Below are 71,877 nucleotides of genomic sequence, written 5' to 3'. Positions count from 1 at the left end.
GGAGTATGTAATGGAATCCAGGGGTCCACCATCTATAACAGCCTCCAGGCACCCCCCAAGTCACAGAGGCTTCTGTGACATTTCTCCCCCTCAAAAGCCGTTTTGTGCTTGCGTTAGTCAAGCAGATGTCCCCAGAGGTCCTAGACATATCCTGCCACTGGTAAGAAATATTATCATCTCCCTGGTGTTGTAACTGCTCCTGGGGAGGGAGGTCAGGTTCCTCTGGTCCAGGAATAGGGTTCTGCTGCTGGGGAGATGGACTCGCTCTCCCACCTCCCTGCTGGTGGGGAGACTCATATGGGCTGATGTATCTCCCTGAATCCCTGCAACTTTGGCAGGTGCTGGGCAGAGGCCAGGGATACTCTGCCCTGTTGCCAGTGCTTCAGCTGGGGTTATGTAATCTTCTTGGTCAGTCTGCCACCAGGAATCAGGGACAAGTTCGTCCTTCCCAGACTGGTGAGGTGCCGCTGGGGAGATTGGCTCCCCTCCCTGATGCTCCTGCTGCTGCTGGAAAGAGGAGCCGGTTGCCACATCTCCCAAAGAAACACAGATTCCTCTGCGCCATGTGGGCTGCTGCATCTCCCTGGATCCCTGTAGCCATTGCAGGTTTGGGCAGAGGCAAGCAGTACTCTGTCCTAAAGGTATCAATTCAGGTGGGCCTAAGGGATCTGGGCTGATTCCCCAGTATTCCAAGAACCCAGGTGTAGGTTAACATTCTCAGACACAACACACAATCTAATAAACCCAGAGTCTCTAGAGCCAGCTATGAAGCAAAGTCTAGCCAGCTCTATGTAGCACAATTAACATTCCTCTTTGTGCAGTGTGTCAGGGACCCATGTCTGGGCAAATCCTGAATAACCTAAGGTGAGAAAAACAACATGGGAACCTCATCTCAGACTAAGAATGGGCAGCGCTGAAATAGTCTACACGCTATAGGAAGCTGCCTACTTAAGAGCTGTCATTGTCATTCTTTTAATCACTTGCATCATTACAGTGAAAACATCTTCATTAGCATATCAGGCCGTTCCCAACCAACAGGTCAGTCAAGACCTCAAACATACAACAAGCACAAACATGCATCGTAGGCTCTCATAAGCATGATTATAGCAGTATGGCTGATATCCCTCTGGGTACAGTGAGCCAGGGACCCACAACTATCAATAATAGCCTTAATAACCTAATGCAAGAAAAACAACATGGAAGCCCCATCTCTGAGCAAGAACAAACAGTTCTGGAAAAACCTGTCCTATACAAAATTAACTAACAAAATGAAGTAGGGGACCTGGTGTCCACTGTGGCCTTATGGCACTTTTTCTTCACACCAAAGTCACTTACTTTATGACTTCAAAAATATAAAAAAAAAAATAGACGACTACATTTGCATATCAGACTAATCCCATTCATCCAGACTATTAAATTCTGAAATGCATTGTATGTGCTTCCTGTCCAGACATTTTATTTTTTTTAGCCTGAAGGTCAGTTGCTCTCCCATGAAGAAAAAAATGAAATAAAAAAAGTGCCAACATGCACCCAAAATTACAACAACTTTCTTTTCTTTTTTTTTTCTTTTTTTTTTTTTTTAAGCCCGAGGTTCGTGCTTCGTTGTGAAGAAAAAATGGAAAAAAGTGCCAGTACCATAAGGCCACAGTGGACACCAGGTCCCCTTCTTCGTTTTCTTCCCGAAGCATATGCGACCCTTTCCTTCCCTCCCTGGCCATAAGGCCTGCAGTAGGGCCAGATCTTCTTGGCCTCTCCACGCAAGGGTCCCCTAAAGCCCGACCTTTAGGGGACCCGGCTCCACCATGGCTTTTCAGTGTCGTGACCGCTACTATGTTTGTATAAATAATCTCAAATACAAAAAATATCAAAAAGTAAAAACACGTGCGCTGTGAAAAAAAAGTAGTGCAATCATGTGATAAAACCATATACAAAAAGTCTCCCAGGGGAAGCCCCAGCCATTCCAGCTGGTGTGCTAAAAAATTATCCGTATGCACCCCACACAGAGCCAGAAAGCTGGGGCTAGTGCATATAAAACTAAAAAGCGCATGTAGGGGTCCGAGGTACTAAAGGTGCTTATCAGCATGTGACACGCGAAAGGGTGCAGTGTGCTTAACTTCATACTTACACCCGGTGCACAGCACCCAGTCCTGGACACCTAAATAAAAAAAAAAGGTCTGGGCTTCATACATTCCCAGCTCTAAGGCCAGAGGACCAAGCTTTCCCTCTCTCACAGGTACTCACTTGATCTTAGCCAAAAGGCCACTGCAGCACCACATTTTTTTTATTTTTTTTTTTATTAATCACTTAGTTTGAAGCACATTCCTTCAATACCATGCAGGAAAAAAAACTCCTCTCAAACATCCTCGTGACATATCTAAAAAAAAACTCCAAAGAAGAGAAAACAATCAAAAAACCCCCAAAAACCTAATCCTTCAAAGAAAACACACTTTACATCTTTTTGTACCATTCCCTCCATTTTTTTGACTTCCAAATACCTTCTGCATCCACCTCTCCCCTGAAGGCCTGATCATTTCGTATGTTAAATTCTCCACGCCCTTTACTCCAAAAATTAATCTTCCCAATTTCCTCCATACTTGTTGTGCATACACACACTTCCAAAAAACATGATTTACACTTTCATCATCACCACACCCCTCTCTCGGACAACACGCACTCCTACATAAATTTCTTTTATGCTGAAAAACTCTCGTTGGTAAGCAATCGTGTACCGACATCCACACTATATCCTTTTGTCTGTTCAGGACATCTATAGTACTCAAATTCTTCCATACAGATCTACTTTGGTCTTCTGTAAGACCCCCTAATCTTTCCAAAATTTCCAAATCTCGCAATTCTTTCAAAACCATCCCCTTCTCTCTCCATTGCAACAATGACTTTTGTTATTACCCATACATTCTCATACATTTCCCAATCCTTTCATAAAACCACGGACACTCAAAACACACAGGCTTCTTTCTATCCAACACACACAAACCAAATTTCCTTAATTCATTTCCAGCCATAAATCGCATCATACAACCTCCCACTGTATCTTTCAAACTCATTCTCACACAAAATTCAACATACTTAATCAATAGTTCTTTCTCAATATCTGGCATATTCATGCCACCATTAATCCTTTTTTTAACAACAATAGTCCTCCGTAACTTTTCCATCCGTGTATTCCAAAAGAACAAAAATAAACATCTAATCATTTTCCTAATATTGCGATCACTCACCGGAAACACAATCTTCAAAAACAAAAGAATAGGAATGATCACAGATTTAACTATCAGGACACGCCCAGTAAAGGACAATGTCCTAGACGACCACAAACCAATTTTTTGTTTTACCTTATTTACAGCAAAATCCCAACTCTCCCTGCCATCTAATCTTTCATCAAAAACAACCCCTAAAACTTTAATGGCCTCTTCATGAACAGGCCACCCACTCAATTCCAACTCATTCCATAAACCAAAAACTTTACAAGCACATTTTTGCCAATTCACACGAAAACCGCTTACATTACAAAAAGGTTCAACCAAAAACCTAACACGTCGTAAACTTGCCTGAGTCCTACAAACAACCGCAACGTCATCCATGTACCCAAATACTTTCACACTACGACCATCACTCCCTGGAACTTCCACACCTCTCACAACCTTATCCTTACGAATCAAATGCAACAAAGGTTCCAAAACACAAATAAAAAGAATTGCCGAGAGTGGACACCCTTGTCTCACTCCCGATTTGATTTTTATCTCATCTGTCAAATGACCATTTACAACAACTTTACTACTTATATTTTTATATAAACACTCCAACCACCCACGCATACAAACTGGTATTCCTACCTTCTCCAAAACCTTAAACAAAAAGCTATGTGCTACCCTATCGTATGCCTTTTCAAAGTCAATAGTAACTACCGCTACATCCAATTTTCTATCTGCACAGTACCACAAGACTTTTCGCAATAAAACCAAACTGTCTCCAATTTGTCTTCCAGGTACCACACAAACTTGCTCATCCCCTATAATACTCCCAACAACTTCACACAATCGGTTCGCCAAAACTTTGGCTATAATTTTATAATCAACGTTCAACAACGTGATGGGTCTCCAATTTTTTAAATCCGCCATATCTCCTTTTTTATGTAATAAAACTATAATCCCCTCCTTCATAGAACAAGATGTCTCTTTAGTTCTCAATACCTCACTACAAACTTCCAAGAAGTCATCTCCTAACACCTCCCAAAAAGTACAATAAAACTCGCTAGATAACCCGTCACTACCAGGTGATTTTTTTTCCCTCATACTCTTTACAGCAACCTCTATCTCCATCTTCCCTATTTCAGACATCAAACAATCTTGATCCTCCTTACTCACACTCACATCAAACCCCTCCAATACACTATCTTCCATATCCAAATCACGTTTCGTTTCTGTATACAATGCTTCATAAAAAGCCTTTGTCGCATCCAGCATATCTTTTCCTACTACCACATGACCATTAGCATTGATCACACGTTCCATTAACTTCCTACCACCATACGCTTTCTTAAAAAAGAAACTGGTACATTTTTCATCTTTTTCAAAAACTTCCAACCGCGCTTGAAACATAATTTGTCTACCCCTTTCTTCCAAACACTTATTCACTTGTTCTTTCGCATCCGTCAATTCCATTCTCACATCCACTCCATCGTCTCTCAAACCTTTCAAATAATCAACTCTCCCTTGACGCGCTCTCCAATTCACCTTCCTTTCTCTCACTCGCAACCAACTTTCCTTTAGAAAGAAGGCTTTACTTTTAATTTTCATCCATTCCCACCATTCAATCACAGACACAAATTTTTCTTTCTTACTCTTCCATTGTTCATACATCACTCTAAACCGATCACAAACACTCCCCTCCTCTAACATTTCAACATTAATTTTCCATACACCTCTACCAATTTGTATTTCTAAACTCACTTTTACCTTACATATCACACATACATGATCCGTAAAACCCATCCGCACTCCAATCAAATCTTCACCCACTATCTTAGCAGAAACAAAAACAAAATCTATACGAGATTTAACTTGGCCGTTTTCACAAAAAAAAGTGAAAAAATCTTCTTTATCCTTCTTAAACGTAATAGAGTCAATTAATTTCAAGTCCTCAACCACCCCTAATAATTCTCTACTGGACGCGTCTAATAAAGACTTAACTCTCCTCTTACCAACTCTATCCTGTGGCCTGATAATGCAATTAAAGTCTCCTACCAAGAAGACCTGTTCTCTCCCCGGTGAGAACAATTTAATCGCCTTAAATAATTCAATTCTTTCATGTCTATTAACTGGTGCATAGACATTAATCAACTTAAAACATACCCCTCCATATGAAAACAAAACCATCATCACCCTCCCCAACTCAACCTCAACTACTTTAATTACTTGAAATAAAGACTAGACTTGTGCATTCGTCTTCGGGCGAACATGGAAACGAACACGAAGAGTGCGTTTTTGTGTTCGTTCCGAAGACACGCCAAAGAGAAGACAGCGGCGGTAAAACGTAGGCGAAGACACACACCACGAAGATCTTCGTGATTGTCTTCGTCTTCGTCTACCATTCTCCCCTCCTCTTCTAACTTACCTTGGCTTCGCGGAAGTGGAAATCCGCAGGTTCGCCGTCACGGGTTACAGGGCAACCAATTGGTTGATGCCAGAGGAAGACCCTGCAGGTGACCAATAGGCTCACTCGCACGGTCTTTGTAACCCCTGCAAGCGAACCTATGGATTTCCGCTCCCGTTAACCCCTTCGATGCTGCGTTATCTAACACAGCATCGAAGGGGTTAACGGGAGCGGAAATCCATAGGTTAAAGGGCCGTGCAAGCGACCAATAGGCTCACTTGCACGGCCCCTTAACCCTTTAAAAAATAAAGTTAACCCCTAACTAATTGAACAGGGAGGGAGACCAGTGGGATCTGCCGGGTAAGTTGCAGCATTGAGGTTTTAAAACCCCAATGCTGCAACTTACCCTGCCGATGCCACTAATCTCCCTCCCTGTTCAATTAGTTAAATGTCCGTACGAGCGACTTTATTGTTCGCTCGTACGGACATTTAATTAATTGAACAGGGAGGGAGACCAGTGGGATGTGCCGGGTAAGTTGCAGCATTGGGGTTTTAAAAGTCTGCACGAGCGACCAACAGAGTCGCTCGTACAGACTTTTAAAATCCCAGTGCTGCAACTTACCCGGCAGATCCCACTGGTCTCCCTGTTCTATCAGTTAATAAATGATAGAACAGGGAGACCAGCGGGATCTGCCGGACAATTACAGCACCAGGAGTTTAACAGTCTGAACGAGCGACCCTATTGGTCGCCAGCAGGGGGCTCGTCTGCCATCCACCAATGGCAGACGAGCCCCCTGCTGACGACCAATAGAGTTGCTCATACGGACATTTAAACTCCTGGCGCCAGAGCGGCTTTAACCCCGTTTTAACACCTTAACCGGGGAAAACGAAGAAAACCCGAACACGAAGAATGTCCGCGAATATTCGCCCGAAGAGAAGACAGGACCAGGCGAATATTCGCGAAATACGAAGTGTTTTTTTTTGCCGAAGACGAGCACGAAGACGAACACGAAGAGCCCCCTGGTGCCCAAGTCTAATAAAGACCCACGAAATAAGACCCCTATGCTCCCATTTTGTTGGTTACAAAACGAGAAACATGAAGGACCATGTTGCCAAGATTGGCCAAAAAAAAGGTTCAGAGAGGTTACATTCCTGAATGCAATATATATCCCCCCTTTGCATAGCCAAAGCCTCAAAAATAGCAGCTCTTCTCGCTGTACTCTTAATACTATGTACATTTAGAGTAACAATGGAAAAAGCCATCAGGGTTTGTAGAAACCACATCATTCAAAAAATGTCAATAGTTATGTCCCAGTCCGGAATTTCTTTGACCCCTTTTCTTCTACTGACGAGGCTACAAAACCTGAAATGTTTTTCAAATTTTCAACATCCTGAGTATCAACGAATGACCTTCGAATTTCAGCACCCTCCGAAATGTCAGATCCTGGAGAATCTCTTAGCACAACGTCTTTACCTCGTAAAGATTTTTTACGCACTCTCTTCTCCCGAGCTTTAACAGCTACCATTAATGAATCCCTTCGGACGATGAGGAATCCACACTAGGTTCCACTTCCATTGTGTCTATCTCTACCAACTCCAAAGAAACAGACTCATCTCCTATCGGACTTCTCTTAATCCTTTCCAAGGATTCTTCTACTTGTCTTACCATAGAATGCAAGACATTCACCTGACTCCCACTTGGAGTTTCAGGCACAACAACTTCTCCACTTTCTACAGTAATCTGGGTCTCCTCAACTTCAAATACTCCTACTGTCGTCACGTCCGCATGTGTACGTAACTCCATTAACTGTTCTTGAAGAACTTCAGTTACTAACTCCACTGGAACATCATCTTCGGTGGTTCTAGGACATCTTCTTGCCAGATGGCCTTCACCACCACATAAATCGCATTTACGAGCAGCAGTGCAATCTGCAGCTTTATGCCCTCTTTTCCCACAATTGTAACATCCGGGAGCTGCAGTACATCTAGACATAGTATGCCCAAAACACAAGCACTTTCTGCAATAAGCAGGCTGTCCCGGATAATACAAAAAACCACGATTTCCTCCAATTGAAAAATTTTGAGGAGGGTGCAACATGCCACCATAACCGTTCACATCCGGTACTATAGTTGCCCAAACCTTCCTTTTCCCATTACACACATTAAATTCATTTAGAAGTTTCACAGGCTTATCAATTTCCTTTACATAACATCCAAGAAAAAACAAAATATCCTCATCACTTACAAAAGGGTTATACATATGTATGATGATTGGTACTCGCCTAGACACCGTTGACGATAAAAAACGAACCCCTTTCAGTAAAGGATCCATCGCTCGTTCCTTACTTCGTTGTAACAGCGTCATGACTCCAAAATCCGAGTTGAAAGTAATATCCGCAAAACCACGTCCAAAAAAAGGCTGAATGCAAAAACAATCCTCTCTCTTCATCTGTAGAACTCCTTCCAAAATCGAAAGCAGTATCTCTTTAAGGCTCATCCTCTGTCGTTCTCCTTCAGCAAAGACTATCCTCACTGTCTTCGGTATTTAAGGTGCTCCAACCGCTGAATCTCCTCTCGTTTCCATTGCTAGGCATTCCACGAACCCCCAATAGCAGCAGCCGGCTTTGGACCCCAATTAAGGGGCCAAAGCCGGGAGGCCGAGGGACGTATGTAGCCTGCGCCGGAACCTCCTGGTCCAGATCTCCTGTACAAAATACACTTGATCCGGGCCAAAAGGCCACTGCAGCACCACATAGGTAGTACATAATACATAGATAGTATTGTATATCTTTTTATTTTATTTTTTTGTGAGCCATGTCTGGCCATTTCCTTAATATCTTAAGGTGGAAAAAACAACATGAGAACCTCCACTCAGACCAAGAAAAGAAAGTATTGAAAAAGCCTCCCCTATAGGAAAGTTACTACTCAGAAGAGACATAACCATTCTATACTCACTTTCAGCATTACAGAGAAGACATCTACATTAGCATATCAAAGCAATCCCATCGGGAATGCATACTCAGTCTCCGAAACACAAATAATTCAGCAACCACAGGCGTTCATTTCAGCTTCTCATAGGGTTCACCAACATAAGGATGATGTTCCTCTACAGGCAATGAGCCAGGAATCACCTCTGGGGATGACTTAAGGTGAGAAGAACCACATGGGAGCCTCATCTCAGACAGTGCTGAAATTGCCTGCCCTACAGGAAAGTAACTACTCAGGAGAGGCATCACCATTATTTCGCTCGCTTGTCTCATTATAGAAGTAAACTTCCTCAGTAGTATATTAGAGTGATCACAATTATCAGTGCAACCCAGACCAAAGCGTATGGCAAGCAATTCATGCACAAGGAACACAACACATACTTTTATTCTTTTGTAATCTCTTTTTACATCTCTTATTGTACACCAAAACGCTTCCTTTAACCTCCGATTAGGTAAGAAAGCTGTGTGCAACAGGCCCCATCCCAAGGGCTCTTCATATAGCAGACGCTTTTAACCACATGTAGAGCAATTAGGTCAAGCAGGCCAAAAGCTCAGATGAAGAGCTGAACCTAGCAATCAGGTCATAATTAGCTCCAAAAGCAAGACACGACCACGACGTACAACCTCTACAAACTATAGTAATGCATTTTTGCTCATTTATAGCAACATAAAGTGAGCCAGGGACCCATGCTTCATGTCCTTAATTTCTTAAGGTGAGAAAACCAACAAGCAATCTTCTCAGACCAAGGACAGCATTGAAATAGTCTCCACCTTTAAGCAATTCCTGCTCAGGTGAGACATGACCATTTTTGCTAGCTTGCACAATTACAGAGAAGACCTCTGCGTTAGCATATCAGACCCATCCCACCCATCAGATCAGTTCGGAACCAAAATGCATGGCAGGCCTCAACAGCACAAAGAATACTACAAGCACAGACATGCATTTATTTTTACTGAATATTGATTTTCAATAAACAACATATAAATACAATCATTTATAGACTCCAAAGGAAAATAAGCAGCATAGTGACACAGCACAGGGCCAACATACATACAGTACAACTTCAGTTAAAAAAAGCCTCATCTGAGACTGAGAATGGACCTATTCAGGAATTGTACAATTACAGAGGAGACCTCTTCATTAGCATATCAGGACAGGCCAGACCAGACCTGTCACCACGCTTTAGCGCTGACCAATGTCAGCTGATTTTCCTATTTCAATCTGAGCTGGTCATTTTGGTTTTACCTAATTCACACTATTATTAGTTTTATTTTTTTTTAACACTGACTGTTTCTATATGGGACTGCACTGGTTAAATCTCTGTAAGTGCCTATTACATACACTGAGTGCACATACTCTATTGGTATTTGATCAATATATATATTCCTTTTGGGCATTTAATGCATATGGATCTTAATATATTTCTTTATATTTGTTACTGGTTTCTTTTAACATCTGCAAGTATCTCCTTTATTTATTATGGGATGTACTCTTTTGAATATTTACTTATGTTAATGCATGATCATTAATTATGCTACATGTGTTGCTATATTGGATTGGGCTTTTGATTGGCTATCCGTATATTGATATGTGCTACTTAAGCGCTCACTTTTGAATGTGTGGTTAACTTGAAAATGACCTCATTGTGAGGTTGAAATGTGGGGGTTTTTTTGTTGTTTTTTTTTTGGTCTCACTAAATCTGCCTGATGCTGGAACTCTTGAGTACCTGTAGACTTTATTTACCTTCTGGATTTACTGGGGAATTGGGGGGTTAGTCGGCTGAATATTTTTTTCTATTAATCCCCCCTGCAGTGGGGGATTCTAATTGCAGGTGAGGTACTTCACTGTTAGGTAGGTAGTTGGGGAAAAAAGTAAAAAAAAGTAAAATAAAACGTATTTTGCATAAGTTATCTTTTCAAAAATACATCCTTTTCATCTGCTGTCATGGACAGAACAGGACCCCCAGTGCCATATCCTGCATTTGGATTTTTATATGCCAAGTGCATTATTTCACATTTAGCAATATTAAACTGCAGCTGCCACACTCTTGACCATTCTTCAAAGTACTTTACTACCAGTGGTAGAGGCCGATACAGTAAACGAAGCATGCATACAAGGGACACAAAGCTATTCTTAATCCAAGACAAGATCAAGAACTGATCAAGACCTAAATGATGCATCAGGAAAAAACAGGCCAAATAGGTCTTATCTGCTGTCAGATTCTATGTTTCTATGAATAGACCCAAGAGTGGCAGAGTTAAGTAAGTAATTGATCCTATCCTAGTGCTTTATCGGTGAAGTTATCATAAGAATCTGGTAGGTGACTCAGCAGTTGATTAATGTGAATGGAGTCCTAGGTCATCAATGTGAGTAGGCAGCCATGTCATCCATAGTTGGCTTGAGCTCTGGTCATACTAGCAAATAACTTCACCTTAGTATAGATGAGTTTATTAGGTGAATATGTTTGGAAGGGTCACAAGACAAGTTAGTGTCACAGGATTTATTCCATGAAATAAAAGAATGTCATAATAAAGTGTATAATACAGGATTCAGGCGGGATTCACTGCCCAGTGAAGCTTTGAGTTGACATCCCAAATTAACAGAAATAGTAAAACCATGATCTGGGATATATTTATTTTATTAGATTTTATTGTCCTCTAAAATATTTTCAACTATCGGTGTCACAGAGCTTGAAAATCCGACCGACTACCTCCACTGACTTGTGCTCCCTTAGTCCGGGACAACACACTCTTTCCCTGGTTTCCCAGTCACTAGCCAAGACTCAGTGTAGGGTAAAACCAAAACAAAGACTGATTTATTTTAGACACACAGAGCTGGATATATCCAGCAAAACACACATTAACATAAAACAAGATATTGGGATACAAACCGCCCCCTTAATCTGCCTCCCAGAGACAACAGGGGCAGTAACGGGATTAACAATAAAATAGGGTCCCAACCTCCTCTATCTATTACTGACCAAAATCAGTTCCAAGGTTTGGCAGGGGTAAATGTCTGTAGTGGAGGAACTGGATGGGGGCTGACTTATACAACATAGTAGTGCACCATGGGGGGGTGGGGGGGGGTCTGGCATTAAACTAAAACAATGGTGGTCACTCCCTGGTTGCAGATCCTGGCTGTCTGCCAGAGATAGTCCCCTCAGCAAGTGATGAGATGATATACTTCTGGGGGTAGACACAGACATCTTTACAAAGCTAGGGGCCATACTCAGTAGGGAGGAGGCTGGCTGTCAGGCCTCTCCAGTGGCCCTAGTGATGGAGGGTTCTGTCACAATCGGTATGCAAATGATCAAGTGCAGAAGGAAACACAAAACAATTTAGGGATTTGTGTTCAGTTTACGTATTGCCTTATTGAGGGATGGATACATGAAGGTTCTATCACCTGAATTCCAATCAGGCAATCTTTCAGTTCCTCTGAATCCAGTCATGAACTAATTTATACCGATAAGATGGGCATAAACATTATATCTATATTATGTGTAAATAGGTTTATTTGGTTCCTGTTGTGTGTGTTTTGCTTTGTGTGATGCTGAGGTTATCTCTCTCTGTGATGCCTCACCTTTCTTGCAACTGATAAAGGATAGAAGGGTTAAAATAGTTGCCTGTTATAAATAAGAAATATGCATCTCAAAAGTCCAGGATATTGGGTATTGTGTGTAAAAATGTCTTTTGATGTCCAGAAAACAAATTCAAGTTTCTAAAATTGACCATTGACAGTTATAAGATAATAAAACATATAATTCAGAATATGGTTCTTATAACTATTTGGTTAAACCTTTAATTCTGCTTCCAAGTAAATATGTTTTTGTATTCAATTCCTGTCTAAAAACAATTACATAGCATTTTGGAATAAATATACATCCTACAAGTCCTGCACTTGAAGCCACTATGGCAAAAATCTCTACGGCCACCATGTTCTTCCCTTTGGTGCTGAGATAGGCCGGGATCATCACAATCCAAACGCTGCAGAACACCAGCATGCTGAAGGTGATGTACTTGGCCTCATTAAAACTGTCCGGTAATGTCCTGGCTAAAAAAGCTATAATAAAACTAAGAGCTGCCAGAAGCCCCATATAACCCAGGACAGAGTAGAAGGCGATAACCGAGCCTTCATTACACTGAACAATGATCTTTCCCTGATAAGAATGCATGTCCAGCTCCTGGAAAGGGGGGGAAATGGCCAACCAGGAAATATTAATGATAACTTGAATGGATGAGCAGAGCAGTACTATAGAATTGGAGACTTTCACACTGACCCAATTTGCCCAGGAGCTGCCGGGTTTGGCGGCTCTGAAAACAATATAGATCATGATTGTTTTGCTTAAAATACAAGACACGGCTAATGAGAAGAGGACTCCAAAAGCAGTTTGGCGCAGCATGCAGGTTACATCCTCAGGACGACCGAGGAACAGAAACACACAGAGAAAGCTCAGCATGATGGAGACCATGAGGAGAAAGCTGAGGTTCTTGTTATTGGCTTTCACAATTGGGGTATCTCTGAAGACAATGAAGATCAGTAATATCACAACAGTTGCGAGACAAAACAGAATTGATGTAAAGGATAAAATGACAGCAATTGCATCTCTATGTGATAGAAACTCCACCGATTTTGGAATACACCGATCCCTTTTCTCATTAGACCATTTATCTGTTGTACAAACAATGCAGTTCTCACTATCTGAAAAATAACACAAAGTAACATTATGTCTCAACGTGTAATTTAAACACAATATATAAAATATATTTCTTGAAAATGTGATTGTACTGCATGGTAAATCATAAATGCTATATATTAATGGTAAGCTGTCATGGTTTCACATCAGATTTAGTGTTGTGAGCTCTCTGCCTTTTCACTGTGGACTGTAGGCAGTTCTTTGAAGCTTCATCTTGCTCTAGCCTATATAAACCCCTCCAAAAGTGTAAGTGCATTTATGTATTTGCGTGCTACAAACAGTGCATGATAATACACCATTGGGGTCCCTACCTGTCTCTCTGTTTTCTTACATATATCTATTGCATACACATCCGGAAGACAGGATGATCTATTGAAGCCTGCATACAAGTGAACACTGTAAGTGCATTATATAGACTTACAGCGAAATCACCTGTGTTGGATATTACACAATTATATTTTTTCTTTTTTATTCTCTCATTCTTTACAACCGGTATACACGAGCGCCCCCTAGTGTCTTTTTGTTCTTGTTTCTAAACACCTGGAGAGTGTTTTTGTACGGGTTGCAGCCGAGTATCCGGGAAATTCAAACAACATAAAGGGAAGTATTCTTTATTGTTTTTTTCTCTATATACCCATTCCACACTGGTTTTCATCACTTCTTTTTTTTTCACATATATCTAGCCTATATAAGCCTGCAGTCTGCAGGATGCATTTGCCCTTGTGTTTTGCTTCCTGCAACCAAGCGCATTCTGTTGTTCCTGCGTTCCAGTGTATGACCTGGCTTTTCTGACTTCCCTCCTGGCTCCTTCTTCCTGTCATTCATTCACTTACTTTGTTGATCTCTGTACTCCTGATACAGGCTCACTTTTTTGCAATATACATTTTGCCTCTATCTGGTTCCCGGTCCCTAACATAAGCATATTAGTTCTTTAATTATCACATAAATTATTTTTTAAATAACCTCAAATTATTGTCACAATTAAAAAAATAAGTCAGTGGAATATCACTGGTTCTCTTAGCCAATATAAAGACTTTGTGCAGAAGCATGGAGTTTGGATCTCTTGTAAAAAGGTCTTTCTCATAGTATCTGTAAGGTGCTGGGTATCACAGCTGGATGTCGACTGCCAGGTAGTTTTTTTGGCCCCCTGGGAGGGAGAGGTGATGTCCAGCTCCAGTCAACCCATGCCTGTCTTGTCCATTATTTGCTCACTTATAGTTACACCTGCCCCTCCTTGTGGCTTGCAATATCCCACGGCCCAACCTCAACCTCTACATGACCAGGAGCAGGCGTTCATTCCTACACACCTACTATGAGTATATTATTTGTATATTTTTATGCAATCTGTTATACCAGATCTATTGGAAATCTCTCCCTCTGAGCACCGGACACAGTCGTAGCAGCAGGTTTGTGTTCCAGGTCTCAGGGCTTTTCGATATCCAGGCAAACAGTTCTCTGAACACTGAGACCTTGGAATCTACAAACAGGAAAAAAATTACAAATAGTGCATGTTTGAACTGTTCTTTTATATGCATAATTTATTGGAGAAGCACTATCACAGAATAATAGATATACAGAAAAAATATTCTAAATGAAGTTATTCCTTTGTTTTGAAAAATATATTAGTTATATAGTAGGACATGATAGGATGATTCAATAATTAGAAATCATTCAACAAGATCAAAATAATTCATTGGCTTCTTAGAATCTAGAAAAATAAATAGCCTACAAGTCCCTAGTACTCCCTGTTCGAATACATTTATCAAATAACCGTGCAAACAGCAGCATATGAAAGTGTTCTGCATGGACAGTATAAGTGCACATGCAGTGGAAATTGTCTATGTGGTGGCTCCACATAAAGTGCAAACAATAACCTGAGGTTGCTGCGAAGATGCAGATAAAGAACGAGAATGCATGAGTTAGAAAGTGAGAGCAAGTGAGTGAATGCGGACCCAGAAATTTTGAATGAAAATTCTGATCTTTTTGTTTAATTTTCGTGGGGGTCTGGCCTCATTTTCGGGCTTTTTACAAATCACAAAATTTACCAAAATGCAGTAAATCTGAAATTCATATGAATCCGAATGGACAAGTACTGTATATATATATGGTATTCACTGGGTTAACCCTGAAATATTTACAGTGTTCCACGTGGAACGCAATGTAAGCAGCTGGTTGTCTCACTCCTCCATATCGCAACAGACTGAGGCGTACAGCTGCAGAAGTTTGAAGCTTGCCATCACCTTGATTGGCTACCACAGCGATCACATGATCTTTTTAGGAAAACTGTTGATCTAGGGTGACTGCCTTGCTACTGAGGCATTTCTCAGACCTTGGATTGATGTATAAATGGTGTGCATTGACGTTTGCCGTTGTGTTTTCTATAGGACATAGCTGTATAGAAAGTTGTAGTATGTTGGATCTAGATAAAAAAAGAGGTAACGGGGAATACGATGACAGCCTAGGAGATTTTTTTGGGCGACCTGGATGGAGGCGATGGAATGATGATACAAGGTCCGGTGCATGGATGCAGTGGTGCAGTGGTGGGCGGCTTCCATGAATCCTCATTGGAGTCATAACCCCTCCAGCATATCAGATACTGCAATCTCTTCCACTTCATATTCAGGAGTGTCATCAATCAATACAGGAGGTGGAGGAGTAGGATGCCGACCAGGGAATGGATTGTCATTCCAGGGCTTAACTAGTGACACATGGAACACCGGGTGTACCGACATGGAGCTCGGTAATTGCAGTTCCACAGCTGAGGCGGAGACGAGGTGTGAGATCTTAAAGGGTCTGATGTATTTAGTGCCCAGTTTCATCGTGGGACAAGTTAGTTTAAGGTGTTTTGTGGAGAGCCAGACCTTATCTCCAGGCTGATAGATAGGGGCTTTCTATGTCGGTCTGCAAACGGCTTGTAGCAATGTTGGGCATTGAGTAGCGTAGTACGGAGCAACAGGAAGGTTTTGGAGAGTTGGGTGATGTGGTCAGTGACAGAAGGTACAGTACTCTGAATTGGTACACCGGGCAACATAGTGGGATGGTACCCATAGTTGGTGAAAAAAGGCAACATCTTGATGGAATGGTGTAGGTGGTTATTGTAGGCAAACTCCACAAGGAGCAAGTAGGTATTGTTCCAGTGTTTGGTTAGTGCGTTCTGTTTGGCCGTTGCTTTGGGGATGGTATGCGGATGACAGAAAACGATGTACATGGAGCTGCTCACAGAACGCCTTCCAGAACCGCAAAGTGAACTGGGACCCCCGGTCAGACACAAGTGTTTCAGGTAATCCGTGTAGACGAAAAATGTCCTGGATGAATAAGGTGGCAGTCTCCATGGCGGATGGAAGATGATTGTGCATCCCGCACAGTGTGCCATCTTGGTAAACCTGTCCACTACTACCAATAAGGTAGTAAGGTGACTAGATGTCGGTAGATCAGTGCCAAAATCCAGGGAGATATCCGTCCATGGTCTAGCGGGGGCTGGAAGGGGTTGTAGAAGACCTGCTGGTCGTTGAGGTACCTCCTTAGCGCGGGCACAAATGGTGCAGGAAGAGGTGTACCTTATCATATCGTCTTTCAGAGTAGGCCACCAGAAGGATCGTCGTATTAAGTCAAGAGTCTGATGGAGACCCCCGTGGCCTGCGACAGGTATATCATGGTGGGCTTGCAAGATCTAGATACGGACCTCAGGAGGAACGTATACACAGTCTTGGTGATAATATAGTTCATAGCGTTCCTGTAGTCCTGAGATTTCTGAGGAGTCAGTGTATGTAGAGTGTCTCCGCACGGACTTCCAAAGGGAGTAGGTTAGAGCAAGGAAGTGTGTGTGGGCCAAAACTGTATCTTGGTCTGGAGGGGGTACGGGTGCCCCATCGAACACACGTGACAGGGAATCTGCCTTGGTGTTGCGGGAGCCTGGGCAATACGTGATGTGCAGCTGAAATCAGGTAAAGAACAGTGCCCACCTGGCCAGGCGAGGTTGAAGGCATTTAGCCAAGAGTAAATATTCTAAGTTCTTGTGGTTGGTATAGACCGTGACAGGATGCAAGGCACCTTTTAGAAGATGCCTCCATTCTTCTAAGGCCAGTTTAATGGCCAGCAACTCTCTCTCTCTCTCCTACACAATAATATATTTCTGCAGGAGAAAGGGTCCGAGAGAAATAAGCTAGGGGGTGAAGTTGCCCATCAGTCTCCTGCCTTTGTGATAGAACGGCACCAACTGCGGTGTCGGAGGCGTCTACTTCGAGAGTGAATGGATTGTGGGGGGTTAGGTAGCTGGAGGATAGGAGCAGAGACGAATTTGTCTTTTAAAAAGTGGAAAGTGCTTTGAGCAGCCTCTGTCCAGGTGAACTTGTTGTGTGTAGATGTGAGATCTGAGAGGGGTTGTACGTGCTTCGAGAAATCTCTGATAAACTTTCGATAATAGTTAGCGAAGCCAATTAATCTTTGTACTTCCTTCCGGTCTGTGGGTGGCGGCCAGTTGAGAATAGCCTCTACTTTTTTGGGGTCCATTTGGATGCTAGTTGGAGACAGTATATACCCAAGAACTCGATGCTTTGGACCTCGAACATACATTTTTCTAGTTTAGCATATAGTCCGTTAGCTCGCAATCTAGCGAATACCTGCTTGACATGTGTCCGATGGAGCTCTAGTGATGGTAAAAAAAATCAATATATCGTCCAAGTATAACACGTCAAAGTGATCCAGGATGACGCAGAAGATGCCGTTGATAAAATGTTGAAATGTGGCAGGGGCGTTGCACAGCCCAAATGGCATCACTAGGTATTCATAGTGACCGTAGCGACATCAGAACGCTGTCTTCCATTCGTCTCCTTTACGGATCCTCACTAAGTTGTAAGCTACTCGTAAATTGATTTTGGTAAAATATTTGGCAGAACGAGCATGTTCGAGTAGTTCAAGAATCAACGGATTCAATTGTTGTTGAGCTCTCTATAATCAATGCAGGGTCATAGGCCTGCGTCTTTTTTATCTACGAAGAAGATGCCTGCACCAGCTGGGGATGTAGAATGGCGTGTGATATTCTTTCAAAGTATCACCTCAGGTTTAGATAGGGGGTATATCCTGCCGAACTGAATAGATGCCCCAGCATACAGTTCAATGAGGCAATCGTATGGCCTGAAGGTGGTAGGTTCTTGGTGGCCCTCTTCTCAAAGACGTCAGCATACTGTCTGTACTGGTCGGGTAAGATGGTAGTGGTATGTGTAAGACAGACCGTTGTATGCTGTAAGCAGTTCTGGTTACAATGACGTGAGGCGAACCGTAGAATCCCCGTCTCCCAGTTGATGGAGGGTTTGTGCAGGAGTAGCCATGGAAGACAGAGAATAAGCAGAGAGATGGGAGATGGAACAACATCAAAGCAGAGAGAATCCACATGTCTGTCACCAATCTTGAGGTGCAGGTCTCATGGATGATAGGCCCGGTCTTCAAGGGGCTACCGTCCACGAGCAGGATGGAAAAAGGATGTCTCTTGCGGTGTGTTGGGATGGAGAGGGACTGTACATACTTGAAATCAATGAAGTTGCTGCTCGCTCTAGAGTCGATCATCGCTGAGAGGTTAGTGCAGGTGTGCTATAGGTCTCTTACCCTTGGCAGAGCGGGCCTGGGCGCTACAGTCCTTGAAAGCGTGGCCTGCCTTGCCGCAATAGAGACACAGTCCTAGGGTATGACATCGCTCTTTTTCTGCTGCGGAAAGAGGGTTCCTCTTGTGGTGGAGACAGCAGAGGTGCCGAGTAGCATCTGATCGGTGTCCATGAAGGATTGGTGGACAACCGTTCTCTTCGTCTCTCCCGGAATCGACGGTCAATCTGGGTGGCTAGTGAGATAAGCTCTTCCAAGCCTGTGGGAATGGTGGTACGAGCGAGCTCATCCTTCAACGTAACTGATCACGTAAGGCTGCCTCATTCCAGGAAGAGTCGAGAGCCAGACGCCTGAACTCGGTAATGTAATCTTCAACCTGCCATTTTCCTTGTTTAAGCATTCTCAAAGAGGTAGTAGCAGAAGGGGTCATCATAGAGAGCGTTCAATGCTTGGCGAAATGATGACCATAAGTCCAAAAGTGGGCTGCGGGTGCGAATGAGATTGTGAGTCCATGCCTGAGGCTCATCCGACAGGAGGAAAATGATGGTGTGGACCTGTAGTGGGGTAAGTCCTGGGTTTCAGAGTGAAAAGAATCTAGCAAGACGTGATAAATGCATGATACTTGGTGCGGTCGCCTGTGAAGCATTCAGGAAGTGGGACCCCTCAGGAACGGATGCAGGAGCTGGAGCGGCTTGTACAGGTGCAGGGTTCTGTTGACGTTGTAGTTGGTGTACCTGTTGTCTCAAGGGGTTCTGGTTGGTCTGAAGTTCCTGGAGGGTTTGGTTAATTGCTGCCATCTGCTGAGTCAGTGCAGTGATAGCATCGGTTAAACCTGTGGACTCCATCAGGCTCAGTTATTATGTCAGAGTCTGCCTGAAGCGACAGGTGGGGAGCAGAGACCAGTATGCAGGATAATAACCAGGCGAGGTACTTAGAAGGTCAGTCCCAAAAAGCGTAGTCGAGAGGATAAGCCAGAGGTTCATAAACAGGACGACAGCAATACGCAAAGGATAGCCAAGGTCGGTACACAAATGCAGAAGCCATTTAGTTTCCAAGGGCAAGTAGGAAGACAATGGAGAAGTCAAGACAAGCCGTGTCTGGTACACAGTGATGATACGGTAGATAATGGAGGAGTCAAGGCAAGCCATGTCTGGTACACAGTGATGATACGGTAGATAATGGAGGAGTCAAGGCAAGCCATGTCTGGTACACAGTGATGATACGGTAGATAATGGAGGAGTCAAGGCAAGCCGGGTCTGATACATAGTGAGGATAATACAGGAGCACACAGGAGATACGGTAAGTAGGCACAATAACTGAGCGTTCGGTTTTAAACTTGCCGCTTGGGTACGCCCCACTTCGCAGGGCGGGACGTCTTCCGAGCGTGTTCTCGTTGTTCCCTCGTTAGTATTTACAGCGCTAGTGAGTTTACATTATTTCTGTTAAATTACTTTTAATGTAATTTGTTACTAGAGTTGATATAAAGATATCTTAATATTACCTGGTTGTCTTTGTTCCTCCATATAACTGAATGCGAGTCAACAATCAGCTGCTGACCCTCTGGAGCCCACTCAGTGAAGTTACCCACAATGCGTTTAAGTGCAGACTTCTTTGATACAAACACCCAATTTATAATTAAGTAATGGTATGCAAATTCTCCATGTTCATCGTATAATGTGCAGTCCAACTGTGATGTAATTTTTATTCTTTTTATATAGCGTTGCACCTATTAAAAATTATTTTGAACAAAATTAGGACATTCACAGTCACAATGTAGGAGAGTTTTCTTCTATGCCATTAATAAAAAAATAAAAGATACCTTTATTGTTCTTTGGTGAAACTACTTTGGATTTTGCATGTGAGCTGCAATTAGTGTTAGAATGGTAATATAACTTAAGAGGTAGCAAGTAACAATTAGAAAACAGAGTTATAAAATTATAAACTAAACGATATACAACAAGTTGCAATCATTTAGAAGGGACTCATGGGCATTAAATGCTATTTCACTTCTCTTCAGTGCTGCATGTATAATGCCCTAAGCCTTTTCATACCCTTTTTTTCCCATTTGGGAGATTGCCCCTCTTCCTGCACCCTGTGTGTGATGGTATTAAACACCACTAAAGGGGCCCCATTAACGTACCCATAAAAAAATGGATAAAAATGTAAAAATAGGTACCAAACAAGGTACTTTTGCTAGAGGTATAATTTTTAAAAAAAACCTTCTCTGCCCCAAGCCAAAAGTTCAAAAATGACAAAACATATAATGTAATATTTAAGGTAGCATTTTACTGTCATTTTCCCTTTTTTTAATGTTTTGCTTTCAGTTTTTTGATATCTTATCCATAATAAATGCTGAACTATACACGTAAAAGTAATTTCGCAGGAAAGGCTTTTTTCCATATACACCAATCAGCCATAACATTATGACCTCTGACCTCAGTGGGTGGGACCGATGTGAACCGGCAACAGGGTCATGGGCGACCAAGGCTCTTTGATACATGTGGAGGGCGAAGGCTGCCCGTGGGGTCAAATCCAACAGCCAGGCTACTGTAGCTCAAATGCTGAAAATCATATTGAATCATACCCATTATCTTCTAGGAAACCCGGCTAACAGGTATCAGTTTAACATTTGAAAGAATGTTCCACATTTACATCAGTTCGCCTTCTATTAATGTATAGGTAGCATTCTTTCTAGAGGTCTACATTTTATGGCTGCAACTCTATTTCAGACATGTATTCAAATTGTAACTGTGCTCGGTTACCACCCTTTGATGATTTCATGGATCCCTTAATCTGACCCTATGCGTCATATATTTATAAGTAGCTATAAAGGATGTTCAGAATTTATATAAAGCCTTAGACACCTGAAGCCGTCTGTATTTAATACATACCTGGTGTTTATAGATGTTTTCAATTATATTTCCTTTTGCTTTCTTGTTATAAACTAAGTGCATGTCATGTAAAGCTTTAGCTAAAGCACTCACTGAAATAAACACCCGAGGAGAAACACCAACCGTCAGATGATTTTTAACAAGTAATGTATGTTTCCCGCTGCAGTTACACAGAGATATTTCATAGATCTCTTCATAAAGCCTATTCTTTTCAGAATTTTCTGATAAACATCTATAATGCCTTATCCATATATCTTCGAGAAGCTTGTCTGCTGGACGGTTTGAAGGATGGATATTATCAAAGAAACTCCCGGTATCCGGTAGCGCTAGAGGATGCGGTTCTATGGCCAGACTGCTATTCAGGGGTTCTACAAAGAAATCTGTGAGATATTCATTGGAAGCCCAGGAAGGAGGAAGGATTAATGTTATATCTTTATGTTTGAGACACGGAGTTAAAATGTCAATAATTCTGACGCTGAAAGAACCGCAGAGTATAATAATTCGAGCCGACGACATTAAAACAGTTTCTGACATCATTTTCATATTTTCAGAGGGTTCTTGTGATAAACTAATTTTTACAGTAAAGGAAATACAAATTCCATAACTTGTCAGATACGCTCTCAGAGCCTGACTCTCTGTCTCTCCGGTGTCATCATCAACCGTGAGAATTCCCACCCAGGTCCATCCGAAATGTTTTAGAATCTTCAATATAATTTTATTATAGACAAGATAATTTTGAACAGAGCGGAAGAAATGTGGATAAACACGTCTATCACTCAGCGCATAGTCTGTCGCTCCATAACTGATCTACAAAACAGAAGAGAAAAGTGTAAACATTCTGCAGTAAAGGTTTCTAATAACAGCTTGGAGTCAGACATGGTTGTGATCTCACCATGAAACTGAATGCTAATGTCAGACAACACATGGAAGACCATTCAGTTTACTCACCTGTGCGTATCCATACACCCCTAGTAACTGTGCTATGGGAATGGTAGTAGTAGAATGGTGATCGCCAATAAATCCAGCCACGTTGTTAGAATTCGCACAAGAGTAATTAGGAACGGTCATGCCGCGGCCAGACAAAATCTGAAGAATGCTTTTCACAGCTTTTCTTTCATCTAAACAGGAGTCATATATATGATAACCCAGGGTAATATTTGGTAAAATGTTTGGGTCGTTGTTCAATGTTTCAATGGCGAAAAGAAAGACCAGTATATTGATGTAATCCATGGGGCTTGGCCTGTAAAGGTAGAAGAATTAGATTAAAGCAGAAGAACATAGTCAGAGGTCTGCCAGATAAAAACACTTATTTAGACTTTGTAGGAATACCATGTTACCATCAACTGGCAAAGGTTCTAGATTTAAACAAATGGCAAAACAGGTCATGGATCAGTAGAGAGTACTAGAAGTGTGCTCTAATTACCCTCACGTATTTATTTAACGTAGGGCATGTCTTGCGGAAGACAAATCAAGCCCATGCTGCTGCACCTTTATGAGAAAGATTTCTGTTTCAAGCCCTGCCTGAGATGGTTGCAAATGTCTGAATACAGTGGACAGTGGTGGCCATGGCTAAGCACCCAGTACAACATGATTGAAAATCATTTCTTGTTTGTTTTTTTTGTTTTATTTTTTTAACAGAATTCACTTTATACAATTCTTGAAAGGAAGAGAAAAATCCTTGGGAGGTACATAGTATAGCCCCTCTATTTCTGTCTGTTCCCTCCTCAAACTCTCAGTCTCTTTTTCTTTTGTTCATCCTAATGTGTTTTAATTTTCTTGCCAGTCCTAATGTTCCCATGCTTTGAAATAAATGCAAATCCTTTGTGCAAGTAAAGATATAGTTTAATAAAGTAAATAGTAGTCAGTATTTCAGTTAACCCTTTTAGCCTTTATCATGCATTTATCATGTTCTCAAAAGTGGGTGTCAGCTCCTTAGTGTAAACCTGGTTTGTCTTATTGTTCTATATTCATTATATATATTATTAAAATATAGGAAAATATATTGTCTCCTCTATTAAACTTTTTCCTTTACCCCATAAAGTTCGTACTTATTTTCTCCAATATCCTCATAATATTTCTTAAATCTTTCTGGGTAAAAGGAATGATCTTTGGGCAAAACAACTAAAAAAATAGATCACCCAATCAAGTTAATAACATAAAAGTCATAATATTGCAAGAAAAAAAACACACCTTACATTGTATAATGTTAATAAAATAAAAATAATATATATGTATATATTGACCTCAAAAAACCAAACCTTACAGCATGTGTGCGATTTACACCTCCGAGATAACACAGGGGGGAAATAAAAAAAATGTAATGTATGAAAACAGCTGGAGATTAACTGGTTAACACAGTCACTGAGTACGTGTGATGATTCCCTTAGTTCCTGTGAGCTCTCTATAAAATCAGATATTTATTTCAGGTACCAAAATAATTTGTTCTGCAGATATTTTTTCCTTTCTTTATGGTTTGGTAAGGGAACTTACTCGACACAGACGATTTTGGGGGGAAAATTATCCTGTCCAAAAAAAAAATAATTCTTCATTTTATTATTCACCGTGAGAACTCCTCCAATTATAATGTCCCCATCTTTAAAATACTCAAAGTCTTCAAATGGTTTGATGACTTGCAGATGACAGGCCGGTGCTGGGCTCTGGATCTCAGATCTGCAGGGCGTCACACACAGGAGCAACAAAGTAACGAGACGTTTCAATAGCAGAGCCTCAGAGATCAGCATCATGCAGCCCAGTAACCTGCCGAGTGCCAGAGAGTGTCTGCAGGGTTCGGTGGAGTCGAGCACCGTGTGGGTCAGTGGCATCTGCTGCATCTGATATCATTGTAATGAACCTGAACATCTCGGCTCTTTTTATACAGTGCGGTCTCATACATTGCATTGGAGTCTCAATATAGATGCAGAACTTTGTGTTTTGGGATCGCAATTCTATGTTGGTTTTAAATTATATGAAAAGTGCAGATAGCCGGTAATTATCTGCATGGACAGAAATATACAAACGCAGACTTTAATCAAATGTCTTTAGAGTATTAGTTAGTTTTAGAAGGAAGTTTCACTCATCGGCAGTTTTATGCCCTTTAATAATATTTATCGTTTTCTCAGATCTAAATATTGTTTAGCATTTTTTTTTATTTATCATTAATTTTTCTGCATATGTCATGTTTTTAATAAATATAATTCATGGAGGTCTTCTGATTGGATATGATTATACTCTAATTTAATTTTCATTTAAAATAATATTTTAATTTAGTACAGAAATGCATAATTTGTGTTAATGTACCTTTTGTATTCTGGTTTTATTTATATTATCCAGCTTTGACATCCACCATTAGCATGGATATTTTTTTAATAAAATGTCCGTCACTTCCTTTAATCCCCAGGAAGTAATAACCCACTTCCTGGACTCTCCCTGCATTATATCAGAAGGCTGTGCAGGAGCCTCTGGCGCTAGAGTTTGTTTATTTTGTGAAGCTATTGCCACAAATATCTTTGGGCAAAACATCAAACAGCCATCACTTACAGCACTTCAGACAGCTCGTTCAATTAAGACTTACGTTTGCAATGTAAGCAATAATTATTATACAAATCGATTACTAGTTAAGATGGGGTTCTGGGTCTTCTCCAGATGAGTGAAGCTGGAGCACTTGTACAACTTGTCTGGACAAACGACTCACTGGGGATGGCAGTCATAACTGTGCTATGGGAATGATCGTACTTGATTGGTGATCACTAATAAATCCATCCACGTTATTATAAGTCACAGAAGAGCAATTAGAGACGGTCATACTGCGGCCAGGCAAAATCTGAAGAATGCTTTTCACTGATTTCCGTTCATCTAGACAGGAAACATACGCACAAAAGTCCCATATCCTCAAGATTTAGTGAATGCATTAGCAATTTTAACCCCTTTTTGGGCAGGAGTGTCACACTTGCCAGCCTCCCATGGTTAGTACTTGGCAATCACTGATGGACCGAGAGTCTGTTTGTATTTGATTGAGGTTGTATTTGATTGAGGCCTTGCCTCCAGCTCATTAGACTGGAATTTATGTTCCCTCTAAGAATGCCTTGCATTCTTAATAATATAGATTCACATTAGGTATAAAGTAAACATGAGTGACGGGAACATCGGTTTTAACCCCTCATATAGACTATTTTAGAAAAAGGTCAAAAAACTTGTGAGAAGAAATAGAAAGGGGGATCTCTACCTCTATGACTACTCACACCCTCCTCCGTCATTCTTAAGAAGAACCTACAGTACTCAAGGACATCATCAAGGTTATCTGTCGTCAATTGGTACTATATGTATATATGCTTTTTATATGCTTTTTATAATAAATAAGAAGAATCTGTGGTGTTGATTGCTCTTTGGTCACAGAAGAGTTTAGATATTTAAGACGAACGAATATCTAACATTGCCCAACCAGGACCCTTTTATAATATTAGTGATTGAGTCAGAGGGAAGCAAGATTACTGTCAGGGTCTGCGTACCGGACCACGACAAAGTCACTCACCCGAATACCCGCGGATAGCGAGTACAGGATCCAACAACGCACTTCCTGCTCCTTCCTCCACATCCAGCGTGACTGCTTTTAGGCGCGTGTGCGCCCTCAACAAACTTTATACGTCCCTGAATGGAGACGGCGGGGAACACACTCTGATTGCGTCACGAGGAAGCCTTGGTGGCAAAACGCGTTGAGGATCTTCATATGTACTTTCATTGCTTTTATCTACGATTTTTTACAGACATTAGTTTTGTTTTTTTTATTTATATTGGGCTAGTCCCGGAATAAATATATTTTAACTACATTATGTATTCACTGGTACTTTATTGGAACCCACAAAAAGAAGAACAAAGACAAGTAACCACTGAGGGCCCTTTTGCACATGTTCTGGTGTGCAAAACTCCATGTGAGTGCAATTGTTATACATTTTATTTTTATACTTGATTGACATACTGCACCATTGGGTCTTTGCCTTTTTCTTCTAGTTCCAGTTTGGTAATACAAGATACATTGAGAATACGTTTGAAAACCACATTACTTTTGTGAGTGCAACCATTGATCTCATTATTGAATTACTATTGTAAACAGTCTATACTATTATGGTCTGTCTCTTTTCCTTTTTTCTTATATGAGCGCCCCCAAGTGGATTTTCTGCGTTACTTCATGCCAGATACTTTTCAACTTAAAGCCCAGGACCTATACCTATGACTACTGTGATTTCTCTCCTGTCAGACGAACTCCAAATGTGGGCGCATCACCTCCTCCACAGTCGCAGCCCTCTCCTGGACTCCTGGCATTCTTTTAGTCAGGCGCTCGATACCCTCAATGATGACCTTTACAAAACATCTTCTGCTACCTTAAGGACTATATAAACAGAGTTCAGGCGCCTGCCCCTCAAATCTACTTGGAACGAGGCGGCCCTCCACGACCGATTCCGTTGGGGCTTATCTGAGATGGTCAAGGCTGAGCTTGCTTGCACTTCTATTCCTGCCGAACTGGAAGACTTAGTCAAGCTCGCCACCCAGATCGACCACCATCTCAGAGAAAGAAGACTTAAATGTCAATCTTCCAACACTACCTGGACTCCTGCTCAGTCTTCCACTACAAGCTCTCCACTCCCTCCGGAGAAGCCTATGCAAATAGGTATGTCTGAGGACCCTTGTCTCCGGCCGAGAAAGAATGACTTAGATCACTGGGTCTCTGTCTGTACTGCGGTAGAGCAGGCCACACATTTAAAGACCGCAGAAATCGTGCTCGTTTCTCAAAGGGGAAAGAAACCCATCACCCATCTGCATGCCACTACTGCCAAACTGTCTAGCTTTGCGTCACATCTCTTTTGCTCTGTGTCCCTGCAGTGGAGTATGAGGTCTGTCAATCTCCTGGCTATGGTGGAATCTGGAGCTAGTGGCAATTTCCATTCAGCTGGTCGACAGTAACCCTCTGAAAACCGGTCCTATTATCCGGGAGACCACCGCCTTGCTACTCAAGATTGGAGATAGACATTCATAAACCATCTGGTTTGACATTGTGACTTCTCCCATATCTCGGATCATTCTTGGTCTGCCATGACTGAGAACCCATAACCCCTCTATCAACTGGAAGACAGGAGTTTTCTGTTTCATGTCCACTCACTGTAACCAGATCTGTTTGAAGAAGACAGCTGTATGTCTCACCCACCTCACCACCTCCTCCCAAGAGATACCACTACCTTATAGGCTGTCAGATATTTTAGGCTGGAAAACAAGTATTTTATATTTCAGTATTTTACATGAACACAAAATGGAGTTCCAGATGTATATGTAATTTTCTTAAAGTTATCTCTTAGACCAGAGCGTCTCTTAGAGGTAAAGGATGGAAATACAATGGTGCAAGTATGCTAAGATGTTCTAATTAAAATGAGTTAAATCCACAATTATGATTGGAGAATTTTAATCAATAGGTGGAGAATATGATAAACCCTGTCTTTAAAAGTTAATGTTTTAGACAAAGGAAAAGGGAAGACAAATGGAATTTTGGCACCATCTTCACTCTCATAATTATTTTGAGTATCTAAGATTTTTTTGGCAAATTACAACTCAGAGTTGCCAGTTAACCCTTGGTCTGCTGTCTGTGTACCTGTCATCTGACTTTCTGTTCACCATTAACCCTTGGGCCTCTGCACCTGAGTACCTGTGGTCTTCTGCACACTCTACCACTGTCCCCTGCTAAGCTCACTACTAGTAGTCAACCGTTAACCTTCTAGTTAGTGGGCAGTGCATGGTCTGGCCCTCCTGCATAAGATTCCTTCTCTTCATGACCAGGTGGGCCTAACATTACAACTGAGCCACCCATGGAATCAGCGGGAATGGCCGAGGCAATTTAGCTCACACTCTTCAACTGGCTTTGACCCAGTCAGTACAGGAGCTACGCCTGAATCAGGAACTCCAGAGACTGAAAGGTCAGCCCTCAGCCCAGGGTCCTTCCAGGCAGAACCAGCGTTGTAGACAGAAGGGGGGACGTCGCTGCACCGGAGCTGCTTTGGCACTGTGGCTATCCGAAGCTTAGCTACACAGCGTGGCTATTGTCCTGAAAAGGACAATAAAGGATCATAGCATCAGGCAACATTAATGTTGAGGTTAAAACAGGAATCTCTTTATTTGTAAACACAGGGGTATTTTAAACAGTACAAGGGATTGAATTACATCCAATAGACACAAAAGGGAATTACATCCAATAGACACGGGTCTTCATCCTGCCCTCCTTTGAATATGACTCAGTATTTGTACTCAGCCCAGTAGGGGGCCTCTATTGTAGTCTGTTGGGGGGAGAGGATGGTAAATATCCTGCTGGATATCAGATCCAGGTTCAAATACTGGTCATAGAGGTCTCTTATGATTGCGATAATGTGGCAGTCCTTACCAGGTCCCACAGTCTGTAGGCAGGAGGCTGGCACTCAGTTCCCTCCAGGAGCCCATGGCACGGAGGCTTCTGTGACACCTAACACAGACTCTATGAAGATGTGCATAAGACTGCTACCTCCTAGGCCATGTTACGGGCTCTCCATCAAAGACGTCGACCTGTGGAAGATTATATAACTGAGTTTCGGAGACTTTCCATCGAGGCCAATTGGAATGAGCCAACACTCTAGGACCAATTCCATTTAGGGCTATCCAAAGGGCTAAAAGATGAACTCCCCAGAACCAGGGGACCCAGCACATTAGAGGGACTTATCCAGCTGTCGCTGAAGATCGACCGGCACTTGAGAGGGGTTCTTCAGTTTTTCTACCCTCCTGTTCCAGCCTCCACTCCTTTGGGGGCCACTCCCTTGGAGGAGCCTATGCAGATTGGTCTTACCCCTGGGCCCCTTAGCACGCAAGGGCTTGTGGAAAGCCCGGGCACTACCTACGCTCCTGTCCTACCCGTTACCACCTCTAAATCCAGCCCTATCACTTAATGTGACAAGGCTAGTCTCCTGACCATCCTTCTCTCTGCAGTGGAGAGATAAGCCTATCGTCCTGTCGGCTATAATTGATTCAGGTGGCAGCGGCTGTTTCATGGACCTCAACCTGGCTAAAGTTCTGTCCGTACCCACTTGTCCCAAGACCAAGCCCTTATTCGTGCAGGCTGTTGATGGAAGTCTCCTCTCCTCCGGTCCCGACATTTCTGAAACCATTCCTGTCCAGATGAACATCAGTTCCTGCCATCAATAATCAGGAATCAGTAATTTTTGATCTCGCCAGCTCTCCCTTGTTTCCACTAATCCTCTGTGTTACTTGGTTACGGACTCATAACCCTACCATAGACTAGGCTACGGGAGAGCAGTCACTTTATCATCTAACTATTGCCAAACAAATGCGCCCCTGGCACTCACTGCACCAGGCCCCTGTAAGGACGCTCTCATGGCTAAACCAACGGTGCCATCAGAGTACAGTGACTTTCAAGATGTTTTCTGTAAGAAAGTTGTTGAACAACTACCCCCTCACCAGGTCTATGACTGGCCCACTGACTTATTACCAGGATTATCCTTGGCAACAGTTGCCGCTTCAATATTCTTTTGAGAAATTTTTCTGCTTCATGGTCGTCCAAGGTCCATCCAAAAGCTTCCCAACAGGGGAACACCAACAGGGGAGTCCAATTCACCTCACACTTTTGGGAAGCTTTTTGTCAGGAGCTGAGTATCAAACGTTATCTCTCTATGGCATTCCACCCTCAAACCAATGGTCAGTAGTGATGTCCGGATCATGAACGAATCGTTCATTTGATCCGGTTCTTTTTAGTGATCCGGATGAATCGGTTCAGTAGACCGAACGATTCATTTGTAGCGGTTCAGTCTGTGAATCATTCAGCTGTAACCTGATCCTAGAGCTGTGAGTCATCTGCAGAGCACTCAGACACAGACTCAGGGGTCAGGTTACAGCTCATTAATTCACAGAGGAACGATGACTCATAGAGTCAGAGAGTCGTTCAAAGAGTCGAATGATCCGAAGAGTCGAATGATCCGAAGACTCGAATGATCCGAAGACTCGAATGATTCGAATCTTACAGGGATCCGGATCTTACAAGGATCCGAATCTTACAGAGATTCGAATCTTACAGAGAATATTACTGATACCATACTTTTATAAATAAATACATTAATAATGTTCACACTGCCCCCAGGATTTAGATTCCCCTAAATTTGCCCCCCTTTACCTATAAGTGCACCTACAGTTAACTTTATTAAATTAATTAAATTAACCCTCAGTCATCAGCATAAAATTAACCCTTATACCCCATCAACCATAACTGCCCCTGAAATTAACCGTAAATTAACCGTAAAGATCCCATTAACCATAACAGCCCCTGAAATTAACCCTAAAGACCCCATTAACCATAACGGCCCCTGAAATTAACCCTAAATACTCCATTAACCATAACTGCCCCTAAATTAATTGCATGTACTCCAGATAAATTACCTAATAAATTGGTATGGTTGATGGGGTCTTTAGTGTTAATTTAGGGGCAGTTATGCTTAATGGGGTCTTTAGTGTTAATTTAGGGGCAGTTATGCTTAATGGGGTGTTTAGGGTTAATTTAGGGGCAGTTATGCTTAATGGGGTCTTTAGTGTTAATTTAGGGGCAGTTATGCTTAATGAGGTGTTTAGGGTTAATTTGGGGGCAGTTATGCTTAATGAGGTCTTTAGGGTTAATTTGGGGGCAGTTATGCTTAATGGGGTGTTAAGGGTTAATTTTAGGGGCAGTCATGGTTGATGGGGTGTTAAGGGTTAATTTTAGGGGCAGACATGGTTGATGGGGTGTTTACGGTTAATTTAATGGTGAGGGTTAATTTAATTAATTTAATAAAGTTAGCTTAAGGTGCAGTTGCAGGTAAAGGGGAATGTAAATCCTGGGGGCAGTGATTATTAATGTATTATTTATAACAGTATGGTGATATTATCTGACTGATTCGAATCCCAATGAAGGCAGAGAGTCGTTCAAAGATCCGGATCTTACAATGATCCGGATCTTACAGTGATCCGGATCACTGTAAGATTCGGATCCCTGTAAGATCCGAATCTTTGAACGACTCTCTGCCTTCATTGACATCACTGGAGGCAGGGGGGAGGATTCATAATGAAAGGGGCGGGGCCAATCGTTAGTGTGCCTGCACGGAGTTACTGGAAAACAGTAACTCCTGTGAGTCACACTGAGTGATCCGAAGATTCGGATCATGAATCGGATCATTTCAGTGAACGAATCGAAATGATCTGATTCACTTTAATGATCCGAACTTCCCATCACTAATGGTCAGAGAACTAATCAGACCCTGGAACAATACATACGATGTTACACCTCTTATCTACCGGATGATTGGTTCCAGCTTTTACCCTGTGCCGAGTTTTCCTACAATAATAATTTTCACTCGGCCACTAAAATATCTCCGTTTCGGGCTAATTACGGTTTTCATCCTCTTACACTCCCTGACCAACCCAAGAGCTCTTCAGTCCCTGGACTGTTAAAATAACAATTTGCTCTAATCAAGGATACATTTACAAGAGCCCAAGCATCTAGTAAATCATCGGCTGACTAAAAACGTCACGATTCCTCCGCCACTTTTGCATTGTCTGTCGAAGAAATTGGGTTCCAGATATATTGGACCCTTCACTATCCTTGAGAAGTTGCATTCTGTGTTTCACGTATCTCTACTAAAACCTCTTATCCCTGACCTCTTTCACGGTCGGCATTCCTTGCTGCCTAGTAGATGGATCAGAAGAATTTGAGGTCATCCGAAGGGGTAGCCTTGAATATCTGGTGGATTGGAAAGGCTATGGTCCCAGAGATCAATCCTGGGAACCTGCAGGCAACCTCTATGTTCCGAGACTTATTAGGGAGTTTCATCATAGACACCCGACTCGCCCAGGACCTGGACATGTTTGGTGGCCACGCCTTAGGAGGAGAGGATTGTCACAAACAGCACTTACTTACAGATGGCTGCTCCGGGGAAAGTTCAATGGGGCAATCTTAGGGTCTAGAAGGGGGTAGTTTTTTCAGCACCTTTTTTCTCGAAGACATCCGTAAACTGTCTGTACTGTATTGGTATCTCTTAAGATGAAGTGGCTGTGTGGGTGAGGCATACAGTTGACTGCTATTTTGATGAGCAAGGTGATGGTCTCCCGATAATGGGACCGGTCTTCAAAGGACTGCCGTCGACGAGTAGGAATGGAGAGGGCATGGACAAACTGGGAGTCCATGAAGTTTCCACTCGCTCCAGAGTCTACCATTGCCGGGAGAATGATGGACCTCTTACTCCACTGCAAGGACATGGAGAGGGAGAGGTGAGACACCAAGCTAGACAACTTGTCTGTTCGAACATGTAGATGGGCAACGGGGTTTCTTACCCTTGGAGAAGCGGGCACGGATTCCACAGTCCTTGAAAGCGTGGCCCGCTCTGCCACAGTACAGGCAAAGCCCTAAGGTTCTGCGTCGCTTTGTCTCAGCAGAGGACAGGGGCCCTAGGATGATCCCGATCTGCATCAGTTCTTCTTGAGATGGGGTTGAAGGGCCTGCAGGGTAGGTCTGTGCAGGGGTCCAGGTGGAGCTGAAGGTTAGTCGCTCCATTCTGCTTTCTCTGAGTCGGCGGTGAATCTGGGCAGTGAGCTTGATGAAATCTTCTAGCCCCGCAGGGATAGCGGTGCGGGCAAGCTCATCTTTGAACGTTTCTGAGAGACCCCAACAAAATTGGTCATGCAGGGCCGACTCGTTCCACGCTGACTCAAGGGCCAGACATCTAAACTCAGTGATATATTCTTCCACCGGCCATCTACATTGTTTCCGGGCTCTTAGGGTCACAGTAGCGGTAGATGCTCTGTAAGGATCTTCGTAGAGCACATCGAGCACAAGGTGAAAAGAGGACAGTAATCCTGAAGTGGACTACGACTGTGGAGGAGATGGTGTACCCACATTTGGGATTCATCAGACAGGAGGGAAATAACGATATGGACCTTCATGTAGTCAGAGGCATAGGTCCTAGGCTAAAGGTACGATATTTCTTACGGTCGCCAGAGAATCTTTCCGGCAGGGGAACCTACGGCTTAAGAGTCGAGGCCCCCTCCATTGATGGTGCAGGAGGGGTTACAGCTGACTCAGACGGAGTGCTTTGTTGCAGCTGTACTAGATGCACCTGTTGTCTCAGTTGGTTCTGGCTTGCCTGCATCTATTAGAGGGACTGGTTCATAGTCGCCATCTGTTGGGTCAGGGCTGCAATGCCATCAGGTAGTCCTACGGGCTCCATATAGGCTCAGTTCTTATGTGCCAGGAGTGGTGGACAGGTATTGAGGAGTCTGGAATGCAGGACACAGGAACCAGCAAGAGGCACTTAGAGGGCAAGGTCCAGTAGCGGAGTCCGGGGTCACTAGTTGGGGTTGGTACACAGGAATCAAGAGAGCCGTTTAGTCGCCAAGGTCAGGGGCACAGTAGGTCAGCAAAGTCAAAGGAATAGCCAGGTTCAGTACCAGGGAATAAACACATAAATAGCACACTACACAGTAGGAACGGTATAGAGGCACAATAACTGAGCACTGAGCAATGCTAACCGCACCTCCTTCCGGCTGCAGCGCAAGTTGCCTACGCGAATTGCGTAGACGTCTACCCGCTGCCCGGACAACACACAGGGGAGTCAGAAGCACCGGTGTTAAGTGGGGTGCATAAGGCATTTCTGTAGGCAGAGTGCTCTATGAAATGCCTTTTAACCCCCTTTATGCCCCTCTGCCTCCAGAAATGCCTTTTAACCCTCTATACGCCACTCTGCCTCCTGAAATGCCTTATACCTCCCTATATGCCACTCTGCCCCAAAATATGCCTTTTAACCCCCTAAATGCCAGAGTGGCATATAGAGGTATAAGGCATTTCTGGAGGCAGGGTGGCACATAGGGGGTCAAAAGGCATATAATCCAATAAGATTTCTTACAAACTTAAATAAGATTCTCTAGTTGAGGAACTTGAGTCTGGTAATCTTATTGGTCCAATCCTGAAGTAAACAGCTACATATGTATTCCACAGGAACCAGGTTCTTTAGTCAGGTAAGTACAGGTTAAATCACAGGAGATCAGGAGCCAGGTACACAGCAGGACTGTAAGGTCATCATAAGCTTAATGTAAACACCTCTAACGGGAGTGTCCAGTAATCAGGTAAGCCCAGGTAGAAGTCAGACCACACAATTCCCATGTAGAGTGACCCCTGGTGGTCAAAATAGGTAAAACAGAACAAAAGTAGGGTTTGACAAAAAAGTTTCTGCAGTCAGGATAGAATCCTAACACTGTGGCCTGTTTTGTATCCTAGGAATTTGTTGTGTGTTTTATTGATTGGTTTCTGGTTATAGGGGGTAAACAGGTAGGGTATTTTGAGTTCAGCATGGTCCCCACTACCTTCATACAAGGCATTGTTGTGTTGGACCTCCATGTGTTAGTAGCAGGAGGAAATTGCTGTTCGGTTGGTTCCACACTCCTTACTTTCACACATAAACAGGCACTTTCACATGGTGAATAAAACATATTCCTTATACAGTGGTAATGGGAGAACACAGGGACGCTTTTGTTATGTTACTGAGGTGTAATGGTCAGGTCAGGTCAGGTCAGGTCATAAAAACCTGTCAATTTCACTTAAAAAAAAAAGAGCTGGCCAAGCAATTTTATACCAGTTTCAAAGGTCACACACTTTATCTACTCTGCATTGAAATAAACAGCACATTATTTTCAGCTTCAATGAAACAATGTTTTTTGGGTTTTTTTTAACTACGGGGAAGACACAAGGTATTATACTATTCCCAGTACGTGATGCTCTTTTAAACACGTCCCTTACGTTTTCAGACTCCTTCCAGATTATATAAAAATCTACAGCTCAGTAAATCAGATCCATTTGCAAAATACATGAACAGGTCTGACTACGAACCCTCACACATCACACAGACTCGGGCCAAGCTTAACTGGGAGAAGATTATTTCACGGTGAAGAACCAGAGCTTTCTCATGGGTGGCAGATCTGCTCTGAATACACTAATGTCCTGTCTGTGTTTTCTGTTGGCACGAGGGGATTTTCAAAGACAGAGACCAGGCTGCCATCTAATCTCTAAAAATGCTATATTTCAACCCAAGTATGTCCAGGATGGAGACATCATCATTGGTGGGATATTCACAGTAAGGCTTCTTTTGAAGGAGTTATCAGTCAAAGAAATGCGTGGCTCAGCTGTTTTCTGTGAGGCGTAAGATGTTTATAACATTTCCTCTTAATTTTATCATGTATGTACTGTATAAGACAATCTGTATGTATGTATGTATATGTTATGTATGTAAAACTGGTTTTGCCTTTGAAGTTATACAGGTTCAGGTTTGGGGATTATGAATGAAGTACTAATCTCTCCTTCCCAGTTTGAAACCTGCCTATAGTAGTATTTTAGACAGATTGTTGGCTACCAGAGTATCTAATAAATCGCTAGAATATCTAGAGCTAAAACATTACAGAGGACCTGTAATGGGGGGCTTTAACTAATCTGCCATGATCCTCCTGTCCACAATGTTTACATATTAGAAGAGATCCAATGCTTTGTACAACAACAGTAAGATGTGAAGGGCACCATTAAGGTTGGTAAATAAAGTGATGTTTGTCAAGAACCACTTGGTATGGAGGAGACGGCAGGTCCAAGTCCAAGCCTGCCCGAGGCTCCTCCCCAGCCTGCTGGGGGGCTACTTTCTTATGGACAGTCTAAAGCAGTCCAACTGTTCTCCTGGCACGTTCTTCTTAATCCATTTATGTACTCCCACATTGCTAGCCCTGTCGCAACACAATCATATACCTCCAGGTCTGTCTCTAGTATGTGGAACCATGTCTGGAAATATACTCTATTACTGTATTCCTATGAATGTATGTAAGTTTGTACATTTACTATCATATTTAAATGTTATGCTTTACTGAAAATGTTTATTTTCACACTGGAAGGTTTGGAATACAATAATTCATAAAAAAAAGCCAAAACAGATGACCTCCCTACCGTCCTGTTCCTCCTGTGCCTGAATTGGAAAGACTAGTCAGTTCTCAGCATTGAGCCTCAACCTGTATGTTCTGCCTTATAGCCAGATTTCCAACACTCTTTACAAAGATTGGAAATGTTTCTTATTCACATACATTGTCCTACCCAAATGTAAATATATCTTTTTTAAGATACCATTTAACACATTAATATTATAGCCTCTTTTCCTTTTTCCCCGCAGGCCATTTTCTCGGTATTACAGGCATCTCTTGGCTTTTATTTTTGCCATCGATGAGATAAACAGTAATCCGTATATTTTACCCAATGTGACTCTGGGATACCATGTGCTTGATTCCTGTGGAGATGTGAATAAAGCCATAGACAATGTGTTACAGATATTATCCGGACCCTCTAGGACTGTCCCCAATTATTCCTGTAGGAGTCACGGCAAACTGGCTGGAGTTATTGGAGATCTGTATTCACAAACATCTTTACATATTGCAAATATACTGAGCCTATACAGATACCCACAGGTATGAGACATGTCTAAAAGAACCTTCCCTTTTCTTCAGAGGTTTCAGCAACCATCACTTCCTCCATCATAACCAGGAGTATAACTCATTTACTATTACTGGATAGTTGGGTACATGAATACCTTCCCAAAAACTATTGTTTTTTTACATTTTAATGTAAACGTTAAGTTAACGACCATGACATGGCAGAACATTTTCATAACTAAACGCACACACAGAGCCCTTACTTCTGCAGCCTCATTTCTGATTGTAAAGTACGAGTTGTATAATTATATTTGGGTTTAATGCCCACATGTGCTCCATTTACCCTCTTTGAATTCCATGATTTTATATTTCAAGACATCAACTGTTTCTTAGCAGGTCTAAAAATTAGGTAAACAGAACCACAAATAAATAACACATAAAATGTTACACCATGTCATGATTTATTCAACAAAAATAAAGCCAAAATTGAGAAGTCATCTGTGGCTAATCTAAAAAACATCTTTATGATTCAACAGCTTGTGGAACTTGGAAGTAATCATTTTTGTATGACTTTATCAGACTCTTACATTGTTCTGTCGCATGACCCAATTTCATCTTGTCACGTCCTTCCCAGGCTGCGGAGCTGCATATCTCGGTCTTGTTTCAATTTCCCTGTTTTGCTTCAATCCATTCCTGGATTTCCTTTTTCTCTGTTCTGATCTTCCATTCGTTGCTTCTGCTTCAGCTGTTTCCTTTATAAGGTGCGCTCCACCCGTGTGTTCTGTTTGTCTCAGTCTGCAGTCTAAAAGTATGTCTCAGTGCTATGTGTTTGGTTTACATGTTTAGTTTGTTTCGTACCTCTGTCAGCAGGGATTAGCGTTAGGACCCACCATCATTGGAGTACTTTGGCGTAGTGGTGGGCTAAGCATATACATTTCTGTATTCATGTTTGTTTGTCTCTTATGTACCTTTGCCCTTCTTCCTTGTATCATCTGAGGATTCTGGTTCCTCTCTCCTCTCCCTTTGTCCTAGTTTATATGGCCTATCCTTGCTTAAAGGAGAAGCGTCCGAGGATTCCGGCTCCTCACTCCTTCCCCTGTGTTCCTTGCCTTGTTCCCTGTCCTTTGTTGTGCCCTGTATCATGTATATCTTGTCTAGTAATGTTTATTCCTTGTCTGGTTCACTGTCGTGCCCTGTAACATGTATGTCTTGTCTGGTTATGTTTCGTGCCTGGTCTCCCTCTCCCTTGCTTGTTATGTTTCTGTTATACCCTTTGCTTAGCTTCCATACTCCCAGCCTGCAGCATCCTGCATGTGATTCTAGTGATATGCTTCATGCCTGCTCCAGGGTGCCTGCAGGATATCACTTTACTTCATTCTGGACTTCATCCGCTGCCATATCAGGGCGCTGGTGTTTGGCTGCACAACCCTAGGTGCTCAACACCTGGGTGAGTGTGGTCGCCCTGCAACCAGGCCCTGTCCATCTCCACTACTGCACTGTGACTCCTGCATACAATCTTCGGGCGCGCTGGGTCCTTTCAGTCATCTGTTGGGACCCAGTCCGTGACACATCTTAGCTTAAAACGTCAGAAAGATGGCCTCACATTTGACTCTAGAATGGCTGGAGAGGAGTTCAGGGTCGACTCAATGACTGCAAGGTTCCCAGGTCCTGTGGCTGCAAAACAAGCCCAAATCATCGCCCCTCCACCAACATGCTTGACAGCCAGAATGAAATGTTTGTGCGGATATGCTGTGTTTGGTTTTTGCTAAATGTGGTGCTGTGCATTATGGGAAAACATCTCCACTTTGGTCTCGTCTGTCCAAAGGTTTTGTGGTTTGCTCAGATGCAACTTTGCAAACCTAAGCTGTACAGCCATATTCTTTTTTTACAGAGAAGAGGCTTTTTCCTGGGAACCCTTCCAAACAAACCATACTTATTCAGTCATCCTAATCATACTGTCATGAACTGTAACATTTAATGTGATAACTGAGGCTTGTAGAGTGAGACAGACGATGGCAACTGTCTTATATTTTCCTCTTTTGAATAACCTTACGCACTATAGTATGATGGACTTTAAATTATTTGGAAATGGCCTGATAACATTTTCCAGATTGATGGGCACCAACAATTGCTTCTCTAAGACCATTGCTGATGTCTTTCCTCCTTGGCATTGTGTTAACACACACCTGAATGCTCCAGGCCTGCTAAAACTTCAGTTTTTATAGGAGGTGATGACACTTTATGATGATCAATTATTCAAGGACATTCGATTAGCAGCACCTGTCTGCTACCTAGCATCTTACTTCCTATGGAAGCCACTCATGGCTTCTCTATTTTGGCTTTCATTTTGTTGATAAAATCATGACAGTGTAATAGGAGGTTGCATTTCCCTAATTTTTAAACCTGCCGATGAAAAATGACTATTATGTCCTGATGTGAAACCATAGAATTTAATGAATGTGTAGTTTCTTTTTCACATGACTGTATATTAAATAAGACTAGCATAAGTGATATTCTTAGGCAACACCTATAAGATGTTGCTTGTCCCTCGATCTCACCTCCTATTCTGTCAACTTCTGTATCTAATCTGGGCTGTGCTCAACCTTACTGTGGATTTATTGCGGATCACTCTGTCAGTGTGAACGATTGTACCAGTGTGAAAGATTTCTCACCCGACAACTAAATTCACTGATCATGTAGAATATTGATTGTTTTTAGATCAGTTATGGAGCCACCGATCTTCTTCTATCAAACAAAAAAATGTACCCATCTTTTTTCCAAACTCTTCCAAATGACCGGATCCAGTTTGATGCCATTATAAAGCTTCTGAAATATTTTGGGTGGAACTGGGTTGGTATCCTTGCTTCAGATGATGATGCCGGAGAGAGACAGACTCAGGAACTCAAAAACATGGGTAAAGACCATGGCATATGCTTTGAGTTTACACTAAAGATTCCTCCAAGAAATTATGATGAGAGAATAAGAGCAATAGAAAGAAACAAGGTTATTCTTAGCCACGCAACCTCGCAGATTATTGTACTCACTGGGGCAGTCTCATTGCTATCTGTATATTTGTTTAGAAAAGAAAGTGGTGACATACACAAAAAGACCTTCATTATCCCAGCAAGTTGGAATATTCTCTCTCTTGGTGGAGACTTTTACACAACTCCATTTGACGGTGCTTTGTTTTTTTCACGTCCTATTAAATCCAACCCTAATCTTCAGAATTTTTTAGAGAATGTTAGTCTATCAAGTCGGCCCAATGACCTTTTGCTGGAAGATATAAATTTATTTTATTTCAAATGTTTAACTTCAGACCCCCTTAGGAATAAGTTAAGTCAATTAAGCCATACAGCATCATTAATCAACTGCAGCAGGACAGACCGTATCACTAAACTTGGCGATGGTTTGTATGACACTGTTAGGTTTCGGACCACACACCACGTGTACATCTCAGTCTACGCTATGGCATTGGCTCTACATGTAAAACAACTACACTTCTCAAAGGAAAAGGGTAAAAATGATGAAATATCTTGTACACCTAACTATCAGGTAAGGCAAAGTCGAAATAGTTTTCTATAAATACAGATTTTTATTATAAAATATACATATTGACATTGAGTTCTTTTATAATGAAAATATTGTGCACTGCATGTTTATTATTACTAGTTTTGTGATGAAGATTTTAATACTTTATATTCTATACTTTGAGGAATACAATGTTAAGTAGAATCTTGTTTCTACTTTCTACAGAGCGGCCTTGGGTTTTTACAACATCAAGAACATAGCTAGGAAGAGCAGAATGTAACAATTAGTAGGAGACAACATTTAGGAAACTGTCATGTTTTCTGGATTCTCAGTGCTCTGAGGTCTCTCTGGTAAAAGGAAAATTGCATTCCAGTTGTGCTTCAGGTTATTGACTCTACTATACATTTTAAAGGCCCATCCTCAATGGAAGAGCTTAGCTGGACCTGTTTAAGTTAAATAAATTAAGTTCCTTTATGGTGTCGCCACCCATTTAATTATACATTATACAGGGCCAGCTCTCCATCCTTGCTGGAGAAACCTGCTGGTGTTGGACCATTGTTATGAATAAGGCGCATGATTTTTTCCAGGGAATTGACCTGGATTGTCAACTTAGTCTTTGACCACCTGACTTGTGTATAAACCTCATAAAGGGGACTTGCTTTACATTCTAAGGGAAACTGTGGGAAGGGCGAGACATAATGAGGATTTCCATTGGAGGAAATCAGTATTTTTTTATGTCATCTTGGATAAGGAATGGACAATGACCAGAATCACTGTTTTTCTATTCAAACCATAAAATATAAATCACAATATAACACAGACTGCCTGGGAGCAGTACAATGAAAAACATATGCAAAAGATCTCTGTGTTTTTAGAAATATTATGACATTTTTAGATGAGATAAAGCTGCTAAAACCTGATATGTGCATGTTTAATTAATATAGAACTTCTTAAGAAGACTTCATTTTAAGGAGCCTGATGGGCAGGATGTTTTCTTTAATGAGAATGGCGAGATGGCGACTGTCTATCACATTAGGAATTATGTCATGTTTTCAAATAAAAGTGTCTTAGAACAACATGTTGGGATCTTCGATGTATCTGCTCCAGAAGGAGAGCAACTTGCCATCAATAAAAGCAACATAACATGGAAATACAACTCCAGGGAGGTCAGTGATTCTTATTGTCCTGGACATAGAAGCAATTATCATACCTGGGAACTCTGGGAGAAGCACCTGGCTGGAGGCTTTCCAGCTGACTTGACCAACCCATTGACGTCAGCGGCATCGCCTACTGATGTTAGCAGGCAGTCCTGGTCGTGCCCAAAACCCTGAGCCCAGAAGTTCCTAGGTATGGTAAGTAATAAAAGTTCAGAAGTATCTCTTTCAAGTAATATCTATCTACATATTCCGCACTCCAAATGTCAAATTTGAGTTGTAGGAAAGCCTGATATACCTGTCATGTTACATTACGTATATAGCAGCCTATCTTGGGTGTATTCGCTAACCTGGGAGATCCCAGGAACTTTGTTGGAAAGATGCAACTGCAGCTCCCCCAACTGCCAGGTTAGAGAATGTCCTTTGTCTCGTGAAAGAGAGAGATACACGGAGAGGTAGGCTGTATATATTTCCACACTCACTTGTTTTTTTTATGCTTCCCTGTGTCTCCTGTTCCAGTTGGTTTTTCTGGTTTCTCGGTTCTCTTTACTCTGTTCCGTGTGAAGGATCAGTAATATGGAGGTCTCCGCCAGTGGGGGTCACGGTGTCTATTTCTTCCATGATAGTAAATAAAGAATGCAATACATAATCTAATCATATCCTTCACAGGGAAATGGTTGTGTAAGCAGAGTCTGTTTTACTTCCCTTTTTGGACTGTTTGGACTGACTAGCTTTGTTGTTGTTTTGTGTGTTTGTGCATGTCAGGTGCATAACTGGGAAAATTTCAGGAGTCTCCAGATAAAGTGCTATTTCCTCAAATCACTTTCCTCTTTTTCAATGAAGAGGGGAAGCTCTGGGTAGCCTACTACGGGATGTTAATGGGGGGGGTCATTGATCAGATGTGTAAACATAGATCATGCCAATTTGTGATTAGTTCTGATATTCCTTTTATTAACGACTGCTTGGTTTTAAGATTATTACTTCTCGATGTTCTGAAGATTGTCCTTCTGGCTACAGACGAGTTTTGCACAAAGGGAAACACAACTGCTGCTTTGACTGCGTCCCGTGCTCAGAAGGAGAGATCTCCAACACAACAGGTGCATATCAAATTTTACCAGCATTTCTGGATACAGGTAGGCCTGGTAGGCCTCCTTCCCTAGGGGAATAGAACTTAAACAACATTTTAATTTAAAATCTGTGTATTCAGAGATATACGGCCAGTTATTCCCAGTGAGACCATGTAGACTGAGGTTATACGTCCTCACATACTAACACTTTAGCGGATAGAACTGAATGAGATTTAGATATATTTACTCTCTTGTCGAGCTTGGCGTCATGTATTGCGTGTATAAAAATTGATCGACATTCGATTTTAGAATTCCCTATCTTTTGATTTCCCCCATTTTTTTTGAATCCCCCATCACTTGCTTGTAGACACATTCACTGGCTTTTTGGGAGTTGGTATCATTAGCTATAAAATAATTTGATCCCAAACTGTATTCATTTGCATAAGTTGTTAATGTTTTGACATCATTATGAATATAATGGTGAGGAACTCTGTATACATTTAATACAAAAGTATCTGCAGTATCCATATAAATCACAGAAAGGCACTTCCACTCAAATCACAATGAAAAACTGTAAATGAGGGAATCAGAAACAGCGTATGTTCATGGCGCACGCTGAAACTGTTCAGTGGCTGTTATATGCTATACTTAACATAAAAACTATTTCACTGATTGAAGAATATATTCGGATGCAGATCATTTGGTATGACATTTTTTTAATTGAGATTTGTCTATGATTTACCGTATTTGCTCGATTATAAGACGACCCCCCAAAATATGAATATTAATTTAGAAAAAAAAAAAGAAAAAGCCTGAATATAAGACGACCCTATTGGAAAAAAGTTTTACCAGTAAATGTTAATTCATGTAAACTATGTGATCAATTGTTTGTTAATAAAAGCTATGATTGAGAAAAATATTTTGTTTTTATTTCCTTTTTTTACAACCTGCCCCCCCAGTTATGCACATCTGCCCCCAGGCTTGCCACTCTGCCCCAGGAATGCCTTATACCCTCTATATGCCACTGTGCCCCATGATATGCCTTTTAACCCTCTATATGCCACTGTGCCCCATGATATGCCTTTTGACCCCATATGTGCCACTCTGCCTCTAGAATTGCCTACTGGCAGGTCATATGATGCTGGCGCTTTGTCATAGAAGCCCTAGAGGAAGTGCCGGCCGCAGCAGAGGTTGTCTGCGCGCATCGCACAGACCTCCACCGGCTGCCAGAGAGGAGGATCCAGGTCTTGTAATCAGACCTCTATTTTAGGTCTGATTATAAGATGACCCCAAATATAAGACAATGGCTATTTTTCAGAGGATTTGCTCTGGAAAAAAACTTGTTTTATAATCGAGCAAATACGGTAAATGATGGGAATCAATTTCAACCAATCAAAGTTCAGCTCCACCCAGAGTGACAAAGTATTAAATACTTGAGTCAGTGAGAATAATAGTGTGTTATATAGAGTATAATAGTACATGTTTGATACAAATGTATCTCCAGTATCCATATACCGTATTTGCTTGATTACAAGACAAGGTTTTTTCCAGAGCAAATGCTCTGAAAAATACCCCTCGTCTTATAATCGGGGTTGTCTTATAATAAGACCTCAAACAGGTCTGACTATGAGACTAAGATCCAGATCCTCCTCAGCGATGCAGGGGACCTGGATCCTCCTGTGTTATCCCCCCCCCCAACTTACCGGTGCATCTGAGTACCTGGTGCTTAGTCCGGACAGCGTGTAGAGCCCAATACTATTTAGCAGTATGTAAATCTGTAATGTATATAGCGCTATATATGGGATGTATTCTGATATAATTCTATAATGTATATAACTTTATTAATAAATAAATCTCTCATAAATATTAATCTATATTTTGTATAAGTATATATTTGTATGCAAAGTAACTTTGGTATAGATGAAACCTTTATTGGCTGACATATAATGGATTGCAAGCTTTTGAGGCTATCAGGGCCTCGTATTATAACTGATAATATATAATGCAGAGGTTGTCTGCAAGTATCGCACCACTACACCAATGAATCTAAAGCATGGGGAGAAGTCTGGGGAAGCACTGGTAAGTCAGGGGAGGGTAAGAGTGGCATATGGGGGGTTATAAGGGCTTTCTGGAGGCAGAGTAGTGTATAGGGGTTAAAAGGAATATCAGTGAGACAGCGTGGCTTATAGGGGGTTGAAAAGTAATATCAGGGAGGCCGAGTGGCATATAGGGGGTTAAAAGGAATATCTGGGAGGCAGAGTGGCATATGGGGGGGGGTATAAGGCATTTCTGGGAGCAGGTTGGCAAAATAAAATGAAAGCAAAATGAATTTTTCGCAATCACAGTTATTAAATATGAAAAAATAGTTTAAATCAATATTTGCTAGTAAAACTGTTTCCTATAGGGTAGTCCTATATTCAGGCTTTTTTTCCCTTAATATTCAAATTTTGGGGGTCATTTTATGATCAGGATAATCTCAGAAGTGAGCAAATACAGTATATTGAATAGTGCTCTGTGATCTACATTTGAACCCCTTAAGGACAATGGGTGGTCCCAAAACCCATTGAAAACAATGCAATTTGAGCCAGTACATGTACGGGCTTTGTCATTAAGGGGTTAATTATTTATATCGTTATGATACTTTTTACAGATGGAGAGTCTTGCCAGAAGTGCCCAGAAAACCGGTGGCCAAATGAGAAGAGGGATAATTGCATTCCGAAACCCACTGAATTTTTATCCTTCAAAGACAATTTGATTGCATTGGTTTTTAGTACTATTTCAGTTTTTATGTCTGCCATAACCTTCATTATCTTGGTTATTTTTATTTTGTACCGGGACACCCCCATTGTCAGAGCTAATAATAGGAATCTCAGTTTTGTTCTTCTGGTCTCCATCATGCTGAGCTTCCTCTGTGTGTTTCTGTTCCTCGGTCGTCCTGTGGATATAACCTGCATGCTGCGACAAACTGCTTTTGGGATCCTCTTCTCAGTAGCTGTGTCTTCTCTGTTGGCCAAGACCATCATGGTCTGCATCGCTTTCAAAGCCACCAAACCCGGCAGCAAGTGGAGAAAATGTATTGGAGTCAAAATATCCAATTTTGTTGTGTTTATCTGTTCATTTATTCAGGTTGTAATTAGCATCTGCTGGTTGTCTATTTGCCCTCCATACCAAGAAATGAACACTCACTCCTACCCTGGAAAGATCATTATTCAGTGTAATGAGGGGTCAGTAGTTGCTTTTTACACTGTCCTGGGGTACATGGGCTTCCTGGCAGCTGTGAGTTTTATTGTCGCTTTCCTGGCCAGGAAATTGCCGGACAGTTTTAATGAAGCCAAATACATCACTTTCAGCATGCTGATCTTCTGTAACGTCTGGATCTCTTTTATCCCGGCTTATATGAGCGTTATGGGCAAAAACACAGTGATTGTTGAGATTTTTGCAATATTAGCTTCTAGCACTGGAATTCTGTGCTCTATATTTTTCCCAAAATGTTTTATAATTTTGGTGAATCCCAGCATGAACACAAAGGGACGATTACTAAAATCAGGATTTTAAGACATTTGTTTTATTTATAGATTCATATAGTTGGCCTCCTCACTTCAGTATTTGACTAGTAGCTATATTCCTGCATGGTCATCTCTTAACTTGATGCTGTAATAGGTAAATCCTGTGCCTCTGCTCTTCTAAAAGATCCGGGGACCCAGAGACCAGCAGCCTGTCCACCTAGCTGGCTGTCTAATGGGATTTGAGACAAAGGGCCCAGTAATGATATGTCTCACTAAAGATTTGTTGCTATAGTCTGAATAGCGACAAACAGTTATAAATGTAGAATAAAGTAGAAAAAGTTTTATCTCCTCATGAGAATACATTTTAATAAATGCAATTACCGTATTTGCTCGATTATATGACAAGGTTTTTTTTCCAGTGCAAATGCTCTGAAAAATCGTCTTATAATCGGGGTCGTCTTATAATCAGACCTCAAATAGAGGTCTGACTATGCAACTATGAAACTAAGATCCAGATCCCTGCAGTGCTGCAGGGGACCCAGATCCTCCTGTCTTATGCCCCCCATTTAACACTCCCCCTGCCCAAACTTACCGGTGCTTCTGACTCCCCGGTGTAGTCGGGGCAGCGGGTAGACGTCTAACCTCTTTAATGCCACTCTGCCTCCTGAAATGTCTTATACCTCCCTATATGCCACTCTGCCCTATAATATGCCTTTCAACCCCCTAAATGCCAGAGATGCATATAGGGGTATAAGGCATTTTTGCAGGCAGAGTGGCACATAGGGGGTCAAAAGGCATATCAGTGGCCATAGTGGCATTTAGAGGGTTAAAAGGCATATCATGGGGCACAGTGGCATATAGGGGGTATAAGACATTTCTGGGGCAGAGTGGCAAGCCTGGGGGCAGGTTGGAAAATAAAAGGAAATAAAAAAATGTTTTTTCTCAAGCATAGCATTTAAAAAAAAAAGAAATAGTTTACATGAATTAACATTTACTGGTAAAACTTTTTTCCTATAAGGTCGTCTTACATTCAGGCTTTTTCTTCTTTCCTAAATTAATATTCAGATTTTGGGGGGTCATCTTATAATCGAGCAATACGGTATAAAAAGCACAACATTAAATTAAACACCAATTATACCCACCAAAACCAGTGTATTTTCCTCCCCAAATGAATCACAGGAGATACCCAAATGCCCCCTAGGGGAAGAACAGGGGAAGTTCCACAAGAACATGTGGAAAAAAATAAAAACAACAATAGTGTAATAAGTTAGAACAAGTAATATGTAGGTGTGTTAGGTGAACTCACAAAAACGGCTGTTAAAGAGGATCAAAACGGAACTTAGATTCTTCTTAGGATCTGAAATATAAGTAAATAACCACAAATGGTGCAGTATCTTTAATATGGAAAGTCCAAAAAAACTTACAGACAAGTTGGCATAACCAATACACTATGCATACAGGCTGTAGGAATAAAAGGTCCCAACCGAAATCGGATGGTGATGAAAGTCCGTCAGATCGCCATAACGGACAGCCCCAAGTCGACTCAACAAGATCTAGCCGAGTCTGCTGGACTATGGATCAGGGGGATCACTGTTATATAGTACATAAAGTTGAAAAAATACCCAAGTCCATCAAGTTCAACCCTTCTACCTAACCTTCCTATTCTTGATCCAAAGCAAGGGGAAAACAAACTAATTAAGTTACATGGAACTTTGCCATCAGGGGAAAAATTCCTCCTTGACTCCAAAAGGCAATCGGATTCAAGGAGCTCTAAAATATTAATTCTATTTATAGCCCTCTGTGATAGGGCTGCAAAGACAATTATCTGGACTCTTATTATTTCGAACTCTGCTTGTTCCCTTACCCAGTTTTCCTGTTCCCCCTGCTCTCTTGCCCAGACTGGGTCACAGCTGTGATTTCCTGAACCTGTTTGGTGGCAAGGCCCCATGGGAATGTCCAGTGAACACTGTACACCATTCTGTAGGCTGCCTGTTGCACTCAGAGGGCTCTTTAGGGGATATGTTAGACTCACGATAAGGCACATGCTGAAGTGGTTCCGGAAAGATAGCCCACTTGGAAACCCTGACTTTCTTCATGTCATCTGGATACCAGGGTTTAGTAATGGCAGTCATGGAACTCTTGTGCGGCTATTAATCGGTCCACACCCGGGGACCTTTCCATCGCTGTCCTGTACTGTACCCATCAAAGTACTTTCAGATGGCGTTTAACATTATTAACCATAACTGCCCCTAAATTAACCCTAAAGACCCCATTAACCATAACTGCCCCTAAATTAACCCTAAACAGCCCATCACTGTCAGAGGTCATAATGTTATGGCTGATTGGTGTATATGGTCAAAGGTCTTTCCTGTGATATAACTTTTAGGTGTATAGTATTATCCATTCTGAACAATGAACATCAAAAAGCAAAACATAAAAAAAAAAAAAACCACTTTTGTAATTTTACATATTTCTTCCGCAAGTTAGGTGTCACCGAAGGGAAAACCTTGCTTTTTGCAACATCCCATTTAATTTCTGAGTTTCTTGCAAATGATTGCAACATATTAGAAGCCTTTATGTTGTATATTTTATAATTCTGTTTTCTAATTGTTACTTGCTACCTCCAAAGTTGTTACAATTTTTTCACCAAGGAGCAATATTTTCCTCTAAATTGTGCCTTGATGGCCCTAGTGGTTTTGGTTCTAATGACGTGCCGTAGTTTGATGCCGTACGTTTGAAGAAGGGTTGATGCTAGTTAATGATATGAAGTTCTAGTAGATGAATAATAGAGGTCAGGTGTAGGTTGAGTGTTTGGGTGGGTTCTGTTATAAAATGGGAGGTATTTTTATTTTCTTGATTAATGACGTAGAAGAAAACTCTCCTACATTGATACCGTAAATTTCCTCTTGTTTTGTTCAAAATAAGTTTTAATAGTTGCATCGCTATATAAAAATGATAATCACACTCGGACCGCGCATTATACGATGAACATGGAGAATTTGCATACAATTACGTAACTACAAATTGGGTGTTTGTATCAAATAAGTCTGCATTTAGGCTAGGTTTCCACTTGGTTTTTTTTAGCTAAAAACGCCCATAAAAACGCCAATAGCGCCAATAGCAGCCAGATGTTCGCTGTTCTTCAATAGGAAATCGCAGAATGCCATATCCACTTAGCGTTTTTTTGTTTGGCGTTTTTTCAGTCCTCTTTGGCGTTTTTCTGCTTTTTTGGGCTCTGTGGCAGTTTTTCAAAATCGCAGCATGTTGACACTCTGGCGTTTTTTGCAAGGAAATCTTGGCGTTTTTCTCCAATATAAGTCTATGGGAGAGAAAAACCGCCATGAAAAAGCCATGTGGGTTTATTGCCTTGGCGTTTTTTATGGCGTTTTCTCCACAGTTACAATGCAGAGGATGGACCCGGTATCTGTGTGTCCTACGAGAAATAGGCTGGAAACAAACAGTTTCACACAAAACAAAGTTCATATTGAATTCTACACCATTTGGAACAAACATCCAATACAAACAAACATACGCGACGCATCAACTGGATCCTGCGTGCCAAAAGCAACAGCAAACAATTTGCACCATCATTTGGGGCCAATCTTCCTAGAGGAGCAGACATTCGGAATAAAGCAGGCCTTACAAACCACAGAAAAGTGACAAAAGGGTCCGCCGGGGCGTTTAAGTAGAACTCTACCAAGTAAATGACATCAGGGGGCAGATACTTGCCATTTATCCTAATCCCTTTTAGCTGGGTGAAACTTCTAACTTGTAAAGGCTGGAAAAACTGCCTAAGGTCAAAAAAAGCAATTTCCACAGAAAGGCTAAAACGCCAGAAAAAACTCCAGAAAAAAAAGCCAAAACGCAGGAAAATGCAGTGGCAGTTTTCTTGGCGTTTTTCATCAAGAAAAAAAACGCAGGACAAAAACCCAAGTGGAAACCTAGCCTCAGAAACATTGTGGGTAACTTCTCTGAGTGAGCTCCAGAGGGTCACATTCATTTATATGATGGAACAAGGACAACCAGGTAAGGGGGAATATTATTTATCTAAAACAAGAGGTTAACACAAAACCACTTTGATGGTGAAATGGTTCTAACTTGTGAAAGACAACCTCCACTGCTGCCCTTCACTTCCGCCGGTGCTTCTATGACAGAGTGGAGTGGAGGGCAGTAGCTAAGGCTGTCCATGTGCATCAGCAGCAACACCGCCAAAACGTTACAAACCATTACAGCCATTGTTACAAAGGGTACAAAGAATAAAAAATTCTTGTCACTAATGGGTTAAGATGCATTCCGTATTATGTACTAATATACAAATCTGGGAACGCTGGAAACAAATCCAAGTTGGTGGTGGCTGGGCCCTCAACTTTGAGGTTTCAGCAAAATAGGGATGTGTGACAAAGACTACAAGAAATGGTGAGATTCTGGATCATGTCCAAACAAATTGTTATTTTATGGTAGCTACAAACAAGTGGCAAGAATCATAACGACACAGAGGAAGAGTAAATCATTTACGGGTTTCAGTTTGTTTAAAGAATACATAAAATGCTCATTTAAAAAAAAAAAAACTACTTTAACCTGCATCTCTAACTCAGATACGGGTTATACTCCCAACCAGTGTTAACGTCAGATACAGAGGATGGGGATCAGATGCCCACAAGAATTATTATCAGCAGCAGTAACAGGAATATCATATCTGACTACCCGACCCCCGCAATACCCCTTCTAAACAACCCCCCCACAGTTTCTGAAGAGCGGTGCTGCACTTGGTGGCGCCCTTTTAGGCGAGTTTAGGCAGCCCTGTCCCTTTGTCTGTGAAGCAGCACAAAGGTACCTCACGGGGCCCCTGCAGCACAGGTGGTGTATGGGTAATGGCCGCCTACCAGCCCCTCTCTGTCAGACTCACCAGCAGCTTCCTTCTCAGCAGACATAAGGAGCCTTCCCTCCAGCAGAGCTCAGCATACGCAGGACACAGCACTCACTCAGCAGACACAGGGTACGCAGGGGTGGGGAGGACTGTGAAGCTGCAGTGGCCTCACCAGCTCCTCTCTGCTAATGAAGATGCTCCAGCCTCCCCAACACAGTCTCTCTCACAGGGAGAGCACAAAAATCTAATCAGGAGTCACCTTGGACCTAATCCTGAGCTCTGTCAGACTGGAGCCTTCCTGCTTTCCTCACATACTCTGCCCCACATCCTCCCCCAACACCCAGTCAAAGCCTCACTGTCACCTGTTTCGTGCAGCTGATCACATTACCTGCTTGCAGCTCCTCCATTTTGAGTCCTGGCAGTGGCTGAGGGGCCCATCAGCAGAAGCAGTAGTAAAAGTGAGTGAGAAAATGCTGGGAGCTGCATACATTATACACAGCTGTGAGGGGTCTGAGATTTTACTTCAGGAAAAATAAATGCTGTTTAGGGCCCCAGATGTTTAAAACTCTCCCTATGTTACCTGTATTCGGGGAGGGCAGCCAGGGCAACAACAACTACAACGTGGGGATGGAGAATGTCATGAAGTGCATGAGCTTTATCAGTATATATACTCTATATATCAGTATATCAATCTCTAATCTATATAACTCTATATATCAGTATATCAATCTCTAATCTATATAACTCTATATATCAGTATACAATTCTCTAATGTATAAACTATATATCAGTATATAAACTAACGTATATAACTCTATATATCAGAATATAAATACATAATGTATATAACTGTATATTCCAGGAATATAAATGGCGAATTTATATAACTCTATTTAGCAGTATGTAAATCTGTAATGTATATAGCGCTATATATGGGATATATTCTGATATAATTCTATAATGTATATAACTTTATTAATAAATAAATCTCTCATAAATATTAATCTATATTGTGTATAAGTATATATTTGTATGCAAAGTAACTTTGGTATAGATGATACCTTTATTGGCTGACGTATAATGGATTGCAAGCTTTTGAGGCTATCAGGGCCTCGTATTATAACTGATAATATATAAATTCTATAATATTCCTGAAAGCATTTATAGGGTAATATGTGAGCATATAAATAAAATGTATATAGGGTATGACTGTAGTTATGGGATGTTGTCTTTGGGTCGTCCAGTTCTGGCATCTGCTGCGTTCTCCTATTTTATTACGATTATTATTTATCGTTTTGTGTAGCGCCATCATATTCCGCCACGTTGTACAATGGATATACAGGACATGTAGTATATAACATAACGATTGGAAGCCGCGGGTAAGCAGGGTCCTGCGTAAACGAGCTGACACTCAGTGAGTTGGGGTAAAAGTGCGGCCGTTAGGGAGATTGCAGGAGAGAGACCAGGAAAGGAGAGCTAAAGGAATACGTGAGGTTGAGGGTTAACGTGTAAGGTCTTTAACCCCGGGTGTAGCACCGGTTCTTCGGGTCAAGACCTGAATCCTCCGGGTCGCAGGAGCTGGGTCTTGACATGCCCTGCTCCCTGACCCTTTGCCCTGTAAATGGGGGCATTCTCACCGACGTCAGTGGGCAGCCCTGGCCCGCGTCCAGCAAGGGAAGGCTCCGGATAGCCGGAGCCCAAAAGTTCCCAGGTGTGATGATCAGCCACCAGCCACAATACTCAAGTAGGCTGTCGCTTTTAAACAATGCTCAATTGGTACTTTGGTGTAAACAACATAAAAGCATGGGCCCATCCTGCTTTGTGTCATCAGTTCAGGGTGGTGGTTGTGTAATGGTGTGGCAGACATTTTCTTGGCACACTTTTGTAAGCCATTTTACTAGGGACATTTTAAGTCTTTTTATTTAACCATTTTAGCGCCAGTCTTTCCTAAACATTGCAGTGAAATTTAATTTTTAACAAACGCGTTCTATCCAAACACAGTCAGTACATTTCCCTGGGTATGTGAAATTACTGATTTGTGTTCAGAAACACCCCTGAGTAGAGGATTTGGGCATGTGTTTTAGGCACTGTAGGTTTAAAATTAGAACATGCATATTACAGTTCTAAAGCATTAAATTTTGACTGATCAGTTTGCTGGGTTGCACACCTCATTTGAGACTCAATAGAGGTCCCATATTTCAATTTAAAGAATTGGAGGGCATTCCAGAGGATAGGAGCAGCTCTTGAGTAATCTTGCAAGCATGCATGAGATCTATCAATCAGAGGACAAAAGGAGATCATTGGATGAGCGGAGAGACTGGTTAGTAGTGTATTTAGAGATGAGTGAGGAGATGTAGGCTGGGGAACCGCTGTGAAGGGCTTTGAAAGTAAGAGTCAGAATCTTGAAATGAATCCTGAAGTGTACAGGCAGTCAGTGAAGAGACCATCAGAGAGGAGAGGTGTTAGTAAAGCGATGCGAGATGAAGATAAGTCTGGCAGCAGCATTCATGGTGAGTTGGGTAAGATGGGGACCAGCTAAGACAGAGTTACAATAGTTAAGGCGGGACATAATGAGGGCACGGACAAGAGCCTTGGTGGCATTTTGTGTTAGGCAGGGGCTAATGTAAGCAATGTTTTTAAGATTGAGAGTGTGGTTTATTCTGACAGGCTGAATATGGAGGTTAAACGAGAGGTTTTAAGTAAGGGTGACACCAGACAGTGAGGGGAGGAGGAGATAATTGCACCATTGAGTAAAGGTTTTTTTATGTTTTCAGCAGGGTTGCAACTAACGATTGGTTAACTGATTATTTTTTCTAATAATTGAAATAAAACGCAATATGCAATTTTTTTATTTTAACCTATTAAAGCCCAATGATAGTCCAGGAATGTCACGCAAAAATAGTCAGTTAACTAACACCATGATGTGCCAGGCATGTCATTGTTAAACAAGCTTATGAAGTGATCTAAACTGGGGATTGTTCTTGTGGGAGGTGATTTGAATTTGCAGGACAGGGAAAGGGAAGGTAGGATGTTTCTGGACAACCAGTCCTGCTTATTCTTACTCTGCCTCAGGGGAGCGTTTACCATCCGGCCGCATACAGACAGCTCTGACCGGGTGACAGGACCTTTCCCTGCTCCATAGCAGTGGGCAGCAGGCAGAGGATACACTCCCTGGATAATGGCAGGACCCCCGAGTCACTGATACTCTGCAGCTGCATGATGTTCACTCTACGTCAGGGTGCTGGCAATACTGCAGAGGGGCTCCAGGTTACGATACTTTTTCGTATGATATCACATATTACTACGCCATGACACGGTTGATTACATTACAAACAAAATCATTGGCAGCGTTACTAATAACTTTGCATAAAAACCCCTGTAGCATCACACTGCTTATAATTTTTGGTTTTTGTATTTAATTTATCCCAGACTTCTTTTTGCAAATTATACATGACAGTGGAAGAACCAGGTCTGGCATCCTCCTAATGCTTTGTAGAAAACATATGAAGGCAAAAGTGGGGTTAACCTTTAGATGACAGTGAAGCATATTGTAATTGCATAATAGTAAAAACATATTTAGTTAGTTAGCACATATGATCATTTTCTGTTAGCTCTGCTCAGGGCTCAAAATCCCCTTCTCCTGTTATTCTCACATGCCGACGTACCCGCAAAGCAGTGTCAGACAAGGGTAATCCCATAGACGCCACCCACGATTTTACTCCCCAGCACCAAGCCCCCCCATATGGGCTGGTGCAGCCTTAGCTGGTTGACCACCGACAACCAGATGAAAAGAAAACGTACATACAGATATGGAAAGGTGGGAAGCTGAGATATCAAAAGGGACCTAAAGCCTGCAAAACCGGCCTTATAAAAGCTCCCACTGCCCCTCCTCAGATTCTACCTAAAATACCACAAACCCAAAACCAGAGCATCTCACTTAGAGCCCTTTATGCCTCAACCGGCAGCCACCTGAAGGTATCCTGTCCAAAAAGCGACACGATCGGCCGAAGGGACCCCGAGCGACAAGAGTTCAAAGTTTCCCCGGGACGGACCGCAAGATAGCCGGCATGCGTACGATAACCGCACTGGCCAATCTCGGCTCTCTGGCAGTCCCAGAGCACCGGGGATCTGCAGGAGGGTCCCTCTCTGAACCACATATTGTCTGTACCCCACCACCCGTGGGTTATCTCCATGAAAGAGCAGTGTGGTCGGGTTGATGGTGTCAGGGCTACGAGGGGTTAAAGTCCGTGGGCAGGGCATGTTGCACATGGACAGGGTAGGACGTGAGGGAGAACAAAGCATAAACAATAATCACCACATATACTGGGATATACAGAAATCAAACAATAATTACTACAGATAGCACCTATTAACCCTGGGCCGTCACAGTGGGGACCTGGATGGGCACGGTAGAACGCCCTGATTTTTGCTGGAGCATGTATATTGGGCATGGGTTCCCAGGAGCGCTCTTCAGGGCCATAGCTCTTCCAAAGGACCAGTTATTCAAAACAGCCCTTACGCACACGAGAGTCAAGGATGCAGTCCACCTCACATTCCTCGGCAGCATCCACCAGGACAGGAGGGGGTGGCAACGACCTGCCTTGGGTGTCGAGTTCGGGAACCCACTTCTTTACCAACAAGATGTGGAAGTTTCAAGAGGTGGGGAGCTGGAGTCGCACTGCCACAGGCCCGTTGATGGCCATGATGGGAAAAGGACCCAGGAATTTCAGACTGAGTTTTTTGGACGTTTCTTTGTTGAGATTTGACTGATAGTATGTCAAAGATGAAGGGATCATACTCGTAGTTGGCCCAAAAGGGGGACATTCCTATGGACCTCTAAAGATGGTTGTTATAGGAGAATTCTGGTAGGGTAACAGGGAAGGTATTGTTCTAATATCTGGTTAACCCGTTCTGTTTGCCCATTAGTTCTGGGGTGATAGGCAGATGTCAAACAACGCTGTATGTGGAGGCCTGTACAGAAGGCCCTTCAAAACCTGGAGTTAAATTGAGTACCCCGGTCAGAAAGGATGGTACTCGGTGTCCCATGGAATCGGAATGCAGAAACGGGTCAGTGGTCTTGGCGGCGGTGGGTAGACCGGTTGTTGCCATCTTGGTCAGTTGGTCTACCACCACCATGATTGTGTTGTCCCTGAGAGAGTGGAAGCTCTACCACAAAATCGACAATAATCTCCCTCCAAGGTCGGTCGGGTAGGGGAAGCAGTTGGAGGAGTCCTGTAGCTGATGTGGTGGGGTTTTTGGAACATGGAGCAGGATCAAATGTATTTGGCCAAGCCTTTTTTGCATCATGGGCCCAGAAGCTTATAAAGTCAGCAATATTTTCTATAGTCGTACCTGTGATTAGCCAGCAGAGGGCAGTCATTAGAGATCCCAGCAGAGTCTACATAGACCGTCTGAGGTCTCAACAATTTATGCTGAGTGTCGCTACACATGAAATCATTAATGCAGACTTCAGGCTATCACTGAACATGTCTTGCTGGTGCACATATTGATATAAGATATTTAACTTAAGATATCATAGTACATCCGTGGGGCATTAAGACATTTAATTCCCCAACTGTATTGACCTTTATTATATCTACGGATTGTTATTTCTGCTTTGAAATAATTGTGTTTTTGAGTTAATTTCTGGTCTAAATATAATTATATAACATTTTGCAAAAAATATACATCCTAAAAGTCCAGCACTTGAAGCCACTATGGCAAAAATCTCTACGGCCACCATGTTCTTCCCTTTGGTGCTCAGATAGGCCGGGATCATCGCAATCCAAACACTGCAGAACACCAGCATGCTGAAGGTGATGTACTTGGCCTCATTAAAACTGTCCGGTAATGTTCTGGCTAAAAAAGCTATAATAAAACTAACAGCTGCCTGAAGCCCCATATAACCCAGGACACAGTAGAAGGCGATAACCGAGCCCTCATTACACTGAATGATGATCTTTCCCTGATAAGAGTGCATGTCCAGCTCCTGGAATGGGGGGGAAATGGACAGCCAAAAAATAATAATTATGACTTGGACAGATGAGCCAAAGAAGACAACAGAACCAGACAGTTTGATTCCGAGACATTTTCTCCAGACACTGCCAGGTTGGGTGGCTTTAAAAGCGACAAAAATCATGATAGTCTTGGCAAGCACAGAAGACACGGCTAATGAGAATGCAACTCCAAAGACAGTTTGGCGTAGAATGCAGGTTATATCCGTAGGACGACCAAGGAACAGAAAGACACAAAGGAAGCTCGTCATGATGGAGACCAGGAGGATCATGCTGAGGCTCCAATTATTGGCTTTTACAACTGGAGTATTTTTATAGGAAAGAAAAATCCCTGATACTGTAACAGTTAGAAGACAAAATAACATTGAGATTGATGTAAATGCTATAGCAACGACATCATCATAGGACAAAAAATCTTCCAATTTGGGAACACACAGATCCTTCTTCTCATTGGACCATTCATTATCTGGGCATTTTATGCAGGCGTCACTATCTGTAAAAAAACAAAACACAATTTTTTATTTCATAAAAAAGATTTACCGTATTTGCTCTGACTACGAGACTAAGATCCAGATCCCCCGCAGCGATGATCAGCGTTCCCCGTGATCTCTGACAGCCGGGGAAGGTCTGCGTGATGGAAGCAGACAACCCCCGCTGCTAACCGCACCTCCTCCCGCTGCAGCGGAAGTTGTCTACAAGAATCACGTAGAGCTCTATGCGCTGCCTGGACTACGCACCGGGGACTCAGACGCTCCGGTAAGTTTGGAGGAGGGAGGGGGAGGGAGTGTTAAATGGGGGGCATAAGGCATTTCTGGAGGCAGAGTGCTCTGTGAAATGCCTTTTAACCCCTTTAATGCCACTCTGCCTCCTGAAATGCCTTATACCTCCCTATAGGCCACTCTGCCCCATAATATGCCTTTTAACCCCCTAAATGCCAGAGTGGCATATAGGGGTATAAGGCAATTTTGGAGGCAGAGTGGCATATAGGGGGTAAAAGGGCATATCATGGGGCACAGTGGCATATAGGGGGTAAAAGGCATTTCTGGGGCAGAGTGGCATAACGGGGGGGGCAGGTTGAAAAAAAAAGGAAATAAAAAAGTATTTTTCTCAATCATAGCTTTTATTAAAAAAAAATTGTTCACATACATGAATTAACATTTACTGGTACACTTTTTTCCTATAGGGTCGTCTTATATTCAGGCTTTTTTCATAAGTTAATATTCAGATTTTGGGGGGGGTTGTCTTATAATCGAGCAAATACGGTAATTCATAAAAAAGATGTAAATCATAAAAAAATGAAAAGATAGTCAGGATTATACTGCAGGTATTTGTCTTTCTAAAAGTTGTCCACCTGCTCTTGTAATATCTCTGTGCTCTTGTGTCAGGGTGTCAGTGTACGGGCCTGTGGTTTCAATCTGTGACAGGAATGGGAATAATCTAGAGTCGATTTGTTCACACAGTCGATTCCGGTGCTTTCTCTCTAGTAATGAACCAGTCAGACTAAAAACATTATTTTTGGTAATAGTATCAGGTGGGATATACCGGTCATACTGGAGATTTCTCCCTCTGAGCACAGGACGCAGTCATAGCAGCAGGAATGGATCCCAGACCCCGGGGCTTTCCTGTAACCCGGCAAACAATTTTCTGAGCACTGAGATTTTGGAATCTAAATTAGAAACATATTTTTTTTTAAATGCTGATTTTTTGTAAAGCTCCTACAACTCAGTCTTTACTTTAAATTGCATTCTACCAAATTACCAAATAATTTACATAAATTAAATTATTATTATCTGTAATCTCATATTGGTTGTAAAGTAGCTCTGTAACAATAGCAATGTTTTTACTCAGGCTTAAATACACTTGTGTAAATTCACGTTTTATATACAGTTAGGCCTGAAAATATTACTGACACTATTTGTATAATTTTGGCTCGGTACACCACGGCATCAGATTTGTAATGAAACATTCGAGATCTAATTGAAGTGCAGACTTTCAGCTTTAATCCAAGGGGTTTAACAAAAATATCATATGAAACATTTAGGAATTGCAACCATTTTCATACACAATCCCCTTATTTCAGGGGCTCAAATATAATTGGACAAATCAACATAATCATTAATAAAATATTTATTTTTAAGATTTAATATTTGCTCTTTTGTGATACTTCACAAAGGGCTTTACTGGCATTGTCTTCAGATGTTTGTTTGTGGGTATTTCTGACTTAAGTTTTGTTTCCAACAAGTGAAACGCATGCTTGATCGAGTTGAGATTAGGCGATTGATTCGGCCATTAAAGAATATTCCACTTCTTTGCCTTAAATAACCCCTGCATTGCTTTTGCAGCATGCTTTGGGTCATTGTCCTTCTTTAACCCCTTAATGACAATTGACGGTCCAGGCACGTCACCCAAAAACTAAGGGTTAACGTCAATTGACGTGCCAGGACCGTCATGTGTTGCTGTAATGTCTTGACCTCGAGGCATTCATCAACACCATGATCGGCACTAGGGGCCATGTTTGGCCCCTCCCCGGGGCGTCAACGTCCGCCATACATTGTATGGCGGCGGACGCCCATTTTAAAAGTGTTTAGGAGACTATCAACGATCACCTCCTAAACTTCAATGGTGTTGCTGAAGTGCCTCGATCAGGAGGGTTTCAGCGACACCAGATACTTACCCCAGGACGGGCTGTGACCGCTCCGGAGAGCGGTCACAGCCGCCGCTGCAAGTGATCTTCGCCATCCGCAAGATGATGACCGTCCTGAAAAAAAAACAATGAAGTTTAAAAAGTTCGCTAGATGGTCTCCAGAACCGGGCTGGCTTTTTTTTAGACTAATGTGGCCTCTCTTTTCTTGGGGCTTATGAATAGTTTGGACCCTCTGTATTTGCTCTTGTGAAGTCTCGTCTTTATGGTAAGACTTGGATAAAGATATGTCTACGTCCTGGAGAGTGTTCTTCACTTTGCTGGATGTTGTGGAAAGAATCCTATGGTCATTCACTACTGTTGTCTTTCATGGAAGTCACAGAGCTCACCAGTGTGTTCTTTTTTCCTTAGAACATACCAATCTGTTGATTTCACCACTCATAATGTCCCTGCTAGCTCTCTGATGTTTGACCAGCTTCCAAATGAGAATGTCCTTCCTTGAATCAACTCCAGGCTTTTACCTGCTTAATTGATGAAAAAAATAATAAAGGAATGGCCCGCACCTGTCCATGAAACAGCTTTTGAGTCAATTGTCCATATACTTTTGGTCCCTTGAAAAAAGGAGGAGCTCAATATTAAAGCTGTAATTCCAAGACCCTTTGTCCAATTTGGATGTGAATACCCTCAAATTAAAGCTGAGAGACTGTATTATTCGTTATTTAACTGTAACCTTGAGTTACTTTGGTAAACAACCAAAATAACAAACTTGTGTCAGTGTCCAAATATAACTTTATCTAGGAAAAATATTAATAACAAAGAAAAAGCTTCTCACCTGGTTAGCTTCGGTATTCCAGATTATTAGACCGGGTTGGATGTTAAGTTGCTGATCAGCCGGAGCCCACGGATCAAAGACGCCGACCACTTTAAATGATTCACTTTCATCCTTATATCCAATCCAGTTCCGAATTATGTGTGGGGTAACATACTCCCCATTTTCATCAAAATATAGATGAGAGGTTTGGTCCTCGGCTTTTAGATTTCTTATGTAATGGTGCAACTTTTATTAAAAATACAAAAGTACTGAAATATAATCAGCTGTTCTTTATTTTCTGAATCGGCAATTTGTAACATATCCTTCAACTTATGTGCATGTGATTGACACGCCATGGCAAGAAATCTCTCTCATTCCACAGGTTTTATCTCCCAGTCTTTTCTGTTACCTCTGTTTTCTCTCTCCCCCACCCAGTTCACTCTCTCCCTTGCCTCCTCTCTCTTTTACTCCCCTCACTCTCTCTATCTGTCCATCTGCATCAAAGCAATTGAAGCAAGAAGGGGTAGGTCAGAACAGAGAGGACTAAGAGGATCAGAGAGAAGCTGGTGGGGCAGGTCAGAGCAGAAGGGACTCTAGGTGAAGTGAATCAGAGCAGGGAGGGCAAGAAGGGGCTTGGAGGATCCGAAGGGTTCTGGAGAGGATGAGTCAGAACAGAGAAAGCAGGACTGGTCAAATCAGAGCAGAGGTGAATGGGAGGGCAGGTCAAATCAAAGAGAGGGCCTGGAAGGAATGGGTCAGAGTAAAAGGGTCAGAGGTGAGCTGGAGACAGCAGAGAGAGGCAGACGGGCACAGAGGGCAGCAGAGCCACAGGGGGGCAGCAGAGGATACTTGTCCTCATGGCAATTCAAAAGCTAATTGTGCCATCTGATTGGCCCTTACTTAAAGTCCTGCCCAGACTGACCAACCTTTCCCACTTTAACAAGGCCATTATATATATATATTGGGTAATGCTGCAAAGTTATTGGTTTTATGTAAATAGAAGAACTGCTCCTACTGCTAATTACTGCTAAGAACACTTCAACTGCTGATGCCCCTGAATCACTCTCTTTTCATGATTCCTGACTTACCTGATGTTTGTAATGAGTTATTTTATTTCCATAAGGTTTTCTTTCCTGAAATATGTACATATTGTGTAGGGCTTTAGCCATCGCAAGTACTGCATTATTCACTCGAGAAGCATCCCCGTTGTTGATAAAGTTAACAATGTCTTTCAAGCGTTCTCTTCCAGTACAGTTACGAAGTGGCATCCCAAAATGAATTTCATAATACTGGTTTTTATAGGGATCTGGAGACAAGCATTCAAAAGCTGTTACCCACAAATCTTCCAGTAACTTGTCATTTGGGTAGTTCTTTGGGTGAAATTTCTCGAGGAAAAATGAAAGTTTTGGAACATGGTCGCTGTAATACGGTTTCAGTGTCAGAGTACCGTTAAATACATCAGAGAAAGGCCGGAACAGAAATGTGTTTGAAGACCACGTTGTGCCAAGAATTACAGATTTATTGATTAATGAATGTTGTGTTTGCTTAATAATAAACATAAAAGCTTCAGAAAACGAACCACAAAATATGATAACTTGAGATGTTGATCTTTCTATTGTTTTGAAAGCGTATTGAAAAGTTTCCGCCATGCTTTGAAAATAATGTATTTTTATTACATATTCAGCACAAATTCCATCGTCTTTCATATACTTTGTCAGTACTTGGCTTTCCTTGTCTCCACTTTCATCATCTGTGGTTAAAATACCGACCCAGTTCCAGCCAAAGTGTTTCAGCAGCTTGGATAAAATAAAATAACTGACATGTTCGTTTTGAACTGTTCGGAAAAATGTCGGATAAACTCGTCTGTTGCTGAGCACAGAATGCATTGCACCATAACTGATCTACATGAAAACAAATGGATTATAACAGATGATACAACCATCCTCTTGAACACTGCAGACCAAGACTACGTTAAACAAAAACTTTTACCCTTATGAACAAAGACCGTCTTACATGGTTTTACTGTGAATGTGTGAATCCCTTACAGCACTTTTGTTCAATTGTAATTTCCCTCTTTCATATTTACTTTATGCGAACACAATATACATTATTTATTACAGGACAAGCAGAGCTTTCTTTAGCAACCATATTAGTGCATAATGCGTTTTATAGGTGTCTAAATGAGCTCCAAGAGCCTGACTGGCCCTGTATAATGCGTATTTCAATCAGATATTTCTACAAGAATTATGAAATACATATATCTTAGCTGGATGGCAGTGTTGGGAACATGTATAAGTACTGCTAAGCACCTGCTCCTCTCCAGGGCTTGAAGTTTAGTCTACGGAAACCAATGAAGTTGTGCCACACACCTCATAAGTAAAGCTCTTATGACTACAAAAGGGGTTTCTTACTGACTGATCCTGTCACATGACAGGAAGTTGAGACATACTGTGCCATTACTGACAGTACTAAAGTGTGGAGTCGGCTTGTGTTTCTATGAATACCCCTGCTACAAGAAAAGGACTTAATGCACCAAGTAGGCCCCAACATCCGAAGGTGCAGTTTCATGACAACGCAGGAGCTTCCGGGAGCTTCTAGCCTGGAATTTGTACAATCACTGCTGAAAACTGACTGGAAAAACAGAGAGACAAGAAATTGCCCGGTATGTATAGACAGAATCCACCACATAACACATAATATAGATGCTCGCTGAACACAAGGGTGCTTAAATGCCACGAGAAGTGAGCCTAGGTCTGATGGTTTTGGGTGCAGGGTTTGAGGTAACTAACATCTATTAAAGAGATTTAAATGATTGTACTAACGGTGCATATTCTGCTCACCTGTGCGTACCCATACATGCCTAGGATTTGTGCCATGGGTATAGTGGTGTCGGAAAGTTCATCCCCAATAAAACCAGCCAGGGTCCCTCGTTTAGTACAGGAGTAATTAGGGACGGTCTTTCCTGGTCCAGATAAAATCTGAAGGACACTTTTTACTGTCTTTTTTTCATTAGAACATGAATCAAATAAATGATATCCTAGAGTGATATTTGGTAACATTTCCGGATCACTGTTGATCTCCCCAATGGCAAACATAAAGGTCAAAAGATTTTTGTAGAAATGTGGAATAGGCCTGTGGAAGTAGTACAAATGTAATTTATCTTTCTTTAAAATTAGTCAGTTGCAGCTGTAGGACTGTATATACTTACGAAAACTGTAAAGATATTCAAAACAAAAGGCAAAGAACAACCCATTCAACATATATAGAGACTTTGTGGAAAGTAACGTGATGCTTAGACTCTAAACTGATTGTAGTGAGGTGATCACTAGCCCCGCTGGTAGGTTTTTCACCTGCAACAGCCGCTATTCCTCTGAGGTTGAGCTTCAGTGAACTCAAATAGCTGCAAGATTTATCCATACAAAGTCTTTCATTTACTTCTAACGCTCCCTTAATCAACTAAAGCTCTGGCTCACATACTTGTCACCTGCCATCTTACCTACTGCAGTCATAGCTGGTCTCCACAATTCATGTTTTGCTCCTTTACAATTAATCATGATTCCTGCCGCCAGGTGATCTTCCTCGCCTGACGCTTTATTAGCACATCTTACAGTTACATTGTAGTAAAGCAAGGACCTACTTGGGTATTTTTCTGTAAGCCCACATCTTTACGTGTCTCATTCATCCATTATATGAGACAAAACATGACTGCCCCATGGAGTAACTAATACGCATATAAAATAAAGAGGAAAAGTCATAGAAGTCCAGGTGTGTAAGTAGACCATGTGTCTAGTGAACATACACGCACATTTCTACCCCCTCCACACCCTTACAGCATTCAAAACAAGCTAGGACTATCTAGGCTAACAATGATCACAGGAAAAGTAAAAACAAAAGCCAACTTATTGGATCTGTGGACTCTTCCACAAAGAACTTTGCAGGGTATACAGAGAATATTTTCTAATATTTCTGCTCTTCTGGAATAAACTCCTCTCCTGTACTTTCTTAAATCACTTTATGCATTTAAATGTTTCTTTTTCCTCCCTCATCATGTTTATTTATCTAAACCATTCGTGATATTGTAAAGTTTTTCTACTTACTCCATACAAGCCATCATAGTTATGATTCCATCTTCACGATAATCATTCATTAAGTTATTTACTCTGAACACTCCTCCAATGATAATGTCTCCATCTTGAATATATTTGTAGTCCTCAAGACTTCTTCTGATCTCCAGATGACAGGCTGGAGGTGAGCTCTGGGAGCCAGATCTACACGGAGTCACACACAGGAATATTACAAACAGGGAAACTTTACATGCTGGAGATCTCAACATTTCCTCTCCACGTGACACAATGTTCCACAATGTAACATACAGAGACTTCGAGCGTCCATAGCCCTCAGTAGCATAAAGCCCCACGCAGGGTGATGCCATCGGCTGCGTGCGTGAACTAATGTAATGCAAGTGAAGCATCTCTCCTTTTATACACTTCAGTCTAATGCAAGTCAATGGAGTCTGAAATTAGCTGCTTCAGAGGTTTGAGGCCAGAGCCGTGACTTGTTATTAAAATATATAAATTACACATGTAATTAAACTGAAAGTAAATGTAACTTTAAAATAGTTGGACACAAACAATATCTAGGTTTTGCCTTAACATGCAATAAAGCATTATTTAAGGTAGATAGAACCAAAAATCAATGCTTTGAAAATATTGCACAATCACCTAAATCACCAGTTAAAATGTTACCAATGTTCAAATATTAAGAATACAAATTAGTTTTTTTGCTGGGATGCACAAGATCATTATTTCAAATAATTGTTAATATGCCGTAGAGTAATTCAAATAAGCCCTCTTCCAAAGCAGTTATATTTTTTTTTCATCCAGTTACCCAAAGAAGTTCTAGAATTTTAAAAAGTATTTAATCTTACTTTTTCTTTTAAAGAACAAGTTCCTGTTCTTCATTAAAAGCGAGTTATTTGTGTAATATCTAGTTTTCATGAGAGCAAGAAATCAGAGGAGAGGATAGAAGGAGATCATTGAATGAGCGGAGTTAGGAGTGTAATTAGAGATGAGTGAGGAGATGTAGGGAGGGGAACCACTGTGAAGGGCTTTGAAAGTAAGAGTGAGGATTTTGAAATGAATCCTGAAGCGCACAGGCAGCCAGCCTGACAGAGGGGACAGACATTAGTAAAGCGATGTGAGAGGAAGAGAAGTCTGGCGGCAGCATTCATGGTGGATTGTAGAGGGGTGAGACGGTTAAGAGGAAGACTGGCTAAGACAGAGTTACAGTAGTCAAGACGGGAGATAATGAGGGCATGGACAAGAGCCTTAGTGGCATGCTGTATTAGGAAGGGACGGATGTGGGCAATGTTTTTAAGATGGAGACGATAGTTTTTAAAGACAGAATGAATATGGGGTGTGAACGAAAGGTTGAAGTCAAGGGTGACACCAAGACAGCATGCATAAGTAGATGGGGAGATGATAGCACCATCAGCGTACAGGTGGTATTGAAAGCCAAAGGATGAGACCAGTTTGCCAAGGGAGGAAGTGTAAAGAGAGAACAGAAGGGGTCCTAAAACTGAGGCTTGGGGTACCCCAACTGAGAGAGGGAGGGAGGTGTTACTGGAGACAGGGACTCTGAAGGTACGATCAGAGAGGTAGGAAGTGAGCCTGGAGAGAGGAGTGTCATGGAGGCCAAGATCATGAAGCATTTGAAGGAGAAGAGGATGGTCCACAGTGTCAAAAGCAGCAGAAAGGTCCAGTATTACTAGCATGAAGTAGTGGCCCTTTGATTTAGCAGTGAGTAAATCATTAGTAACTTTAGTAAGGGCGGTCTCAGTAGAGTGTGCAGGGCAAAAACCAGATTAAAGAGGGTCAAGCAGGAAGCTGGAATCTAGAAACTTAGTGAATTTGATATAAACAATTCTTTCAAGAAGCTTGGAGGGGAAAGGAAGCAGAGAGATGGGACGGTAATTAGAGAGATCAGTCATGTCGAGGGAGGACTTTTTCAAGATAGGCGTAATGGTAGCATGCTTGAAGGAGGATGGGAGAGATCCAGTAGTGGGGGAGAGGTTGAAGATATGAGTTAGTGTAGGGGCAAGGGTAGATGAAACAGACTGGGTGAGGTGGGAAGGGATGGGGTCAAGGGGGCATGTGGCTGGACAAGAGGAAAGAAGAAGAGCATGTACATACTCTTCAGTGACAGCAGAGAAATGAGTTAATGGGAGAAGAGGTCAGTGGGTAGGGGGGCACATAGTCAGAGGGAGGGTGAGGGCAGGGTGGTAACTGTGAATTGTATTATTGAAGAATGCGTTAACGTTAGTGGAATGGGTAGTAGGGATTGGTCGAAGCAGGGAATTGAAAGTGCTAAAGAGTCGTTTAGGGTTGAGACAGGGTGGAGATGAGGGAGGTGAAGTAGGTTTCTTTAGCAAGGTTGAGAGCGGAGTAGTAGAAAAAAATAAGGTCCAGGGTGTTACCATCATCATGAGTAGGTGTCAGGGTCCGCGGCCGTTAGCGGGTACTAGCTCCCACACCGCCGCAACCTCTGTCCTCCAGGAACCAGCTCCGGCAACTGTCTCTAGGCGTGCGCACCCCCTCCTTCCTTTTCTAGCTTCCTTCCTGGAAGACGTAGCCAGGGAACCCGCGTCAACGGCACCATGCAGGGGCGTGAGGAGACACCTAGTGGAGGATTTAAAACTGGCACTGAGATTCACTCAGTGCTCAGTTATTGTTCCTGACAGAGCTATTTAGTTTGCGCTCCCGATTTTTCTGATTCCTGGTTTTTACCCCTGGTTTTTGTTATTCGCTGTTCCTGTCCTCTCCAATCCTGACCTTTGGCTTGTTATACGGACTAAGCTGCTCTCTCCCGCCCTGACCTTCGGACTGTTTTTGGATTTCGCCTTGTCTATTAACCTTCCCTCATCTCCTGGAAGGTAGCCTACATACTGGGTTCCTCACCTCGCTCCTATCAGCCTGACATAATAACTGAGCCTAAATATGGAACCCGCAGGTTTGGCTGACACGATTGCTGCAACAACAGTTATCTAATTTTCAACACACGCTGCAGGAGAGCCAGGCTGAGCAACATCATCTGAGACAACAGGTACATCACCTTCCTGTGAGATGCTGTTCCGCCTGAGACCACGAATGGACTGTATTAAAGTGCACACAGTCATCTCCTTGCTCTCGGGAGAACCCCAACTCTGGGCACATCATCTACTTCATAGCAACAACAGTTTATCCAGACTCTTGGCGATCCTTTCAGGAGGCATTAGACTCTCTCTACGAAGATCCCTACAGGGTCTCCTCTGCAGCAACCACCTTATGTACCCTTAAACAAGGTTGGCGCCCCGTGGAGGAATATGTCACGGAATTCAGACGCCTGGCTCTGGAGTCTAATTGGAATGAGCCAGCCCTTCATGACCAGTTTCGCTGGGGCTTGTCTGAGGCCGTCAAAGATGAACTTTCACGGACTTCTATTCCTTAATCTTTAGAGGAATTCAAACGCCTAGTGACTCAGATCGTCAGGAGACTACGTGAAAGATGGTCTGAACGCCAGACCTCCAACTCCAGCTGGACTCCAACAAATAATTCACAAAGAACCCCAGCTCCTACTTCCAATGAAGAACCTATGCACACTCGATCGGATTCAAGTATTCTAGGAAAACCCCATCTGCTGAAGATATGACACCACCAAGTTTGTGCTGTACAAAAAAGAATCATCTTTCCTTAATGGTATACATTCTACCCATTTAGAAAATACATCTACCACCACTAAGGCATATTTCAACCCATTTTTTCCTGCTGGTAATGGACCTATGAAATCTATTTGCAATGTAGACCATGGACCATCTGCTGGTGCTATGCGTTGCATTGGTGGTTTTTGTCCTTTGGGCCTAGGATTTACCTATGCACAAATGAGACATGATTGCACTACTTGCTGTACTGTTTCTTCCATTTTTTTTCCCAATAAAATGTCTCTTTTAGTACTTCTAACAAACTCTTTTGTCCTATATGACCTAGGCTTTCATGATTATACTGTGTAAAGAAAGTCTTCAAATGTTCAGGCATAACAGGACGTAATTCTCCATTGTGGTCACGACACAAAACCCCGTTCCCATGAACAAATGGAGGTTTCGGATCAACCCGAGAGGCAGCAAGGGATGGATCCTTTGCTTGTTCCTCTGCAAATGGTGGAGACTGTGTACTTGCCCTTTTTACCAATGCTATGACTACAGGTTCAGTTTGGTATACGGGTTCACCTGTTAAAGCTGCCCATTTGTCTAACATGTCAGCTGTTTCATTCCCTACACTGTGAAAAACTGTCCTTTCTATGTGCTGGCACTCTAATTGGGGTATGAAATTCTGGAACTTGAGAAGCAAGTTCAAATGTAGCTTCAAGTGAATCTTTGTGTGTTAACACTTTGTTTGAAGCATCTACAAAGCCTCTTCTTTTCCATATGGGTAAATGTTCTGTCAGTGATCTTACTACATATGAACTATCACTATAGATCACTAGGGGGCCTTTACTTTCCTTGTCGTCAATCTCCAATGCAGTTTTTACAGCTTCCAATTCTGCGCGTTGTGCTGAGAAGTGTCCTGGCAAATTATGTTCAATTGAATACCCTCTTTCTGGATACCAAATATCAAGAATATCCTGTGTAATTCTTTCCATCTGAACAAAATCTGCACCCATCAACAAATATAGATTCATCAAATTTTCCTACCTCCTTTCTGAAAACCGAAGGAAGAAAGTTGTAAGTTTACAATAAACTCATGTGGTTTAGCTTCATATTGCATAAGTTGTGGAAGCACATACTTAGCCTTATGATCCACCGTGATTCTTTTAGAAGACAATGCCAACAACCACTGTGAAAATCTCTGATTTGAAACACCTGGTATTCCCTTTTCAAGTAGAAGTTTCAAAGGTGTATGTGGTGTTTGGAGAATGATATCTTTAAACCCCACTATGTGCTCAGATGCCATTACAGCGAAATGCACTCCAATTAAATGCCTTGCACAAACATCCAATCCTCTTTCCACTGGGGAAAGAACCTTGGAGAAGTACCCTACAATTCTCCATGTTTCTTGTTGCAATTGTAAAAGTACTGCTGAGACAGCCATCTCAGACATACGTACTTGAATAGCAAAAGGTGCAGTAGGATGTATGGTAGCTAAAGTAGGTGCCCTTTACAGATCTTTTTTAAGAACTTCAAACGAATTGGCTCTTCCTGCCATGGACCAAAACAAGAGTCATTATCCTTTAACAGGTCATATAAAGGTTTTGCTTTTTCAGCAAATCCTTCAATGAATTCCCTGGAATAATTAATCAATCCTAAAAGCTGTCTTAATGCCTTAAGTGATGTTGGTACTGGAAGTGAAGCAATTGTTTTAATGCTTTCCTGTACTGGCTTTCTATGTCCTGGACCAATATGAACCCCTAAGTATTGTACTCCTGGCTGGCTCACCATCTTGAATATTTAAACTTCTCCAGTGACCAAACAGCAATTAAGACCACAGCTATAAAGTCTTCTTAAGCAGGTTTATTCAATAACAAATTAATATACATACAGTACTGGTTGCTAGAACAAATGGTGGTAACAGGTACTGTAGGCTCAGTATTCTTGGTGAGATGAAGGTGAAAGAGACCTTGCCCTTCTAACCATGCATATTTATACCCCTTTACCCTCAGTTAGGATACACATTGTTACGTTATATGGGCAATATATGAATTTAAGGAATCCTATTGGAGCAGTCATAGGATACACTGGCATTCCAGAAAAGACCCTCTAAGCTATGTTAAATAATTGATAACATATGTTCCTATCACTCAAGCTGCATTCCGGCCTAAAATGCGCTGAACAAAAAAAAAGTATAAAAATAATTTCTTATACTAACCACCAAAAGCACTGTTTTGGATACCTGGGACTCCTTTTTGAAGGCTATGGACTCTCTTTTTGAAGGTTCCCACCATCCCTCTGTTCCTTGTCCTTCTACTCATTCCTGCAAACAGGGCCTTCGCAAGGACTACGTTGCTGATCATGAGAGATCAAGAAAACATAACCTAGGTTTGCCCTGCTATATTGACCCGTATGAGGTGTCTATGGATAAAGAAGTTCCTAGGAGTACTTCTATCATACCAGAGGATCGTATAGGCACACCTACCCATAGCCTTGATGCTCTTGGCATAACTGATGCACCTACCTTGGACACGGAGGAGCCCATGCAAATTGGGCTGCTCCGAACTACACTGTCCCTTAAAGAAAAGGCTAGAAGACGGAATAATTGCTTATGCTTTTATTGTGGTAAGAAGGGACACTTGATCACATACTGCCCTACACATCCACCTCGGCCTCAAGCTCTTCATATTGGGACTGTGTTTGTCCGCCCCGCCGCCTCTTCACATCACTCTGAGGGGCACAAAGGCTGGTATCACTGCTATCCACATTTGGCTTCACAGAGGAGACCACTAAACCCTGGAGTAGCTACTTCCATTGTTCCCCATGCACCTGCTACTGTGGCTCCCGGAAAGCCTCTACATCATGTCCTAGAGGCAACTTCTTTGCTCCCATCTGAGAAGCCCGTGTCTAATACCCTCACTGGAACTACTGTGGCAAATACCAGCAATACTTCTTGTTATGCCAATGAAGCCTTACCACCTGGCTGTATTTATGCCTCCAATGGCACACACGATCTGGACGTATTCGAAAAGGCACCGAGCGCCAGGAATACCACCCCTGTAGACATACCCAAGGCAAAAGAGTATACTGCTGGAGGGATAGCGGTTATTGTTAATGGTGATGAGCACCATCCAGCTGTGCCAGAGGCTGATACAGTGGATTCACTATGATTCTTCAGTCTGTAATAATGTAAACTACTCCCATATGGATTAACTTCCTGAAGCTTTCTGTTCAACCCCGATTACAACCCCTATCACTCCTACCTCAGCAAAGCATGATACACCAGAGACTACCATAGCCCCTATATCTCATCTGGACTGATAACAAAGATACACG

General features: G+C 42.0%; 4 protein-coding genes across 4 annotated transcripts; all 4 read right to left on the bottom strand.

Moving 5' to 3' along the window:
- Positions 1 to 12,382: 12,382 nt before the first annotated feature.
- LOC149280991 (vomeronasal type-2 receptor 26-like) lies at positions 12,383 to 16,113 on the bottom strand. The gene is made up of 3 exons (XM_089499808.1): positions 15,892 to 16,113; positions 14,648 to 14,771; positions 12,383 to 13,299 (listed from the first exon to the last, which is right to left on the bottom strand). The coding sequence occupies exons 1-3, from the start codon at positions 16,111 to 16,113 to the stop codon at positions 12,383 to 12,385; spliced, it is 1,263 nt and encodes a 420-aa protein (XP_089355934.1).
- Positions 16,114 to 19,281: 3,168 nt separating this feature from the next.
- LOC149280990 (vomeronasal type-2 receptor 1-like) lies at positions 19,282 to 33,039 on the bottom strand. The gene is made up of 5 exons (XM_089499807.1): positions 32,813 to 33,039; positions 22,729 to 23,020; positions 21,781 to 22,587; positions 20,391 to 20,615; positions 19,282 to 19,443 (listed from the first exon to the last, which is right to left on the bottom strand). Exons 1-5 carry the CDS (start codon positions 33,037 to 33,039, stop codon positions 19,282 to 19,284), a joined length of 1,713 nt encoding a protein of 570 aa, XP_089355933.1.
- Positions 33,040 to 33,061: 22 nt separating this feature from the next.
- On the bottom strand, positions 33,062 to 60,494 carry LOC149280989 (vomeronasal type-2 receptor 26-like). The gene is made up of 7 exons (XM_089499806.1): positions 60,471 to 60,494; positions 58,954 to 59,077; positions 57,029 to 57,904; positions 55,950 to 56,043; positions 55,450 to 55,625; positions 33,157 to 33,477; positions 33,062 to 33,069 (listed from the first exon to the last, which is right to left on the bottom strand). The coding sequence occupies exons 1-7, from the start codon at positions 60,492 to 60,494 to the stop codon at positions 33,062 to 33,064; spliced, it is 1,623 nt and encodes a 540-aa protein (XP_089355932.1).
- Positions 60,495 to 61,470: 976 nt separating this feature from the next.
- On the bottom strand, positions 61,471 to 63,958 carry LOC149280988 (vomeronasal type-2 receptor 1-like). The gene is made up of 3 exons (XM_089499805.1): positions 63,704 to 63,958; positions 62,515 to 62,764; positions 61,471 to 61,604 (listed from the first exon to the last, which is right to left on the bottom strand). Exons 1-3 carry the CDS (start codon positions 63,956 to 63,958, stop codon positions 61,471 to 61,473), a joined length of 639 nt encoding a protein of 212 aa, XP_089355931.1.
- Positions 63,959 to 71,877: the final 7,919 nt, after the last annotated feature.

The sequence above is a fragment of the Sceloporus occidentalis genome, unplaced genomic scaffold (assembly GCF_023333645.1).
Source record: "Sceloporus occidentalis isolate IW3139 unplaced genomic scaffold, rSceOcc1.0.p SCAF_140, whole genome shotgun sequence".
Taxonomy (NCBI): domain Eukaryota; kingdom Metazoa; phylum Chordata; class Lepidosauria; order Squamata; family Phrynosomatidae; genus Sceloporus; species Sceloporus occidentalis.
This window is presented reverse-complemented; position numbering and strand designations above follow the sequence as displayed.

Excerpts from the sequence above, each read along its gene's own strand:
- LOC149280991 (XM_089499808.1), bottom strand. The coding sequence starts at position 16,113 with ATGAAACTGGGCACTAAATACATCAGACCCTTTAAGATCTCACACCTC. Across the intron at positions 14,772-15,891 it reads ATGAAGTGGAAGAGATTGCA|ATTCCAAGGTCTCAGTGTTC; the intron begins GTATCTGATATG and ends TCCTGTTTGTAG. Across the intron at positions 13,300-14,647 it reads AGAGATTTCCAATAGATCTG|ATAGTGAGAACTGCATTGTT; the intron begins GTATAACAGATT and ends GTTATTTTTCAG.
- LOC149280990 (XM_089499807.1), bottom strand. The coding sequence starts at position 33,039 with ATGGTAGACTCTGGAGCGAGTGGAAACTTCATGGACTCCCAGTTTGTC. Across the intron at positions 23,021-32,812 it reads GGATGTCTTCGAGAAAAAAG|GCCAAGCCCCATGGATTACA; the intron begins GTGCTGAAAAAA and ends CTACCTTTACAG. Across the intron at positions 19,444-20,390 it reads GGAGGAACAAAGACAACCAG|GTCCACACCATCATTTTCCT; the intron begins GTAATATTAAGA and ends ACCCCACTACAG.
- LOC149280989 (XM_089499806.1), bottom strand. The coding sequence starts at position 60,494 with ATGAGTGGTGAAATCAACAGATTG. Across the intron at positions 59,078-60,470 it reads GTGGTGAAATCAACAGATTG|ATTCCAAAATCTCAGTGCTC; the intron begins GTATGTTCTAAG and ends TTTCTAATTTAG. Across the intron at positions 57,905-58,953 it reads AGAAATCTCCAGTATGACCG|ATAGTGACGCCTGCATAAAA; the intron begins GTATATCCCACC and ends GTTTTTTTACAG.
- LOC149280988 (XM_089499805.1), bottom strand. The coding sequence starts at position 63,958 with ATGTTTGCCATTGGGGAGATCAACAGTGATCCGGAAATGTTACCAAAT. Across the intron at positions 62,765-63,703 it reads GCATGTATGGGTACGCACAG|ATCAGTTATGGTGCAATGCA; the intron begins GTGAGCAGAATA and ends GTTTTCATGTAG. Across the intron at positions 61,605-62,514 it reads AAAAATACATTATTTTCAAA|GCCCTCTCTTTGATTTGACC; the intron begins GCATGGCGGAAA and ends CATTCCTTCCAG.